General features: G+C 28.8%; 1 protein-coding gene and 1 long non-coding RNA gene across 4 annotated transcripts; one reads left to right on the top strand and one right to left on the bottom strand.

Moving 5' to 3' along the window:
• Nucleotides 1–23,338: 23,338 nt before the first annotated feature.
• Nucleotides 23,339–37,252, bottom strand: LOC127291514 (uncharacterized). Of its 3 annotated transcripts, none has more exons than XR_007844608.1 (3): nucleotides 36,883–37,252; nucleotides 23,758–24,268; nucleotides 23,339–23,395 (listed from the first exon to the last, which is right to left on the bottom strand). It is a non-coding gene; the product is annotated as an uncharacterized LOC127291514 (long non-coding RNA). The 3 variants fall into 3 exon arrangements; XR_007844610.1 differs by lacking the exon at nucleotides 36,883–37,252 and adding an exon at nucleotides 35,786–35,869; XR_007844609.1 differs by lacking the exon at nucleotides 36,883–37,252 and adding an exon at nucleotides 28,669–28,762.
• Nucleotides 37,253–54,979: 17,727 nt separating this feature from the next.
• LOC127291513 (uncharacterized) lies at nucleotides 54,980–57,019 on the top strand. The gene is made up of 2 exons (XM_051320700.1): nucleotides 54,980–56,485; nucleotides 56,721–57,019. The coding sequence occupies exon 1, from the start codon at nucleotides 55,030–55,032 to the stop codon at nucleotides 56,317–56,319; it is 1,290 nt and encodes a 429-aa protein (XP_051176657.1). The 5' UTR covers nucleotides 54,980–55,029; the 3' UTR covers nucleotides 56,320–56,485; nucleotides 56,721–57,019.
• Nucleotides 57,020–72,089: the final 15,070 nt, after the last annotated feature.

Here is a 72,089-nt window from a genome sequence, read left to right as displayed (position 1 = left end):
CGATACATTTAGATGTAAGGCTGACAATACTGCCCACTTAAAACATTCATTATCTTTATTTTCAACATTGATGCATGCATGCTTGTTTTTAATTTGTGGAGGTAAGCCAATGTAAGAGCTCGCACGCATTGGATTATATTCATTTACATTGATTTCAAACCTTATAATCGATTGAAGATTCCAATTCGAACCTTTCGAATAAAACTCTTCAACACTATGTAGAATCGGCTGCTTGATGTTCTAATCGAACCAATCATCTAAAAGGGTTGTAGGGAAGATGCTATTAGCCTTACACCCAAAAGGAATAGACTTAACAACCTCCTCGCCATTCTCAACCCTCTTAAAGTGTGCGATGAGAACACCATACACTAATATAGGTCCATACTTGTTTAAAGCACCCCTAATGTGATCCTGGAAAAGTGTGGACGCATCGTCCAAGAACGCACTGATATCAATATGTACAAGATTTAGAATCGCATTAGTGTACAGTCTACACGCAAAAGCACTCTCATATTCTTCCCAGCGAACGCGTTTATTAATATCTGGATCACCGATTCCAGAGCCATCTACAACATGTGACTCGAACAGAGCGCGAAATCTGATGATGGATTGCAGAATGCTCACACATCTTTGTTTTTGATGTGTAAAATACATTGATTTCAAAATACTCGACAACAGATTTTCATGTCTCGAGCCATCTGCAATCCATCGCTCGATGAATACACGTCTTGAGTCGCCGTCTCTGAGGAGTGACACCAGGTCCAGAGCTTCCTTGATGAGAGGTATCATGACGTCACACTCATCGAGGATGGTCTTGTAGTTCGGATGCTTACTTGGTCCATCAGTGGTTGTAGCCTTCCGCTTCATCTCTACACTTAAAATCAAACTTACAAGCTATCAAACTTAACCTAAAAGCGCAAACTTAAAATTAAAATACTTAACCTAGAAAAGAACGCACTTAACCTAAGAAATATAAAAGATAAATATAATAAATACTATAAATATCTTCTATTATATTAAGTTAACAAATTTCGAAAAACGACACCGACCCCGTGACCTCGACACCGTCCTTGAAAAACCTATTTTCAATTATTTTTAAATAAATCAAAATACTTTGCATATATGCTGTTAGAAAATCTTACAAACTATTTTTATGTAACATCTTTTTTCAATTTTAACCCGAAAAAGGGTTATTTTGCAATTTTTTAAGGATTTTTTCAATTTTTTATTATTATTTTTTATTATTTATTGTTGTTTTTTCAATTTTTAGTTAGTAACCTATAATATTGTGTCTAATTTTAAGTGTCATTAAAATCAAATGTTTTTAACTTAATAATTTTAACATTTCTTAATTTAAAACGAAACATCTTCTATTATATTAAGTTAACAAATCTCGAAAAACGACACCGACACCGTGACATCGACACCGTCCTTGAAAAATCTATTTTCAATTATTTTCAAATAAATCAAAATACTTTGCATATATGCTGTTAGAAAATCTTAGAAACTATTTTTATCCAACATCTTTTTTCAATTTTAACACGAAAAGGGGTTATTTTGCAATTTTTTAAGAATTTTTTGATTTTTTCAATTTTTTATGATTATTTTTTATTATTGATTGTTGTTTTTTCAATTTTTAGTTAGTAACCTATAATATTGTGTCTAATTTTAAGTGTCATTAAAATCAAATGTTTTTAACTTAATAATTTTAACATTTCTTAATTTAAAACGAAACATCTTCTATTATATTAAGTTAACAAATTTCGAAAAACGACACCGACCCCGTGACATCGACACCGTCCTTGAAAAATCTATTTTCAATTATTTTCAAATAAATCAAAATACTTTGCATATATGCTGTTAGAAAATCTTAGAAACTATTTTTATCCAACATCTTTTTTCAATTTTAACCCGAAAAAGGGTTATTTTGCAATTTTTTAAGAATTTTTCAATTTTTTCAATTTTTTATTATTATTTTTTATTATTGATTGTTGTTTTTTCAATTTTTAGTTAGTAACCTATAATATTGTGTCTAATTTTAAGTGTCATTAAAATCAAATGTTTTTAACTTAATAATTTTAACATTTCTTAATTTAAAACGAAACATCTTCTATTATATTAAGTTAACAAATTTCGAAAAACGACACCGACCTCGTGACCTCGACACCGTTCTGGAAAAATCTATTTTCAATTATTTTCAAATAAATCAAAATACTTTGCATATATGCTGTTAGAAAATCTTAGAAACTATTTTTATCCAACATCTTTTTTCAATTTTAACCCGAAAAAGGGTTATTTTGCAATTTTTTAAGGATTTTTTCAATTTTTTATTATTATTTTTTATTATTTATTGTTGTTTTTTCAATTTTTAGTTAGTAACCTATAATATTGTGTCTAATTTTAAGTGTCATTAAAATCAAATGTTTTTAACTTAATAATTTTAACATTTCTTAATTTAAAACGAAATATCTTCTATTATATTAAGTTAACAAATTTCGAAAAACGACACCGACCCCGTGACCTCGACACCGTTCTGGAAAAATCTATTTTCAATTATTTTCAAATAAATCAAAATACTTTGCATATATGCTGTTAGAAAATCTTAGAAACTATTTTTATCCAACATCTTTTTTCAATTTTAACCCGAAAAAGGGTTATTTTGCAATTTTTTAAGGATTTTTTCAATTTTTTATTATTATTTTTTATTATTTATTGTTGTTTTTTCAATTTTTAGTTAGTAACCTATAATATTGTGTCTAATTTTAAGTGTCATTAAAATAAAATGTTTTTAACTTAATAATTTTAACATTTCTTAATTTAAAACGAAACATCTTCTATTATATTAAGTTAACAAATTTCGAAAAACGACACCGACCTCGTGACATCGACACCGTCCTTGAAAAATCTATTTTCAATTATTTTCAAATAAATCAAAATACTTTGCATATATGCTGTTAGAAAATCTTAGAAACTATTTTTATCCAACATCTTTTTTCAATTTTAACCCGAAAAAGGGTTATTTTGCAATTTTTTAAGAATTTTTTGATTTTTTCAATTTTTTATTATTATTTTTTATTATTGATTGTTGTTTTTTCAATTTTTAGTTAGTAACCTATAATATTGTGTCTAATTTTAAGTGTCATTAAAATCAAATGTTTTTAACTTAATAATTTTAACATTTCTTAATTTAAAACGAAACATCTTCTATTATATTAAGTTAAAAAATTTCGAAAAACGACACCGACCCCGTGACATCGACACCGTCCTTGAAAAATCTATTTTCAATTATTTTCAAATAAATCAAAATACTTTGCATATATGCTGTTAGAAAATCTTAGAAACTATTTTTATCCAACATCTTCTTTCAATTTTAACCCGAAAAAGGGTTATTTTGCAATTTTTTAAGAATTTTTCAATTTTTTCAATTTTTTATTATTATTTTTTATTATTGATTGTTGTTTTTTCAATTTTTAGTTAGTAACCTATAATATTGTGTCTAATTTTAAGTGTCATTAAAATCAAATGTTTTTAACTTAATAATTTTAACATTTCTTAATTTAAAACGAAACATCTTCTATTATATTAAGTTAACAAATTTCGAAAAACGACACCGACCTCGTGACCTCGACACCGTTCTGGAAAAATATATTTTCAATTATTTTCAAATAAATCAAAATACTTTGCATATATGCTGTTAGAAAATCTTAGAAACTATTTTTATCCAACATCTTTTTTCAATTTTAACCCGAAAAAGGGTTATTTTGCAATTTTTTAAGGATTTTTTCAATTTTTTATTATTATTTTTTATTATTTATTGTTGTTTTTTCAATTTTTAGTTAGTAACCTATAATATTGTGTCTAATTTTAAGTGTCATTAAAATCAAATGTTTTTAACTTAATAATTTTAACATTTCTTAATTTAAAACGAAATATCTTCTATTATATTAAGTTAACAAATTTCGAAAAACGACACCGACCCCGTGACCTCGACACCGTTCTGGAAAAATCTATTTTCAATTATTTTCAAATAAATCAAAATACTTTGCATATATGCTGTTAGAAAATCTTAGAAACTATTTTTATCCAACATCTTTTTTCAATTTTAACCCGAAAAAGGGTTATTTTGCAATTTTTTAAGGATTTTTTCAATTTTCTATTATTATTTTTTATTATTTATTGTTGTTTTTTCAATTTTTAGTTAGTAACCTATAATATTGTGTCTAATTTTAAGTGTCATTAAAATCAAATGTTTTTAACTTAATAATTTTAACATTTCTTAATTTAAAACGAAACATCTTCTATTATATTAAGTTAACAAATTTCGAAAAACGACACCGACCTCGTGACATCGACACCGTCCTTGAAAAATCTATTTTCAATTATTTTCAAATAAATCAAAATACTTTGCATATATGCTGTTAGAAAATCTTAGAAACTATTTTTATCCAACATCTTTTTTCAATTTTAACCCGAAAAAGGGTTATTTTGCAATTTTTTAAGAATTTTTTGATTTTTTCAATTTTTTATTATTATTTTTTATTATTGATTGTTGTTTTTTCAATTTTTAGTTAGTAACCTATAATATTGTGTCTAATTTTAAGTGTCATTAAAATCAAATGTTTTTAACTTAATAATTTTAACATTTCTTAATTTAAAACGAAACATCTTCTATTATATTAAGTTAAAAAATTTCGAAAAACGACACCGACCCCGTGACATCGACACCGTCCTTGAAAAATCTATTTTCAATTATTTTCAAATAAATCAAAATACTTTGCATATATGCTGTTAGAAAATCTTAGAAACTATTTTTATCCAACATCTTCTTTCAATTTTAACCCGAAAAAGGGTTATTTTGCAATTTTTTAAGAATTTTTTGATTTTTTCAATTTTTTATTATTATTTTTTATTATTGATTGTTGTTTTTTCAATTTTTAGTTAGTAACCTATAATATTGTGTCTAATTTTAAGTGTCATTAAAATCAAATGTTTTTAACTTAATAATTTTAACATTTCTTAATTTAAAACGAAATATCTTCTATTATATTAAGTTAACAAATTTCGAAAAACGACACCGACCCCGTGACCTCGACACCGTTCTGGAAAAATCTATTTTCAATTATTTTCAAATAAATCAAAATACTTTGCATATATGCTGTTAGAAAATCTTAGAAACTATTTTTATCCAACATCTTTTTTCAATTTTAACCCGAAAAAGGGTTATTTTGCAATTTTTTAAGGATTTTTTCAATTTTTAGGGTTCCGTACTCGGTTCGGAACCCTATTAATATCGGTTTTTTTGAAATCGTGTACCCCCCCCCTAGCGGCCACATAAATTTATCTGGAGGGCTGAAAATTAGTACACATATGTATTTTCGCGTGTAGATTACAGGAAAATTATAGCGAACTTGATTGGAATTGATTAACATAGCGTTGTCAAGGAAAAACCATGAATTTTTACGAAAAATGCCTAAAAATGACTATGTACCCCCCCCCCTAGCGGCCACATCTTTTGACATAAAGAGCTCAAATTTGACACACTTACGTATTTTTACGTGAAAATTACAGGAAAATTATAGCGAACTTGATTCGGATCAATTTAGATAGCGTTGTCAAGGAAAAATCAAAAATTTCGAAAAAAATAATTTATTCTCCCTAGCGCACACAATATTCAACCCAGACAGATCATATTTAGTATACAAATGTATTTTTACGGGAAAAATACAGGGGAAAAAAAGCGGTCACGATTAGAGTTGATGATTAACTTTTTATCAAGTTTTTCAAGAAAAAATGACAATTTTAGGAAAAAAATGTATTTTTCCACCAAAAACGAACAAAATTTTATTTAAAGGAAATTAAATTTATATATTTTAACGTATTTTTACGTGTAGATTACAAAAAAAATATAGCGAGCATGATTGGAGTTGATTATCATAGCGTTGTCAAGGAAAAACCATGAATTTTTACGAAAAATACCTAAAAATGAGTATGTACCCCCCCCCCTAGCGGCCACATCTTTTGACATAAAGAGCTCAAATTTGACACACTTACGTATTTTTACGTGAAAATTACAGGAAAATTATAGCGAACTTGATTCGGATTAATTTACATAGCGTTGTCAAGGAAAAATCAAAAATTTCGAAAAAAATGATTTATTCTCCCTAGCGCACACAATATTCAATCCAGACTGTTCATACTTGCTGTAAAACTCAATTTTTGCGTGAAAAATACAGGGAAAAAATGTAAGCGCGATTGGAGTTGATGATCAATTTTTATCAAATTTTTGAAGAAAAATGATAAATTTCAGAAAAAAATGTATTTTTCCGCAAAAAACGAAAAAAGTTTTTCTACAGTGATTCAAATTTATATATTTTGACGTATTTTTACGTGTAGATTACAAAAAAAATATAGCGAGGATGATTGGAGTCTATTTTTCTGGGGCTGTCAAGAAAAAACTGATAATTTCAGAAAAAATCATGAATTTTTTCCCAATAACAAAAAAATTTTATCTAAAGGGATTCAAATTTACTATTTTTACGTATTTTTATGTGTAGATTATAGAAATAATTTAATAAACATGATAAGAAGTGGAAACAGTGGACTTTTTGCTTAAGTTTGTTTCTTCTATCGTTATAACTCCAAAATATAATATGGGGTTCTTTATGTTCATTTTATAAAAATTTGCGTTCCTCGCGGAGAAAGCAATAAATCGGACAAGTGTGAGTTACACTCGCACTGGAATCGAGGGTTCCGTACTCGAAGCAAACTTATTTGGTATAAAAACAAATATTTGAAAAATATGTGTTGTATGTTAAATAATATAAGTGATACAAAAAAAGACAATTTTGAAAAAAAATTTAAGAAAAGTGTTCCTCTTTTAGTATAAAAACAAAAAAATTTTTAAATATGTGTTCTATGTCAAATAATATAAGTGATACAAAGAGGAAGAATTTTCTCAAATTTTACAGATTTTAAATTTAAATTTTATAGCAAAATTTTATACCCAAAATGCGAATTATTGATTTTTTAACATTCATTACTTTATTAAATTTACCTCAAATGAACCTCATTTACCTCAATGGTAAGTAAATTAGTATATAATAATCTAAAGGAAAAATTCATTTTTCTTAATTAAATAGAATATTTAAAAGTAATCAATAAAAAGTTTACCTTCTATTTTCTCTTACCCTCATTTTTCTATTTTAATTCTTGTTCTTATTTTATTCCTTTCCTTTTTTTATTGAATTTATTCATATTTTTTTCTTTTTCTCTTATTCTTTTTTTTAATTCGATAATAAAAAAAATAATAAAATGTTAACAAAAGTTTCTTTTAAATATTTTTTCAACAAGTTTCTTTTGACTTACTTCATGTGTTTTCATATGTTTTTCATATGTTAAGTTCATAATTTGACAAGACACACTTGAAAAATTAAATTAATAATTCTTGAAAGTTTTTAAATACTTCTCTACAAAAAATGGGTAAATATATTACATATTTTTATCACTTTTCTAATTTGAATATATTTTTCACGTAACAAAATTTTTATTCTTGTCATGAAAATCAGGTTAAAATATTTTATTAATATATAAAACATTTATATTAAAATTATTATTAGGTGTTAGAAATATATTTTTTTAATATGTATTTTTTCAATTCTATTATTTTTAGTTTTTAGATTTCTTATAAATCTCTTTTATAAAAAAAAAGAAGAAAAAGAGAAAGAATTAAAAAAAAATGAAATAGAAGAAGAAGAAAAAAAAAAAGAAATTGAAAGAAAAGAAGAAATAAAAAAAGAAATTGAAAGAAAAGAAGAAATAAAAAAAGAAAAAAATAAACGGAGAAATTTAATAAGAAAAATGAAAGCGAGACAAGATAGAAGGTATATTCTTATTTTACGCGTCATAATTTAATTTTTAATATTCATTTATCATAATTATTATTTTTTATATTATTTACAATTTCAGAGACTTTGAACGTAGAAGAAGAAATATCAGAAACGATTATTTTATTAATAATCGAAGAGAACAATTTCATAATTTCACCCCTACATGCACAGCACACCAACAATACATGCATCCACAACCACACCCACACCCACACACATGCACACCATGCACTCAAAATATGCATTCATGCAATTGTCGTAATTATCATAAAAATTGTTGTTTTTAAAATTATTTACTCAAATAATTATTAAAATAAAAAAAAATAGTTCAATTACATATATACATATATTTATAAGGTCAGTTGGGGTAAATGGGGACAAGAGGTTTTGGAGCTAAATTTACAGTTTTAAAATTAAGTTCAACGTCAATATTTTAAACTCAGATCATCTGCAAGAGGTTTTGAGTATTGCAAGCTTTAATCTTGACAATTGGCAGCAAGATAAAAAAAATTATCGCTCAATGCATAAAAACTTGAAAATCAAAGTAAAATTGTTTCAGTATTTTGTCGACCATTTCAAAGAAAACAGAATTAAAAATCATACTAAAATTTTTTTCTTATTCCCTATGACTCCTTATAACTTCTGATTTTTTTATTTTTATCAATTTGGTTTTAAAGGATGAAACTTAAGTAATTTGTGAAAAATAACCATTTTGTCCCCATTTACCCCAACTGACATTATATCATTTGATTTCCAATATAAATGTGTTTTTAAAAAAATATATACATCCGATCCAGAAGGGCAGAAGAATTAACGGCTGATCAATATATTATTTATTTATTTATTACAAAATTTAAATGAAAATTTATTATTTTATTTAATTACAATTTTTCATGATAATTATTTTTTTTTCCACTGTAAATTTTCTCCCATTCTTCAACAGCCTTTAAAATATCCTCATCGGATTCAGTTAAGTCTGTAAATAAATAGATAAATAAATAACAATACATAAGTAAATAAATAAATAGATAAATAATAAAATATAAGTAAATAAATAAATGGATAAATAGTAAAATAAAAAAATAATTGTAAATAATAAAATATCGGTAAATAAATAGATAAATAATAAAATATAAGTAAATAAATAAATGGATAAATAGTAAAATAAAAAAAATAATTGTAAATAATAAAATATCGGTAAATAAATAAATAATTGGATAAATTATAATAATACATAACTAAATAAATAAATAGATAAATAATAAAATTAAAGACTAAATAAATAAATAGATAAATAATAAAATTAAAGACTAAAAAAATAAATGGATAAATAGGAAAATAAAAAAATTAAAAAAATAAATAATCAAATAAATTATAAATAATAAAATAAAAATAATAAATAATCCAGTATAGGAAAATAAAAAAATATATATATATATATATAAGTATAATCACCTTCGTTTTTTTTATTAATTGAAGGAGAAGATGTTGATGGGGTTTGAGATGTTGATGGTGTTGCGTAATTGAGTGGCAGTGTAGAATCTAAAAAATGAAAAATTATAATTTAAATTAAAATTTTATAATATTTGTTTATAATATTAATAATAACAACAATATTAATATTTTAAAATTAACAAAAACTAAATAAGAATAAAATAAATAATAATGAATAAATAAATAAATAGATAAACAGTAAAATAAAAAAAATTAAATAAATAGATAAATAATAAAATATAAGTAAATAAATAAATGGATAAATAGTAAAATAAAAAAAATAATTGTAAATAATAAAATATCGGTAAATAAATAGATAAATAATAAAATATAAGTAAATAAATAAATGGATAAATAGTAAAATAAAAAAAATAATTGTAAATAATAAAATATCGGTAAATAAATAGATAAATAATAAAATATAAGTAAATAAATAAATGGATAAATAGTAAAATAAAAAAATAATTGTAAATAATAAAATATCGGTAAATAAATAGATAAATAATAAAATATAAGTAAATAAATAAATGGATAAATAGTAAAATAAAAAAAATAATTGTAAATAATAAAATATCGGTAAATAAATAGATAAATAATAAAATATAAGTAAATAAATAAATGGATAAATAGTAAAATTAAAGACTAAATAAATAAATAGATAAATAATAAAATTAAAGACTAAAAAAATAAATGGATAAATAGGAAAATAAAAAAATTAAAAAAATAAATAATCAAATAAATTATAAATAATAAAATAAAAATAATAAATAATCCAGTATAGGAAAATAAAAAAAAATATATATATATATATATAAGTATAATCACCTTCGTTTTTTTTATTAATTGAAGGAGAAGATGTGGATGGGGTTTGAGATGTTGATGGTGTTGCGTAATTGTTTCCATCCATGTTGCTCTTTTTATGGTTCCGTACTCGTTAAATGTTTATCAGAAGTCAAATGAGGTTATTGACAGTTAAACAAATAAATGTATTTTTTTTAAATTCTGTTGTCAAATTCAAGTTGCACATTATTTTTAATTTTATTTTTTTAATTAAAATTTTTCTCCGCCTGTATGAAATAAATAAATAAATAAAACAATTAAATAATAATATATAATTATAATTAAATAAAATAATTAATTTTTATTAATAGTTATAAACAAATTTCGTTTTTTAATTTTTTACTAAGATTTAAAAAATCGTATAAAATCCTTCTAAAATATTTATTAATCATCAATTAGAATATTAATTATTATTATCTTTTATATTAATATTATTACTTACTTTATTATCATCCATTTTACATTTGAATTTTTTTATTTATGTAACAAATTTAAGTGTTCAAATACAAAATACTTTCCATACATATTTAATCACTTTTCTCTTATTGGGCGGTGATTTGTCACAAACTTCATTGTAAAAAAAGAAAAGTTTGATTACATTCTGTCATATGATACATATCACACAAGAAATAAAACTTGAAAATATAAAAAAATATTGAATAAAATATATTGCAAAAAATATACTGCAAAAATTATATTGCAAAAATAATATATTGTAAAAATAATATATTGAGGATTATTATTGTTCTTTTATTTTGTAATATTGATAATAATTACTTAAAAAAAGAACTTTTTCTGTCATAATAAAAAGGTAACATTTAGTTTTTTACTTAAAATTATCAATTTAATATTTAATAATTAGAAATTGTACCTTATACTTTCCGATTTCTTCACATCATTTTTCTATCTAATCAAAACATAATTTAATTCAAATAATAAAAAATATACAAAATATAAAAATATAGGGGAGAGGGCCCCAAGATGGACAGGGCCCCAAGATGGACATTTGATATAACATTTTTGTATAAATATATATCGCCTCGTGATTTTTTTACTGATTTAGTTTGTTTAGATGAAGCTTTTTATATAAACACGGATCGGAAAGAATTGTTTTTCTTCCTGTAACACATATCACGTGGATTTTTCGTTTTAAAAAGTTTTGTAACAGTTTTTATTTCAGTCGGTAAAATTATCTATATTTTCGATTTCGAAAAGGTGAATATTGAAATAACCTCATTTATTTATCGTACAATAGTATTCAAAAATGATTTGGTTGACACTATGTTTGTAAATAATTTTTATTTGCCCTAAAAAAATGGGGTCATTGGTCCTAAGATGGACAGTCTGGTGGCCCTAAGATGGACATCACACCTACTTTATTTATTTTCAATGTTAAAGTTTATTAATAATGCGCTAAGCCTCATAATTGAAATTTTTTCTTTTTTTACTTCGAAATTGTGTTGTTATCAATAGAAAATTAAAATCTGTCACAGAGAAGTGCACTCAAAGTGCGCCAAAATCTGCGGCCCCTGGTACGAATGTCCGAATGTCTGTGACTCAGACAATTCAGCTTAGAGCAGGATTTATTGTTAATTTCTTTTAATTAATTATAAAATAACTAATCTCTTATTAAATAAATTATAAATTCAATAAATTGGATTGGATAAATTAATTTAATTAAATTAATTTAATTAAATTATTCTCGTTAAAATTAATTTTCTTACAATATTATTTAATTTTTAACATTTAAAAAATGTTAGAACTTTTAAAAAATATAATAAAGAAACAGAAAATTGGTTTAAAAATCCTTACTTGATATTATAATTTTATTTTACCCGTTTTTTAATGCATTTTATAAAGGTGTCCATCTTAAGGCCACTTTTTTCAAATCGAAATTTACAATAATTTGAAAAAATTCTTTAAAAAATGTTTGTTTTTAAATTAAAATTTTTTCTTTATGGCCAAAGGATACCTTATTTATTGTACTTTCATACGGTATGCACCATTTTTAAATAACCTGAAACGTTTGGATTCTAGAGCACAAAATCACAAATATGTCCATCTTGGGGCCCTCTCCCCTACCAAAATATAATTTTATTCTGTAAAATAATATTTTTGTAGATTAGTAATTTAAAAGTATCTTTTTTAAAAAAATGTGTTGAATTTTAATTTTACAGACTTTTCATTTAACATATTATCAATACGTTATTTCCTTATTTTTTCGCATAATTTATTTACATGGGACGCATGAATAAGCACTAAAATAATAATATTTATTAGCACTATTTTAATAATTTGTTTTAAGAAAACGGCGGATTATAAAATTTCAAAGTAAAGCTAAGGTTGCCACAATTACTACCTAGTTTAGTGATTTCTGAATTCATTTTTAATCATAGTTCTATGTTTTATTCAACTTAAAATTAATGGGATATTATTTAAGGAACCATTTAAGCAAAAAATTCGATTTTTTAAAAGTGTTTTGGTAATGTTGACCCTTAAATTAAAATTCTAAAAAATTGGCTTCAGTTCTTATTCATGCGTCACCCCAGTGGGCAGCGGTATGTCCAAAAGACGTCTTGAAGACTTCTTTTTTTTCCGCAGACATGCTGAGACTTTGATGATAATGTCTCTAAAACATCATAAAGACATTCAAAGGACTTCGTGAAGATGTTCTATGTCTGAATAATTTATGTTTCCTTAAGAATATTTTTTAAGTTAAAACACGTTAATCATTATTTTATTAAAATTTTGATTTTTGTTTTATTTCAACACACTTATACAAAAATCAGAAATAAAAAATTTTTCTCGGACCAGGGATCGAACTCAAGATAAATTGGGTTGAAACTGTACGTCTTCAGTGTCTCAGCCATCGAAGACAGATAAAAGCCTTTACAAAGATTACAAACTTATTTATCAATGAAATGAATCGAACTTAAAAAATTTCTATAACCTTTATCTTAAAAAGTTTCAACGTTTATATTCAACTTACAAAATAAAACTGAAAAGTTATTTTTATGAAAAATTCTGTGTTTTAAAAATCTGAGAAAGACGTCTTTTATAGATAATAAAAACAACTTTATGAGCAGATATAGAACCTGCTTTAGACGTACAGCAAAAATATTATTCACATTGTTCGGATATGCCATACGCGGCTAAATAAAAGACGTTCAAAAGACGTCATTAATCGAAATGCAAAAAACGTTCACAAAAAGATATTCTCAGGACGTCTTTTGAACAAGTATGCCCACTGGACGTTTACATTTTTATGTATGTTTCTATTTCATAACTTGTACATACCATTAAAAAATTGTTAAAATAATATTTAAAATACCATCTTCCTTTTTTTATTACTAGACATAAAGAAGAAATGAAAGAAGGAATGTCTCAAAAGTTTTCCTACTTAATGAATAAAAATAACTATCTTCAAGATGATTGCGTAGATCAATTCCATAACATTATTGCTCGATATACTGACTTTAAGCCAGTAAATATTTTTCAATTAATAGTACCAGATCTTCAACATCAAGTAAACCCTATTTTACCAATGCAACAGCATTTACAATTGTTATTCAGAGAAGGTAGTGATAATGTTTCACAAACTACAGATGAAGTAGGCCACTGGTTATGCATTTATTATGTGGATGGAATTCTGAGAGTTTATGATAGTTTATATACTAGTATTACGCCTTTTGTTGCCCGCTGTTTAGATGTTCTTTTTCCTCATAATCCACCTGTGACTTTTCCCTCCGTACAAAGACAAACTAATGCTATTGATTGTGGATTATTCGCGATTGCGAATGCGACATCCGTAGCTCTAGGAAAAAATCCCAGTGAAATCGAATATTGCGTTGACTCAATGCGATTACATTTATATAGTATGCTTCAAAGCGGAATACTATCTCAGTTTCCAGTAAATGATCATATTATTCCTACCATTGCAAATATTTCTTCAATGACCAACACTCTAGCACCCAAATGTGGTCGTCCAAAAAGTCTATATTGTGGAAGTGTAATTGATCGAAAACGAAAGGTGAACACAGAAAAAGTAGAACGATACAGAAAGAAAAAACAATTACTTTCAAAAGAAAATAATGTTTCTTTTAACAATAAATCAGAAGTAACTAAATTAGTGGATTCTAAAATAGATGTTTCACCTGAACTTTCGATGGACTCAGAAACAAAAAATCACATGTTTTCTTATGTCCTGAACGGCAAACATTATATAGAAGATGATTGCGTAGATCAATTCCATAACATTCTTGCTCGATATACTGACTTTAAGCCAATAAATATTTTTCAATTAATAGTACCAGATCTGCAAAACCAAGTTAACCCTATTTTACCAATGCAACAGCATTTACAATTGTTATTTAGAGAAGGTAGTGATAATGTTTCACAAACTACAGATGAAGTAGGCCACTGGTTATGCATTTATTATGTGGATGGAATTCTGAGAGTTTATGATAGCTTATATACTAGTATTACGCCTTTTGTTGCCCGCTGTTTAGATGTTCTTTTTCCTCATAATCCACCTGTGACTTTTCCCTCCGTACAAAGACAAACTAATGCTATTGATTGTGGATTATTCGCGATTGCGAATGCAACATCCGTAGCTCTAGGAAAAAATCCCAGTGAAATCGAATATTGCGTTGACTCAATGCGATTACATTTATATAGTATGCTTCAAAGCGGCATACTATCTCAGTTTCCAGTAAATGATCATATTATTCCTACCATTGCAAATATTTCTTCAATGACCAACACTCTAGCACCCAAATGTGGTCGTCCAAAAAGTCTATATTGTGGAAGTGTAATTGATCGAAAACGAAAGGTGAACACAGAAAAAGTAGAACGATACAGAAAGAAAAAACAATTACTTTCAAAAGAAAATAATGTTTCTTTTAACAATAAATCAGAAGTAACTAAATTAGTGGATTCTAAAATAGATGTTTCACCTGAACTTTCGATGGACTCAGAAACAAAAAATCACATGTTTTCTTATGTCCTGAACGGCAAACATTATATAGAAGATGATTGCGTAAATCAATTCCATAACATTCTTGCTCGATATACTGACTTTAAGCCAATAAATATTTTTCAATTAATAGTACCAGATCTTCAAAACCAAGTTAACCCTATTTTACCAATGCAACAGCATTTACAATTGTTATTTAGAGAAGGTAGTGATAATGTTTCACAAACTACAAATGAAGTAGGCCACTGGTTATGCATTTATTATGTGGATGGAATTCTGAGAGTTTATGATAGCTTATATACTAGTATTACGCCTTTTGTTGCCCGCTGTTTAGATGTTCTTTTTCCTCATAATCCACCTGTGACTTTTCCCTCCGTACAAAGACAAACTAATGCTATTGATTGTGGTTTATTCGCGATTGCGAATGCAACATCCGTAGCTCTAGGAAAAAATCCTAGTGAAATCGAATATTGCGTTGACTCAATGCGATTACATTTATATAGTATGCTTCAAAGCGGCATACTATCTCAGTTTCCAGTAAATGATCATATTATTCCTACCATTGCAAATATTTCTTTAATGACCAACACTCTAGCACCCAAATGTGGTCGTCCAAAAAGTCTATATTGTGGAAGTGTAAATGATCGAAAACGAAAGGCGAACACAGAAAAAGTAGAACGATACAGAAAGAAAAAACAATTACTTTCAAAAGAAAATAGTAACTGGAACCTAATTTGTTATAACTTTTTTGCTTCTATTGAAGATGGTCAAACACATGTTTGCCATTGTTGTGGTCGTTTATGGTGTTCCAAATCATTAAAACTATTAAATAGATTCTTATTAAATGAAAAAAAATTAATTTCTCTGAAAAATTTAAATAAAATTTTTTTTCTGTCAAACGCAGATATTGGATATTTCTGTATTACTTGCTATAAAGATATATCTGTAGGTAAAATCCCTAAACTTTCAATGTGTAATGGTTTAATTTTTCCTAATATTCCTGATGTGCTGAATATTTTGACTCCTCTTGAAGAAAGATTGGTGTGCCCTCGTCATGTATTTCTCAAAATAGTTCGAAAAGGAAAAGGTATTGGTTTTCAACACGGTTTAGTAGGTAATGTTATAAACGTTCCTGTTGAAATTGATACAATGGTATCTGCTCTACCACGAAATATTAAAGACAACAACGTTATAACTCTTGAACTTAAAAGAAAAATGTGCTATAAGCATGGGCGTAAAGAAATAATTTGTCCTACAAAAGTTCGTGCAGCTGCAAGATATTTAGTTAATACTAAATTATTTCGTGAACTTGGAATCAGTTATGATGATTCCTGGGAATGTGATAATGAAGATACAGAAGAAGCTATGCATTTAAATGATGATTGCAATTGTACAACAGATATTAAAGAAGAAGATCTACCCATTAATCCTGGAAATATTGAAACACTTCTCGACAGTGATCAAGATGTTATCGTAACTATTGCTCCTGGAGAGGGAAAAATACCAATTTCGCTTATTGGAGATGAAAATCTAGAAGAACTTGCATTTATTAAAATTCATGGTGGTCAAAAGCGAAATTTCACTGTAAACTTAAGTCACGCAGACATAATCAAATCAGAAATATCTCGATTTGATCGTCGAGCAATGCGCATAGATTATCTGTTTACAGCACTAAAGAAGCAGCAAATGATATCTATCACAAATAATATTAACACATGCCTAAGAAAAAGGACAATAGCAGGAAATCCAATATTGGTCAGTAATTTATTAGATGAAAATTTCATTGAAAATCTACTTCAACATGATGATGGATATAAAGTCTTAAAAGGAATCAGAAATTCTCCTGCTCATTGGGAAGCAGAAAAGAAAAAAGTATTAGCAATGATAAGACAATTTGGAGTGCCAACATTATTTTTAACAATATCAGCTGCCGAAACCAAGTGGCCTCAATTGATAAGACAATTGAAGAAAGTTGTTGACGTAGAAGATATTACTTTAAATGAAGCTAATAATTTGTCGTATGAAGAAAAAGCACGGCTTATACAATCTGATTCTTTTATATGTGTATCATTTTTTGAAAACCGTTTTAAAGAATTGAGGAAAACATGGAAAAGTGTTGTTGGTCCTTTCGGTAAATATGAAATAGAACATTTTTATTATAGAATAGAGTTCCAGCATCGAGGTTCACCACATGCACATATGATGCTATGGTTAAAAGACGCGCCTGTTTTTAAACCTGGTGACGCATTATCTATTATAGAAGTAATTTCCTTTGTTGATACAATCATTTCTTGCAGTTCCGAAGAAATTTCTAATTCGCTCTCTGTATTGCAAGAACACAAACACACACACACGTGTCGCCCAAAAACGAATCGGTCATGCAGATTTGGTATTCCATTCTTCCCAATGGACAAAACACGTTTATTATTAGAGCTAGATAGCGAGAATGATTCTACAAATAAGTGGAAAGAGATTGGAAAAAACCTTCAGAATCAACTTCAAGAAATCCCATGTGATATAAAAACATTTGAGGATTATTTGGCATATATAAATCTTAATTTGGATGATTACATAAACGCTGTCAGGGGTACACTAAAACGTCCAAAAATTTTTTTAAAGCGTTCTCCAATAGATATTTATATTAATCCGTTTTCTAAAAAAATTTTAGAATTGCAACAATCTAACATGGACATACAATTTATAATAGATCCGTTCGCATGTTCAGTGTATATTGTAGATTATATTAACAAAGCGGACCGTGGAATGTCTACTTTGTTAAGAACCGCTATTGAAGAGACTAAAAATGGAAACAAAGGAATAAGAGAGTCATTAAAAGCAGTCTGTAAGGTGTTTTTAAATTCCTCAGAAATTTCTGCACAAGAGGCTGTATATTGCCTTGCTAGTATACCCATGTCACGATGTAGCGAAAGTGAAATATTTATCAATACTTCTCACCCATCAAAGCGAGTGCATATGATAAAAGGTCGTAGAAATTTAGAAAAATTAGATTCTTCTTCTACAGATATATTTGAAAAAAACTTAATTGATCATTACATTAATCGTCCAAAAGAGGAGACATTTAATGTTATGTCATTAGCAAATTTTGCTGCCTATTATATGTATTCTAAGAAAATTATTAAAAGTAATAAATCGAAAATTGACAACGAAAGTGCAGAAGAAGATATTTCTGATAACGTTGATAGTGAGAAGCTACTAAGTTCATGGATTAAACTCCAAAATGATGATGGATACGTACGTCGTCGTAAAAAAATGAGAATAATTCGATTTTGTAGGTTTAATGTACAAATAGAACCTGAAAACTTCTACAGAGAACAATTAATGTTATACGTTCCATGGCGTAATGAGGAGGTAGAACTAATTAATCCAGAAATTAATATTAAAAATAAATTTGAAAGGTTTATTGATATTATTCAGAACGAAAGTAAAAAATTTAACAAATTAGGCGATTCTGATGAATTTGATCAACTTTTAAATGCAGTCCGAGATGGTATTTCTGTGCAATCGAATAACGAAGAAGACATTTCCTGTAATAGTAACCCAATCAAAGATTTTGAATATGAAAATGAAGAAGAGGATAAAGATCATGAATGTAATTTTCCTGACATTTTTCCTGACATTGCTGTAAATGAAAATATTAGTATCACTCAACCGGCTGTACTAAATCAAGAGGAAGTAATTCCGTTGATTCGCATTCTAAATGATGATCAAAGAAATTTTATTTTGCACGTTGGAAATTATTTTTCCACTAAAACTGATAATACACCACCTTTAAATTTATTAGTATATGGTGGTGCAGGTGTCGGCAAAAGCTTGTTGATAAAAGCCTTATATCAATATCTTATGGTTTATCACTTTAATAGAATTCCTGGTTCAAATCCTGATGATCTAAAAATAATTTTATCTGCGTTTACAGGAAAAGCAGCATTCGGAATCTCTGGGCAAACTGTACACAGTGCCTTTAGTTTACCGATATCACAATGCGGATATACTATGCCTGAATTGTCGTCTTCGACATCTAACACTCTTGCCTCTAAATTAATGTCAGTAAAATTGATTATTTTGGATGAAATTTCTATGCTTGGTAGTCGTACATTTAATCAAATTAATAGAAGATTGCAACAAATATTTCACACAAATGTTCCTTTTGCTGGCATATCAATAATTGCTGTTGGAGATTTTAGGCAATTATCACCTGTTGGTGATAACTGGGTTTTTCAACCTAATACTAGTGGAAACCCTATGGCATTATTAGCCGGTGCTCCTCATTGGGAGCCATTTAAAATTTTCACCATGAAAAAAATAATGCGTCAGAAAGATGATTTAAGTTTTGCTACTGCATTAAACAACATGGCTTCAGGAAAAATGACTTTAAATGACATTGCTCTTTTAGAGTCACGTTGTTTCACAATAGACTTATTACCTTCTGAATCAGATGGTGCAATCCATTTATTCGCAACTAATAAGGAAGTAGACGATTATAATAATAGAATTCTATCTGCAATGAAAACAGAAGGCTCAGTAGTAAGGGCTATTGATATTGTCTCTGGAGCACCGAACAATGTAGCAAAACGAAAAGCACTTACGTTAGTTAAATCCCTTCCAACTGTACAAACTTATGGCTTACCAAAATTGCTCATAATCAAAATTGCAGCTCGCTTTATGATAACTATAAATTTAAATACATCAGATGGCTTGGTTAACGGTACAACAGGTATCTTAAGAGCTATTGATTTTGGTACAAATAAGAATAATGGAGAGCGTCGACCTTTAAGATTGTGGATGGATTTCAATAATAAAAATATAGGAAAATCAGCAAGAAACAGTTTTAAGTCTCCAAATAGACGTAATCTCGGTTTTATTATTAACCAATGGACACCACTTGAGTTAATTACGTACACTATAAAAAGATGGAAATCATCTAATTTGATTGTAAGGCGAACACAATTTCCTATAATACCTGCAGAAGGAATAACCATTCACAAAAGTCAAGGAGCAACTATGGAAAAAGTTGTTGTGCATATTAATCAAAATATTCGTCGATCTATGCTATATGTAGCATGTTCGAGAGCAACCGCCGCATCTGGTTTGTTTATAGTTTTAAAAAAAAATGCTAAATTTCCAGCACCATCCCCGCCAGAAGATACTAATCCGGTAGTAATGGAAATAAAAAGACTAGAATCAACTAGTCCGCTTGTTCCATTCTATAGTTTTTTGTGCAATGTACCCAAGCAAACGGTTCAAATTATTTTTCATAACGTACAGTCACTTAGGAAACACATAATTGATATTGAGGTCGATCCAATCGTTAACGGCTCTCATGTTCTTTTTTTTGTAGAAACTTGGAGTTGTAAATCCAATAATTTTAATTTTAAAGATTTTTATGAGGTAACAAGAATAGATGGTCCAAATGAAATGAATGCGAATCCTGGTTGGGGATCGATCATATTTATAAAATCATTTTTAAGAGACAAAATTCAACCTGATAAATTGAGTCATTATTATAAACTTAGCACACTTGGTGGACACTGTGAATGTTTAGAAATAAGATTATTTGGGATCCGTTTGATCAGTGTATACAGATCTCCAAAGTGTATAATAAATTTTGCCCTTGAATGTCTTAATAAGGTAATTTTTAAAAATATACTAAAAAAGAATACATCACTTTCTCCAATTATTGTAATGGGTGATTTTAATCTAGATTTCGCTAAATATCCTAATAACGTTATATCAAAATATTTTATTAATTACGGTTTACATAGTAAAATTAATATGATAAATACAACAAGAGAATATACAAGCATAGACAATATATTTTCGAATATAGATGCTATCGACGTAGGTACAATAGATACCTTTTTTAGTCACCACAAACAATTGTGGGTTAGATTTGAGGTCAATAAATAATAAAATGGAATTTTAAGAAAATAACAATTTTTAAAAAATTTGTATTTGTACAGATTGTTTACATTTTATGCTTCATTCACATTTTATAAATTGGACTATTATGCCACAGATTGGCTAAACCTAAAAAAAATTAAACTAAACTTCAGATCCTTTAATATTAATATCTTGTATGAAATACATTTCTTAATCTTTTATAAACGGTCGGCTACACTTCGAAAAAGTTGAGCAAACCTTTAAAATTAAAATCTTGAATAAAATGCGTTTTTTAATGTTTTACAAACGGTCGGCTAAACTCCGGAAAAGTTGGGCCAATCTCTATAATTAATATCCTGTATAAAATGCATTTTTTAAAATTTTGCGAACGGTCGGCTATACATCGAAAAAATTGGAACTACCGCTTGAAAATAATATCTGGTGTAAAATTCTTTTTTTGTTAAACCAACGGTCGGCTAAACTCCGTAAAAGTTAGGCCGACCTCTAAAAATAATATCTTATTTAAAATCTTTTACCAACAGTCGGCTAAACTCCGTAAAAGTTGGGCCGACCTCTAAAAATAATATCTTATTTAAAATCTTTTACCAACAGTCGGCTAAACTCCGTAAAAGTTGGGCCGACCTCTAAAAATAATATCTTATTTAAAATCTTTTACCAACAGTCGGCTAAACTCCGTAAAAGTTGGGCCGACCTCTAAAAATAATATCTTGTTTTTTAATGTTTTACTAACAGTCGGCTAAACTCTGAAAAAGTTGGGCCGATCTCTAAAAATAATATCTTGTATTAAATGCTTTTTTTATGTTTTACCAACGGTTGGTTAAACTCCGGAAAAGTTGGGCCGATCTTTAAAATTAATATCTTGTATATAGATATTATATTATTATACATTTTATTATTATATTATATTTAATCAATGGTCGGCTGAACTCGGAAAAATTAAAAAACAGTAATATTTAAACCTCCAATTTTAGTTTAATAAATTAAAAATTTAATTTAACAGACAACTAAATTAAACTACAATTTATAAATTTTAAAAAACAGCTTCTTAAATTATTTGTATTATTTGTTATCATTAATGTTTCATATAAATATTAAACAAATGTATAACAAATTCATCTAATTTTTTCAGCTTCACAGAAAAAACCAGGTCTCAAAATGAGAAGTTATTCGTTTTGAAGTGAACCAAAAATGAGACAGGTTGGTGGCGCCACTGTCTATGTCGATCATCATAGGCTTATTTTGAGTTTCAACAAAAATGAGACTAGGTTTTTTCTGTGTTGAGATGCATGATTAGTTACCTCCACGTGGTGCGTCTTGGAAACAATATCATTGAAAGTTGTTTCCTTTAAATAAACAAAGTTTCTTTTTTTCTAACAATAATTTTAATGCACTAATATTTTAAAGCAAAACTTGAGACTAACATTAATTATTTCAATGAAATTGGCAAAATACTAATCTTCAAAAGATTTAATTAAATTATAAATTAATTAACAATAAGAATTAATAAACAAATTTTATTTTTTAGATAACTTTCGATTTTTCCTTGACAAGCAGCTACTAGCCTTATATCAATATCTTAAGGTTTATCTCTTTTTGACTTAGAAAGATAAAATTTAATATTAAATGTATTTTTAAAATGTAAATAGAATAAAAATATTGCGAGTTAAAATAAAATTATGTTTCTTACATTTTTTTAGTAAAATATTATTTATAAAATAAAATCGGACAAGTGCGAGTTACACTCGCACTGAAATCGAGGGTTCCGTACTCGAAGCGAACTTATTTGGTATAAAAACAAATGTTTAAAAAATATGTGTTGTATGTTAAATAATATATGTGATACAAAAAGGAACAATTTTTAAAAAAAATTTAAGAAAATTGTTCCTCCTTTGGTATAAAAACAAAAAAATTTTTAAATATGTGTTGTATTTCAAATAATATAAGTGATACGAAGAGGAACAATTTTGCAAAATTTAAGAAAATTGTTCCTCTTCGTATCACTTATATTATTTGAAATACAACACATATTTAAAAATTTTTTTGTTTTTATACCAAAGGAGGAACAATTTTCTTAAATTTTTTTTAAAAATTGTTCCTTTTTGTATCACATATATTATTTAACATACAACACATATTTTTTAAACATTTGTTTTTATACCAAATAAGTTCGCTTCGAGTACGGAACCCTCGATTTCAGTGCGAGTGTAACTCGCACTTGTCCGATTTTTTTATTATTATTTTTTATTATTTATTGTTGTTTTTTCAATTTTTAGTTAGTAACCTATAATATTGTGTCTAATTTTAAGTGTCATTAAAATCAAATGTTTTTAACTTAATAATTTTAACATTTCTTAATTTAAAACGAAACATCTTCTATTATATTAAGTTAACAAATTTCGAATAACGACACCGACCCCGTGACATCGACACCGTCCTTGAAAAATCTATTTTCAATTATTTTCAAATAAATCAAAATACTTTGCATATATGCTGTTAGAAAATCTTAGAAACTTTTTTTATCCAACATCTTTTTTCAATTTTAACCCGAAAAAGGGTTATTTTGCAATTTTTTAAGGATTTTTTCAATTTTTTATTATTATTTTTTATTATTGATTGTTGTTTTTTCAATTTTTAGTTAGTTACCTATAATATTGTGTCTAATTTTAAGTGTCATTAAAATCAAATGTTTTTAACTTAATAATTTTAACATTCCTTAATTTAAAACGAAACATCTTCTATTATATTAAGTTAACAAATTTCGAAAAACGACACCGACCCCGTGACATCGACACCGTCCTTGAAAAATCTATTTTCAATTATTTTCAAATAAATCAAAATACTTTGCATATATGCTGTTAGAAAATCTTAGAAACTATTTTTATCCAACATCTTTTTTCAATTTTAACCCTAAAAAGGGTTATTTTGCAATTTTTTAAGAATTTTTTGATTTTTTCAATTTTTTATTATTATTTTTTATTATTGATTGTTGTTTTTTCAATTTTTAGTTAGTAACCTATAATATTGTGTCTAATTTTAAGTGTCATTAAAATCAAATGTTTTTAACTTAATAATTTTAACATTTCTTAATTTAAAACGAAACATCTTCTATTATATTAAGTTAACAAATTTCGAAAAACGACACCGACCCCGTGACCTCGACACCGTTCTGGAAAAATCTATTTTCAATTATTTTCAAATAAATCAAAATACTTTGCATATATGCTGTTAGAAAATCTTAGAAACTATTTTTATCCAACATCTTTTTTCAATTTTAACCCGAAAAAGGGTTACTTTGCAATTTTTTAAGAATTTTTTGATTTTTTCAATTTTTTATTATTATTTTTTATTATTTATTGTTGTTTTTTCAAATTTTAGTTAGTAACCTATAATATTGTGTCTAATTTTAAGTGTCATTAAAATCAAATGTTTTTAACTTAATAATTTTAACATTTCTTAATTTAAAACGAAACATCTTCTATTATATTAAGTTAACAAATTTCGAAAAACGACACCGACCCCGTGACCTCGACACCGTTCTGGAAAAATCTATTTTCAATTATTTTCAAATAAATCAAAATACTTTGCATATATGCTGTTAGAAAATCTTAGAAACTATTTTTATCCAACATCTTTTTTCAATTTTAACCCGAAAAAGGGTTATTTTGCAATTTTTTAAGGATTTTTTCAATTTTTTATTATTATTTTTTATTATTTATTGTTGTTTTTTCAATTTTTAGTTAGTAACCTATAATATTGTGTCTAATTTTAAGTGTCATTAAAATCAAATGTTTTTAACTTAATAATTTTAACATTTCTTAATTTAAAACGAAATATCTTCTATTATATTAAGTTAACAAATTTCGAAAAACGACACCGACCCCGTGACCTCGACACCGTTCTGGAAAAATCTATTTTCAATTATTTTCAAATAAATCAAAATACTTTGCATATATGCTGTTAGAAAATCTTAGAAACTATTTTTATCCAACATCTTTTTTCAATTTTAACCCGAAAAAGGGTTATTTTGCAATTTTTTAAGGATTTTTTCAATTTTTTATTATTATTTTTTATTATTTATTGTTGTTTTTTCAATTTTTAGTTAGTAACCTATAATATTGTGTCTAATTTTAAGTGTCATTAAAATCAAATGTTTTTAACTTAATAATTTTAACATTTCTTAATTTAAAACGAAATATCTTCTATTATATTAAGTTAACAAATTTCGAAAAACGACACCGACCCCGTGACCTCGACACCGTTCTGGAAAAATCTATTTTCAATTATTTTCAAATAAATCAAAATACTTTGCATATATGCTGTTAGAAAATCTTAGAAACTATTTTTATCCAACATCTTTTTTCAATTTTAACCCGAAAAAGGGTTATTTTGCAATTTTTTAAGAATTTTTTGATTTTTTCAATTCTTTATTATTATTTTTTATTATTTATTGTTGTTTTTTCAATTTTTAGTTAGTAACCTATAATATTGTGTCTAATTTTAAGTGTCATTAAAATCAAATGTTTTTAACTTAATAATTTTAACATTTCTTAATTTAAAATGAAACATCTTCTATTATATTAAGTTAACAAATTTCGAAAAACGACACCGACCCCGTGACATCGACACCGTCCTTGAAAAATCTATTTTCAATTATTTTCAAATAAATCAAAATACTTTGCATATATGCTGTTAGAAAATCTTAGAAACTATTTTTATCCAACATCTTTTTTCAATTTTAACCCGAAAAAGGGTTATTTTGCAATTTTTTAAGGATTTTTTCAATTTTTTATTATTATTTTTTATTATTTATTGTTGTTTTTTCAATTTTTAGTTAGTAACCTATAATATTGTGTCTAATTTTAAGTGTCATTAAAATCAAATGTTTTTAACTTAATAATTTTAACATTTCTTAATTTAAAACGAAACATCTTCTATTATATTAAGTTAACAAATTTCGAAAAACGACACCGACCTCGTGACCTCGACACCGTTCTGGAAAAATCTATTTTCAATTATTTTCAAATAAATCAAAATACTTTGCATATATGCTGTTAGAAAATCTTAGAAACTATTTTTATCCAACATCTTTTTTCTATTTTAACCCGAAAAAGGGTTATTTTGCAATTTTTTAAGGATTTTTTCAATTTTTTATTATTATTTTTTATTATTTATTGTTGTTTTTTCAATTTTTAGTTAGTAACCTATAATATTGTGTCTAATTTTAAGTGTCATTAAAATCAAATGTTTTTAACTTAATAATTTTAACATTGCTTAATTTAAAACGAAACATCTTCTATTATATTAAGTTAACAAATTTCGAAAAACGACACCGACCCCGTGACATCGACACCGTCCTTGAAAAATCTATTTTCAATTATTTTCAAATAAATCAAAATACTTTGCATATATGCTGTTAGAAAATCTTAGAAACTATTTTTATCCAACATCTTTTTTCAATTTTAACCCTAAAAAGGGTTATTTTGCAATTTTTTAAGAATTTTTTGATTTTTTCAATTTTTTATTATTATTTATTATTATTGATTGTTGTTTTTTCAATTTTTAGTTAGTAACCTATAATATTGTGTCTAATTTTAAGTGTCATTAAAATCAAATGTTTTTAACTTAATAATTTTAACATTTCTTAATTTAAAACGAAACATCTTCTATTATATTAAGTTAACAAATTTCGAAAAACGACACCGACCCCGTGACATCGACACCGTCCTTGAAAAATCTATTTTCAATTATTTTCAAATAAATCAAAATACTTTGCATATATGCTGTTAGAAAATCTTAGAAACTATTTTTATCCAACATCTTCTTTCAATTTTAACCCGAAAAAGGGTTATTTTGCAATTTTTTAAGAATTTTTTGATTTTTTCAATTTTTTATTATTATTTTTTATTATTGATTGTTGTTTTTTCAATTTTTAGTTAGTAACCTATAATATTGTGTCTAATTTTAAGTGTCATTAAAATCAAATGTTTTTAACTTAATAATTTTAACATTTCTTAATTTAAAACGAAATATCTTCTATTATATTAAGTTAACAAATTTCGAAAAACGACACCGACCCCGTGACCTCGACACTGTTCTGGAAAAATCTATTTTCAATTATTTTCAAATAAATCAAAATACTTTGCATATATGCTGTTAGAAAATCTTAGAAACTATTTTTATCCAACATCTTTTTTCAATTTTAACCCGAAAAAGGGTTATTTTGCAATTTTTTAAGGATTTTTTCAATTTTTTATTATTATTTTTTATTATTTATTGTTGTTTTTTCAATTTTTAGTTAGTAACCTATAATATTGTGTCTAATTTTAAGTGTCATTAAAATCAAATGTTTTTAACTTAATAATTTTAACATTTCTTAATTTAAAACGAAACATCTTCTGTTATATTAAGTTAACAAATTTCGAAAAACGACACCGACCCCGTGACATCGACACCGTCCTTGAAAAATCTATTTTCAATTATTTTCAAATAAATCAAAATACTTTGCATATATGCTGTTAGAAAATTTTAGAAACTATTTTTATCCAACATCTTCTTTCAATTTTAACCCGAAAAAGGGTTATTTTGCAATTTTTTAAGAATTTTTTGATTTTTTCAATTTTTTATTATTATTTTTTATTATTGATTGTTGTTTTTTCAATTTTTAGTTAGTAACCTATAATATTGTGTCTAATTTTAAGTGTCATTAAAATCAAATGTTTTTAACTTAATAATTTTAACATTTTTTAATTTCAAACGAAACATCTTCTATTATATTAAGTTAACAAATTTCGAAAAACGACACCGACCCCGTGACATCGACACCGTCCTTGAAAAATCTATTTTCAATTATTTTCAAATAAATCAAAATACTTTGCATATATGCTGTTAGAAAATTTTAGAAACTATTTTTATCCAAAATCTTCTTTCAATTTTAACCCGAAAAAGGGTTATTTTGCAATTTTTTAAGAATTTTTTGATTTTTTCAATTTTTTATTATTATTTTTTATTATTGATTGTTGTTTTTTCAATTTTTAGTTAGTAACCTATAATATTGTGTCTAATTTTAAGTGTCATTAAAATCAAATGTTTTTAACTTAATAATTTTAACATTTCTTAATTTAAAACGAAACATCTTCTATTATATTAAGTTAACAAATTTCGAAAAACGACACCGACCCCGTGACCTCGACACCGTTCTGGAAAAATCTATTTTCAATTATTTTCAAATAAATCAAAATACTTTGCATATATGCTGTTAGAAAATCTTAGAAACTATTTTTATCCAACATCTTTTTTCAATTTTAACCCGAAAAAGGGTTATTTTGCAATTTTTTAAGAATTTTTTGATTTTTTCAATTTTTTATTATTATTTTTTATTATTGATTGTTGTTTTTTCAATTTTTAGTTAGTAACCTATAATATTGTGTCTAATTTTAAGTGTCATTAAAATCAAATGTTTTTAACTTAATAATTTTAACATTTCTTAATTTAAAACGAAACATCTTGTATTATATTAAGTTAACAAATTTCGAAAAACGACACCGACCCCGTGACATCGACACCGTCCTTGAAAAATCTATTTTCAATTATTTTCAAATAAATCAAAATACTTTGCATATATGCTGTTAGAAAATCTTAGAAACTATTTTTATCCAACATCTTTTTTCAATTTTAACCCGAAATTGAGTTATTTTGCAATTTTTTAAGAATTTTTTTATTTTTTCAATTTTTTATTATTGATTGTTGTTTTTTCAATTTTTAGTTAATAACCTATAATATTGTGTCTAATTTTAAGTGTCATTAAAATCAAATGTTTTTAACTTAATAATTTTAACATTTCTTAATTTAAAACGAAACATCTTCTATTATATTAAGTTAACAAATTTCGAAAAACGACACCGACCCCGTGACCTCGACACCGTTCTGGAAAAATCTATTTTCAATTATTTTCAAATAAATCAAAATACTTTGCATATATGCTGTTAGAAAATCTTAGAAACTATTTTTATCCAACATCTTTTTTCAATTTTAACCCGAAAAAGGGTTATTTTGCAATTTTTTAAGAATTTTTTGATTTTTTCAATTTTTTATTATTATTTTTTATTATTGATTGTTGTTTTTTCAATTTTTAGTTAGTAACCTATAATATTGTGTCTAATTTTAAGTGTCATTAAAATCAAATGTTTTTAACTTAATAATTTTAACATTTCTTAATTTAAAACGAAACATCTTCTATTATATTAAGTTAACAAATTTCGAAAAACGACACCGACCCCGTGACATCGACACCGTCCTTGAAAAATCTATTTTCAATTATTTTCAAATAAATCAAAATACTTTGCATATATGCTGTTAGAAAATCTTAGAAACTATTTTTATCCAACATCTTTTTTCAATTTTAACCCGAAATTGGGTTATTTTGCAATTTTTTAAGAATTTTTTTATTTTTTCAATTTTTTATTATTATTTTTTATTATTGATTGTTGTTTTTTCAATTTTTAGTTAGTAACCTATAATATTGTGTCTAATTTTAAGTGTCATTAAAATCAAATGTTTTTAACTTAATAATTTTAACATTTCTTAATTTAAAACGAAACATCTTCTATTATATTAAGTTAACAAATTTCGAAAAACGACACCGACCCCGTGACATCGACACCGTCCTTGAAAAATCTATTTTCAATTATTTTCAAATAAATCAAAATACTTTGCATATATGCTGTTAGAAAATTTTAGAAACTATTTTTATCCAACATCTTCTTTCAATTTTAACCCGAAAAAGGGTTATTTTGCAATTTTTTAAGAATTTTTTGATTTTTTCAATTTTTTATTATTATTCTTTATTATTGATTGTTGTTTTTTCAATTTTTAGTTAGTAACCTATAATATTGTGTCTAATTTTAAGTGTCATTAAAATCAAATGTTTTTAACTTAATAATTTTAACATTTCTTAATTTAAAACGAAACATCTTCTATTATATTAAGTTAACAAATTTCGAAAAACGACACCGACCCCGTGACATCGACACCGTCCTTGAAAAATCTATTTTCAATTATTTTCAAATAAAGCAAAATACTTTGCATATATGCTGTTAGAAAATCTTAGAAACTATTTTTATCCAACATCTTTTTTCAATTTTAACCCGAAATTGGGTTATTTTGTAATTTTTTAAGAATTTTTTTATTTTTTCAATTTTTTATTATTGATTGTTGTTTTTTCAATTTTTAGTTAATAACCTATAATATTGTGTCTAATTTTAAGTGTCATTAAAATCAAATGTTTTTAACTTAATAATTTTAACATTTCTTAATTTAAAACGAAACATCTTCTATTATATTAAGTTAACAAATTTCGAAAAACGACACCGACCCCGTGACCTCGACACCGTTCTGGAAAAATCTATTTTCAATTATTTTCAAATAAATCAAAATACTTTGCATATATGCTGTTAGAAAATCTTAGAAACTATTTTTATCCAACATCTTTTTTCAATTTTAACCCGAAAAAGGGTTATTTTGCAATTTTTTAAGAATTTTTTGATTTTTTCAATTTTTTATTATTATTTTTTATTATTGATTGTTGTTTTTTCAATTTTTAGTTAGTAACCTATAATATTGTGTCTAATTTTAAGTGTCATTAAAATCAAATGTTTTAACTTAATAATTTTAACATTTCTTAATTTAAAACGAAACATCTTGTATTATATTAAGTTAACAAATTTCGAAAAACGACACCGACCCCGTGACATCGACACCGTCCTTGAAAAATCTATTTTCAATTATTTTCAAATAAATCAAAATACTTTGCATATATGCTGTTAGAAAATTTTAGAAACTATTTTTATCCAACATCTTCTTTCAATTTTAACCCGAAAAAGGGTTATTTTGCAATTTTTTAAGAATTTTTTGATTTTTTCAATTTTTTATTATTATTCTTTATTATTGATTGTTGTTTTTTCAATTTTTAGTTAGTAACCTATAATATTGTGTCTAATTTTAAGTGTCATTAAAATCAAATGTTTTTAACTTAATAATTTTAACATTTCTTAATTTAAAACGAAACATCTTCTATTATATTAACCCATTAAGCCCCAAATGCACTGGAATTTTGGTCTAACTTTAAGCTCTGATATTTGACCGAAAAGGTGAATATATTTTTTGGGCAAGCCATATCTGATGTATTTGGATGTGCTCTTTCCAAAAATGCTATCGAAAAAATTTTTTAAAATTGTTTATTATTGTTTATTATCATTTAATTGCAAAATTGCACGAATTTTTTACCATTTTTTATTCAAAATTTATAAATTTCGAAGGGAAAAAAATTTTTTTTGTTGCCATCAAGTCCATAAAACGTGCACTCGATTGTTCCACTTTAAGGAAATAATACACTTTTTTTCATTTTTGCTTTTATTTTTTCAAAATGGCGTCGAGAAGTACAAAAAATTGTTATATATACATTTCAATGAATAAAGTTTTTAAAAGTTTATCCAAATTACCTGAAAATGCTTACTCGGGGGTTTTTTGGGTCGCTGAATCCGAATTCGGTGTCAGAATTTCAAAATTCAAAATGGCGGATCCAATATGGCGACTAAAAAAAATTAAAAAGTTGATAAATTTAGTTAAAAATTGTTACTCGGGGGTTTTTGGGGTCGCTGAATCCGAATTCGATGTCAGAATTAAAAATTAAAAATGGCGGATCCAATATGGCGACTAAAAAATTTGAAAAGTTGATAAATTTAATTGAAAATCCTTACTCGGGGATTTTTGGGGTCGCTGAATCCGAATTCGATATCAGAATTTCAAAATTCAAAATGGCGGATCCAATATGGCGACTAAAAAAATTTGAAAAGTTAACAAATTTTGTTAAAAATTGTTACTCGGGGGTTTTTGGGATCCCTAAATCCAAATTCGATGTCAGAATTTCAAAATTCAAAATGGCGGATCCAAAATGGCGACCAAAAAATGTTAAAAGTTGACAAATTTAGTTGAAAGTGCTTACTCAGGAGTTTTTAGGGTCCCTAAATTTAAATTGGATATCAGAATTTCAAAATTCAAAATGTCAGATCCAAAATGTAGACAAAAAAATTTTAATGTTGACAAATTTAGTTGAAAATGTTTACACAGAGGTTTTTGATGTATTTGAGTGCTTCTTATTTACCACCTTTAGCCACCTATTTTTAATGGGTGTTGCCCGATTCTCACCACTTGGAGGTAGATGGTTTCTGAGAGTCATATTTTTTTTTGTTAATTTTAAAAGTTTTTAATTTTTTTTGTTTTTTTATATTTTTTTATTTTTTTTGTATTTTTAATTTTTTAAAAAATTGGATTGATTTTTAGCTTGATTTTAATATGTGACGCTCCACGGTGAAAGGGACCTTAGCTGCAAACAAATTTTAGTTAATGTTTCCGATTTTTAAAGTGAAAATGCACAAAGAGGATCAACTCTTAATATAAACTACTAATGTTTATGTTCTCATTAGATAAAAAATATTTAATTAAAACTTGTTTTTGTTTTATGTAATAAAAAATTAACATTTAATTAATTTAAAACTATCACTAAACATAACCTAAAATTTGTTTGCAGCTAAGGTCCCATTTATCATGGAGCGTCTCATATTATGCCATTCCTTTTATTTATTATTAATTATGCATGAAATACTTTAAAGCACTTATCACAAAAGTATTTTGTACAACTTTTACAAACTTTTCTTGTTCTTATTTTACATTTTGTGTTGGAACAATACTTTTGTGAACTCATTTTTTCTATTTTAGGTGTTTTACATTTTATTTTTAAATATTCCTTGCTAATGCTCATAGCAAAATCTTTAATGCTACTTTTTTGTTTGCCTTCGTTAGCATCATTCGACAAAATTACAGCTTTTGTAATTGCGGACTGAATGAGTCGAATAAAAATAACCCACGTCCACTTCTTTGACCTCATGATGGGCATTACTCTGTTGCAGTATTGGTCATGAATATCGACGCCACCCATGAACTTGTTGTAAGCACTAAAAGCATTTGGAAATGGCACTTCAGTTTTTCTTTTTACTTCCTTATTGTACCTTTTGACAGAAGTAAGAGGCCTTACACCAGCTGCTGTTGACAAGACAGAGACAAGTTTTGAATCTTTAAGTGTAATAAAATTTATTCCACTATGTTTGTCATTTTTAACAGCGTAAGTCCCTCTAGGAGCATCGTCTTTTATATTATTTTTTTCCTTTATTCTGTTTGACCTGACAGTACCTGTGGCACGAAGACCAATCTTTTTTAAGTGTACCAACAAGTCAGGACAACAAAATAAATTGTCAAAATAGACATGATACTGCAGGAGTTTTGTGGGAGGAATATTAGACAGCAGTTGTTGGAGCATTTGAACTACAACGCGGCTTCCTAAAGCACAGTTTGCTAAAACATCCCCTTTTTCTAAATTTTTCCCACAATAAATGTCGCAATCATACAAATATCCGGAAGAACTACATGAAGCCCACAATTTTATTCCAAATCTGGTCGGTTTAGTTCTTATAAACTGTTTCAGTTTACATCTCCCAAAATATTTTACCATCATCTCGTCGATGGAAAGAGCTGTAGAATAAAATCCGAATTTCATAATGTTTTTTCTGAATATATTCAGTATTGGTCGAACTCGCCAAACTTTATCAAAATTCTGATTATCGCTCTCTTTTGGTTTATGAAATTTAATTTTTGACTTTATCGCTTCAAATCTGTTTCTACTCATAGCTGCTGCAACAGGTTCAGCTCTCAAAAATGGATCTAATGACCAGTAATCTTTTTGAGATTGTCTTTGATTGAAAGTACTGAAGATGATTATTCCCAAAAATACCTCAAATTCTCCAAGTGAAAGATCTAATCCATTAGCGTTCGTACTTTCAACAATATATTTTTTTAGATCTTCTGAAAAAAAATACTCAAAAATTTCTTTAGGAGAACTCTCTAAAATTTTTTTTTTATCATTTTCTTTCAATAATATTTTATTTTCCAGTGATTCTTTATATACTTTTTCCCCATTCTCCCAAAGAAACTCGTGGCTTTCTTCTAGTTTTTTTTGAGTATTATTATACTGCTTAGATTTCTGGATATATGACTCTTTTGGAAAAAATGAACCATCCACTACATCGCTTGAACCAGAAGAATCAGAATCAGAACAACTAGACTCACCAGATTCATCAGGGTTTGGAATAAAAACAGCATCCACAAACGTTTCATCTTCTTCAAATTCAAAAGCTTCGGCCAAAGCTTTACTCTTTTTTTTCCGCTTAGATAAAGGGAGATTTTCTAAAGCTTCAAAAGAACTACCTGCGCCTTTTTTTCGTGACATCCTAACAACACTAAATAAAGTGCAACGATTCAACCAAACACTTAATTATTTTTGGTACTATAGATGTTGCAAGATGCTCTGGTAGACCAAAGAAAAATCAATTTTGCATGGAAAAAATATTATCATACTAATGGTCCAAAATCGAGCATAAGCCCAATGCTTTGTAAAATATGAAGCGACTCCTGATATTTGAAGATAATTTACAGAAATACAGGATGCTCAAAGCTATTTCACGATGTTTCACATGCAGTTCTGGATACTTCAACTCGAGTGTACGCTTCAATTCAAAAAGTGGTTTATCTTTCGATAGTCAGATATAAATTATTACACCATATTGATGAATTAATGTAAATGAAGATTGGTAAATGATTCAAGAAGGCTTATAACTAAAACAAAAAGACCTACTTTTGAAATTTTTTGCTCGTCACATTGGATCCGCCATTTTGAATTTTGAAATTCTGACATCGAATTTGGATTTAGGGATCCCAAAAACCCCCGAGTAACAATTTTTAACAAAATTTGTTAACTTTTCAAATTTTTTAGTCGCCATATTGGATCCGCCATTTTGAATTTTGAAATTCTGATATCGAATTCGGATTCAGCGACCCCAAAAATCCCCGAGTAAGGATTTTCAACTAAATTTATCAACTTTTCAAATTTTTTAGTCGCCATATTGGATCCGCCATTTTTAATTTTTAATTCTGACATCGAATTCGGATTCAGCGACCCCAAAAACCCCCGAGTAACAATTTTTAACTAAATTTATCAACTTTTTAATTTTTTTAGTCGCCATATTGGATCCGCCATTTTGAATTTTGAAATTCTGACACCGAATTCGGATTCAGCGACCCAAAAAACCCCCGAGTAAGCATTTTCAGGTAATTTGGATAAACTTTTAAAAACTTTATTCATTGAAATGTATATATAACAATTTTTTGTACTTCTCGACGCCATTTTGAAAAAATAAAAGCAAAAATGAAAAAAAGTGTATTATTTCCTTAAAGTGGAACAATCGAGTGCACGTTTTATGGACTTGATGGCAACAAAAAAAATTTTTTTCCCTTCGAAATTTATAAATTTTGAATAAAAAATGGTAAAAAATTCGTGCAATTTTGCAATTAAATGATAATAAACAATAATAAACAATTTTAAAAAATTTTTTCGATAGCATTTTTGGAAAGAGCACATCCAAATACATCAGATATGGCTTGCCCAAAAAATATATTCACCTTTTCGGTCAAATATCAGAGCTTAAAGTTAGACCAAAATTCCAGTGCATTTGGGGCTTAATGGGTTAAGTTAACAAATTTCGAAAAACGACACCGACCCCGTGACATCGACACCGTCCTTGAAAAATCTATTTTCAATTATTTTCAAATAAAGCAAAATACTTTGCATATATGCTGTTAGAAAATCTTAGAAACTATTTTTATCCAACATCTTTTTTCAATTTTAACCCGAAATTGGGTTATTTTGCAATTTTTTAAGAATTTTTTTATTTTTTCAATTTTTTATTATTGATTGTTGTTTTTTCAATTTTTAGTTAGTAACCTATAATATTGTGTCTAATTTTAAGTGTCATTAAAATCAAATGTTTTTAACTTAATAATTTTAACATTTCTTAATTTAAAACGAAACATCTTCTATTATATTAAGTTAACAAATTTCGAAAAACGACACCGACCCCGTGACATCGACACCGTCCTTGAAAAATCTATTTTCAATTATTTTCAAATAAATCAAAATACTTTGCATATATGCTGTTAGAAAATCTTAGAAACTATTTTTATCCAACATCTTTTTTCAATTTTAACCCGAAATTGGGTTATTTTGCAATTTTTTAAGAATTTTTTTATTTTTTCAATTTTTTATTATTATTTTTTATTATTGATTGTTGTTTTTTCAATTTTTAGTTAGTAACCTATAATATTGTGTCTAATTTTAAGTGTCATTAAAATCAAATGTTTTTAACTTAATAATTTTAACATTTCTTAATTTAAAACGAAACATCTTCTATTATATTAAGTTAACAAATTTCGAAAAACGACACCGACCCCGTGACATCGACACCGTCCTTGAAAAATCTATTTTCAATTATTTTCAAATAAATCAAAATACTTTGCATATATGCTGTTAGAAAATTTTAGAAACTATTTTTATCCAACATCTTCTTTCAATTTTAACCCGAAAAAGGGTTATTTTGCAATTTTTTAAGAATTTTTTGATTTTTTCAATTTTTTATTATTATTCTTTATTATTGATTGTTGTTTTTTCAATTTTTAGTTAGTAACCTATAATATTGTGTCTAATTTTAAGTGTCATTAAAATCAAATGTTTTTAACTTAATAATTTTAACATTTCTTAATTTAAAACGAAACATCTTGTATTATATTAAGTTAACAAATTTCGAAAAACGACACCGACCCCGTGACATCGACACCGTCCTTGAAAAATCTATTTTCAATTATTTTCAAATAAATCAAAATACTTTGCATATATGCTGTTAGAAAATCTTAGAAACTATTTTTATCCAACATCTTTTTTCAATTTTAACCCGAAAAAGGGTTATTTTGCAATTTTTTAAGAATTTTTTGATTTTTTCAATTTTTTATTATTATTTTTTATTATTGATTGTTGTTTTTTCAATTTTTAGTTAGTAACCTATAATATTGTGTCTAATTTTAAGTGTCATTAAAATCAAATGTTTTTAACTTAATAATTTTAACATTTCTTAATTTAAAACGAAACATCTTCTATTATATTAAGTTAACAAATTTCGAAAAACGACACCGACCCCGTGACCTCGACACCGTTCTGGAAAAATCTATTTTCAATTATTTTCAAATAAATCAAAATACTGTGCATATATGCTGTTAGAAAATCTTAGAAACTATTTTTATCCAACATCTTTTTTCAATTTTAACCCGAAAAAGGGTTATTTTGCAATTTTTTAAGAATTTTTTGATTTTTTCAATTTTTTATTATTATTTTTTATTATTGATTGTTGTTTTTTCAATTTTTAGTTAGTAACCTATAATATTGTGTCTAATTTTAAGTGTCATTAAAATCAAATGTTTTTAACTTAATAATTTTAACATTTCTTAATTTAAAACGAAACATCTTCTATTATATTAAGTTAACAAATTTCGAAAAACGACACCGACCCCGTGACCTCGACACCGTTCTGGAAAAATCTATTTTCAATTATTTTCAAATAAATCAAAATACTTTGCATATATGCTGTTAGAAAATCTTAGAAACTATTTTTATCCAACATCTTTTTTCAATTTTAACCCGAAAAAGGGTTATTTTGCAATTTTTTAAGAATTTTTTGATTTTTTCAATTTTTTATTATTATTTTTTATTATTGATTGTTGTTTTTTCAATTTTTAGTTAGTAACCTATAATATTGTGTCTAATTTTAAGTGTCATTAAAATTAAATGTTTTTAACTTAATAATTTTAACATTTCTTAATTTAAAACGAAACATCTTCTATTATATTAAGTTAACAAATTTCGAAAAACGACACCGACCCCGTGACATTGACACCGTCCTTGAAAAATCTATTTTCAATTATTTTCAAATAAATCAAAATACTTTGCATATATGCTGTTAGAAAATCTTACAAACTGTTTTTTTTATAAGTCCAAAAAAATTAGGGACTTAGAAAAATATTGATTTTTTTATTTTTAATACTTTATTTTCATTTACAATAATGTAAAGTTATAATATGTTTTAACTTATTCATCGCATCCATTCTGCAATTTTCGTAAGTTGTTTTATTTCTTATTAATTTTTAAATTAATTTTTTATAATTTAGTTTTATATGAGTGATGTTATTAATAAATTATTATAATTTATGATATTATTTTCTTTATGTTACGCAGCCGTTACTACTCAGCGCAGACAGTTTACAGTTTTTGTTATTACTTGATTTTTTTTTTTTTGTTAATGAGGGAGCATATTTTATATATTTGTTTCTTTTAAATGGTTTTTTAATCCTTTCTATGCCATATGATCAGTATAATAATAATTATAATTTTTTTTTATGGCGCTGCCGTTACTGTTCAGCGCAGCCATTTCCAATTCAATGAATTAATTTATTTATAAAGTAGAGTTAGTAGATTTCTTCGTAGTCGAATTTTTTTAAAACATGTGTTAAATATTATTGTAATACTACTTGGTAAACAATGTTTCTTACATAAATTTCTTTTTCATTGCCTATCTTTTTTTTATTCCTTTTTCGCTATGTGTAATACTTGAATTTTTATATAATAATACTTTAAGATTATATTTTGAAGTTACTCTTGATAAAGCAACATATAATTTTAACGGACTAAAAACATGTGAAGGAAGGTATATGCCTACTTTTTGGAAAGATTGGCCTTGAGATTTGTTGATTGTTAAAGCAAATCCAAGCCTTATTGGAAATTGCTTTCTTGACATTTGAAATGGTATTTCTTCGTTAGACGGTGACAATGTAATTCATGGCAAAATTACAATCTCATTTTTATAATTTCCCGTTATTACTTGTGCATGAATTGAAAAACTACCCATTTTAATAACTTTTAGTCTTGTTCCATTACAAAGACCTCTTTCTAAGTTAATATTCCTTAAAAGTATCACAATTGCACCAATCTTTAATATTAATTTGTGAGGAGGAAGTCCATTTGGAGTTAAACTATTTAATACTTCAATTGGTATTAAGTTAGTTATTGTGTCACACTTTTCATCTTCTTCAGATGAATTTATACTTAAATATTCTCTAGGTTCACCTGTCATTCGTTTAACAACATCATTATTTAATTCAAATACATCATTATTTCGGAGAACTAGTAATATATGTAAAATCAAACAAGAATCTCTTTATAACGGTTTACTATAGATAATAAAAATGAAAACCGATATTTTAAAAAGTATTTCGATTTATTACGAATATTTTTCTCAAAAATTTGCAAAATCTACATGTGTTTGTGGGACAATTTACATCAATATAATATAATATAATTTAAGATAAAAAAAATATATTATAATATAATATAATTAATATTGTTGTCATAATTATAATAAATAAAATCTAATATTTAACAATTTTCATTTCATCCTTCAATGAAACTGATCAAAATTAAGATAAATTTTATACAATATTCATAAGATATTAATTTAAAACATAAATTATATATGTAATATACATAAACTACAATAAGTAAACAACAATAAGTACAATTTTAACCGAGCGTGCGTTAGCGAGCGAGGAATACATCGCTAGTAATACAATAAATATCAAAAAATACAATAAATATCAAAAAATACAATAAATATCAAAAAAATCAAATAATACAATAAATATTAAAAAAAATATCAAAAAAGACAGTTAATAAATGACAAGGGAGACTGCTACTGCTGGAACACCTGCGAACAGAAGAGAGAATGACTAAATTCGCCCGCGATCCCGAATATATACCCGAAATTTTGCTCACGCATGCTCACTAGAACTGTTACCCCCCAATTCTGACATTGACCCCTAATCATACTTTTCGCGCATGCGTAGAATAAATATATACATATTAACAGAAAAAGAGAAAAATTTTTATTATAAAATAATATTAATAATAAGTTGCTCAGAGGCACTTTGGTGATGACGTCTTCGTCGCTGCCTTCTCTCTGGGCCGGGTGCTGGTGTCAGTGGCCTTGGTGGGAGTGTCGGCGTCCTGGCCTCTGGTGGAGCTGTTGACAGCCTGACCTCCTGTGCCCGGACCCTTGGCCTCACGACTGTCACCGGTCTTCTTGGAGCCTCTGCAGATGATGGTGGAGGCCCCAGCTCCACCCAAGATGGCGGTGTCGGTGACCTGGACCGTGGTGAGGTCTGACGCTCTGACCGATACTATTGCTGCTGTTCCCTTGGTGGTGACCCTGGTGGTGTGGTCGGGAACGGCAGTTCATTGCCTTCATTCTGCAACTAGAGAAATTATATTACATTATATTATATATTATAGTATATCATATTATAATATATTATATTAATACTCACATTGTGTATCGACACCTTCATCACATGACACCTGTAACAGTTGCAGTCTTCCTCCATTCTGGACTGTTCAGTACCGCTCGATTGCTGCGAATGAGCTACTGCCGCTGAGCTCGTAGACATAAAGTGTCATACTCCCACCACGCGCTCACCCCACCATGCGCTCTCATCACCTTGTGTGAGCGGCGGCTGAGTGAAGCTCCTACAGTTCAAACGCGCAGTCGGTAACACGGGAAATTTAAATAATTAGTAATGTACTATCAGTATTAATGTTTAATATAATATATAAATATTAAAAATTAGTCATTTATTATTAAACTTAGCATAATTGAAAAAGAAATAATATATAGTAGTCATAAATTATGAAACTTACCTTAATAGATAAATTATATGTATAAAATAATTATTTAAAAATGTTTAACAATAATGTTTAAATTATATGAATGAATATGAAATTAATTTTGAATCGAAATAAAGCATAAAAAATAACCAGTAGAAAAAAAAACAGTGTGAAAATTCATAAAAGTGTAGAAATAAAATGTATAAGCAATATAACTCATATACATTCTTAATAGTAATAAAAGCAAATTTCAAATCAAGTAAAATAAAGTATAACGCATTAAATATCATACTTGTAAACTAATATACAACATAAGCATAAAAATATAACATGCTAAATAAAAATACAATACAGTAAATTATAAAAATAATGATAAATGTATTTTTCAAATAATAGTCAACTGTACATATTTGAAAATAATATAAAAATTATAAAAAACTAAACACTTTTTTATATATACATTTATAAAAGAATATAAGTACTAATTAAATAAACATACCTATAAATTAAATAAATAAAAAAAATGATATAAAACGTTTTAAAAAAAACTTAACAAAAAAGTTTTTTTTTACATAGAGAAAAAAAACGATTGAAAAAACCTGTTACCCTAATATCAGTTAAAAACTAAAAAAAATTTTTTATATAAGAAAAAAAAATGATTGAAAAAAAACTCTCTAATATCAGTTAAAAAAACTAAAAAACTTTTTTTTATATAAAAAAAACGATTGAAAAAAACTCTCTAATATCAGTTAAAAAAACAAAACAATTTTTTTATATAAGAAAAAAAACTCTCTAATATCAGTTAAAAAAAACAAAAAAATTTTTTTTTATATAAGAAAAAAAAACGATTGAAAAAAACTCTCTAATATCAGTTAAAAAATCAAAAAAAATTTTTTATATAAGAAAAAAAATGATTGAAAAAATACTATTAAAATTTAAATAATTAAATTCTTTAAAAAGAGTAAAAAACTTAATAAAAAGTAATTTTTATAAAAGAAGCTACGGCCTCTTTCTTGAAGACGCTGTACACAGCGTCTTCATCGCCTTTGTGAGGCGCTTGCGGGCTGTTCCTCTTAAAGGGAAGGCATGGATTTGAATTGCACGCCTTGGTGCCGATGCTGGTGGTTGTAGAGCCACTCTTGGTACCGGAGCCACTCTCGGCACGTGAGCAATACGACGTTTTGCCCTATCTGCCAGCAAAGGCTGTTGTGCTGGCACAGGTTGTTGTGCCAGTACCGTTTCTGGTTCACCCACCAGACTAGTAATTGCCTCCTCGAGAGGTATTTGTTCTGACGGTGGTGGTGGTGGTGTCAACATTTGTGGACGCGTTTTCACCCTGATCCAGGGTGCTTCTGGTGGCTGATCCCACCTATTTTTCCTCTCAGGAAACAGCTCCGGTTTCATTGGATCATAAAGATCTTCGCTCATTTTGTTGAGAGCTATTTCCATTTTATTCTGCAAGTAGAAAATATTTTATGTAGATTATATAGAAACAAAAAAAAGTAAATATATTAAATAATAAATATAAGTATACTTTGATATATTTAATATATTAAAGTAATTCACATCAACATATTATTTATATATAAAACATATTTCTAAAATAAAGTTATGATTGTATAAAACAAGAATGAAAAAAAAGAAAGATTAGAAAAAGAATACTTTCAATGTTTATTAATTTAAAATGTTGGTTAGAATTTAAGCATGCCAAAATTTAAGAAGCATTTTTCAGTGTATATAAATTGTATTCGAAAAAAATAATTTCACATAATAAGAAATAAAAATAGGAAAAGAACTAGGCGCAATTGCGCCTACATCTAGGGTTTCGTGGCGCTTTAAATTTTAATTAAAAAAAATAAATCAAAAATAAATAATAAAATTTATTTTATAAATTTACCTAAAACATTAGGTAAAATGTCCATTCGATAATGTCCACTATTAAGACATGTCAACTCTTGGACATGTCAACTATTGCGACATGTCAACTATTGGGACATGTCAATTACTGAGACAGGTCAACTACTGGGACATGTCAATTGTAGGGGCATGTTAACTAATGGGACATGTAATGTCCATTCGGGAAAATGTCCATTTAGTAAATGGAGATTTGGGATCTGTGGTGCCCCAAAATTCGAATTTGGAAGCTATGTTTGCCCAAAATTCGAATTTGGGATCTGTGGTGCCCCAAAAGTTTAATTTGGGATCTGTGGGGCCCCAAAATTTGAATTTGGGATCTGTGGTGCCCCAAAATTTGAATTTGGGATCTGTGCCCTAAAATTTGATTTTGGGAGCTGTGGTGCCCCAAAATATACTACGGACAGACGGACGCCAAAGTGAAACTATAAGGCTTTCGGCCATGGGCCACGAAACCCTAAAAATATTGTTCAAAATTATAAACTGATAGTGAAGTTGTAATTTTTTTTGGTTAAGTTATAATGTTGATCGAAGAAAAAACATCAAAGTTTGAAATAAAACGAGGTTTGACATTGCGTATAGAAACTTGACAGGTGAGGTTAAAATTGACTTAAATATTTTGTGAAAAATATAGATAAAATGGTTTACAATTAAATTGAGATTTATAAATATAAAAATTCATATTAACTATAATTGAAAGAAAAGAATTTTCACATAAAATCTTTACAGGTTAAGTTATAATGTTGATCGAAGAAAAAAAAATCAAAGTTTGAAATAAAACGAGGTCTGACATTGCGTATAGAAACTTGACAGGTGAGGTTAAAATTGATTCGAATATTTTGTGAAAAATATAGATAAAATATTCAGTAATTTAGGAATTATATAATCACTTAAAACTATGTTTAAATGTATAAGTATAAAATATATTTTTTTGTAAAATTTTACTTACAACTTCTCGCTGCATTTTTCTGTATTTGCAATCAACTTTATTACATTTGCATAAAGCAATAATTCTTTTTGGATCCTATTAAACAAAAAAAATATATTTTATTACATAAAATATGAAGTTTTCGTGAAAAAAATTAAGATAATACTTACCATGGTTAATCGTCCTGCACGTTCAATCACGTTTTGCCGGTTTGTGTATAAAAGCATAGGTTAAGTAGTAACATGGTGGCTCAGGGGTGGAATAAACATAAAAATTTCCAACACTTTCAACATATTTTATTAAACTACAAAATTGATAAATTGTATTAAAAATAACAAAAAATTATAACTCTAAAACACTAAAAATTATAAAAACTTTAAAAATTCCCGCCACACATTCATGTAGCAGACAACTGAGTAAAGTCCACTTGTAAATTTTTAACATTAAATTACTAAAATGTTTTATAGGTATGTTCATTGTTAATAGTATATTATTATTATAAATTTATACTTGAAACTTATGACAAAAAACATTTTTCTTATAAATTTCACTACAAAACTTAAGAAATAAATTAATGTATTGAGGTAGCCAATGAGAAAGCGCAATTCTCCTCGAGCTGCTAGATTCTCGAATATCGAAAATGAAATTCGACTTGGCGTGAAATACAATTTGAATTTCAAAATGCTTAATATAATGTTCAGGTATTTTAATAATTGAACTTACCTTAATTAATTAGTTAACAATAGTTGTAATAAATAATATATATGGGTCATTTTCAATGAACGCGTAAATTCGAGTCTTCTGTAATTATTTAATGAAAAAAAAATGTTTATGTTGCTAATAATGGTGATACATGTTAAATAATAGTATATTTACTCATTTCTATTTTCAGAAATTGCAAATATTTAGCTCATAAGATGTGAGAGTAGATTGAAGTGTGAAATGTAACGTCCCCTGGCTGTCTACATACATACATTGAATGAAGTAAAATATTCATGAATAAAATATTTACACTTCTTTTAACGATGTCTTACACTTTTGATGTTCTAACAGACTCAAAAAAAAATTATTTCGTAAAAGAAATTATTAATAGAAAAAAAATTTTCTTTTATGTTGGTTATCAAGTATTTTTATCCAGCTTTAAGTTGGTAATAATTAATTTCTTCATAAAAAATCATATTTTGAAATAAAATACAATTAATGGGAAAAAACCTATAGTACCTTTTTTGATGTATCTCCCCTGGCATGATATGAAATAAAAAATATAAACTTTTCCTTCGATTATGATGGCTACAAATATTAAGTTATAAATTCTTTCTAATATCTTATAATAATAAATAAATATTTTTATATCGTATACGTTAAAATATCAAATATTATATGATGTAACGTACCCTGGAATGTAACGTCCTCTGTTCGCAAAAAAATTTCAAAAACAAAAAACTGCACACAACGTGGTGCACGTAAACTTTTAACTAAACCTTCAAATTTGACAAACGTCAAAAAATTTATTTATTGAAAATAAACCAAATATATGAATAAAGGTAAGAATTTTCAATGGGAATACTTAACAAAGTAAGTAAAAATTTAAATTGGCATTAATTGAGTATTATTTTTTAATTAGAGAAAATGAATACGAGGTTAAGGAAAACGAATAATTTAACTAGAAATAAACCTAGTACTATTCGCTTCAACAGGCTAAGGTGCTACGACTGCAACTTAGATTCTCGTTGCAAGCACTTTCATTTAGGTGAAATTTCTTATTAGAAAAAATAAGAAAAGAAAAGTAAAAAAAAACGAAAACTATTGTGTTAAAATTTGTTCATATTATTAGTTCAAAAATAAATTAATATATTTCCAAATATAATAAACTTTTCTCACTTTTCAGCACGTTAATTTCTAAAATTCATGAAAAATATAAAATATTTATAACAATTTTAATACGAATATAGGTAAGTAATTTTATCAGTTGCATTAAAAATTTGAAATTGCAATTTCTCATTACTATTAAGTAGTCAAGCTCGGCCAGTTAATATATTACCTATTTAGACCCTAAATAATAATAAATAAATAAAAAATTGTTATAAAAAAAGTTAATAAATAATTAAACTGACCTACATTTATATTGAAAAAATAATTAAATATTAAATAATAATAAATATAATAATAATAATTACTTTTTTTAAAAAAATGATGGGTGGCCGGTGAACTAACTTCCAATAAACAATTTTCCCGCTAAAATTTAAAAATTGATACAGTCCAATAGAGCTAATCGACAGTGGCGCCATCTGTTGGATGGTTGGTAAAACAGGTATGGGTAGCTCTCTGCCCAAGCCAATTTAAATGGTGGAATAAATTTTTAAATTTCCCGCGAAATTTAAATATTCACATAGCACAATTGGACTATTTGCTAGTAGCGCCATCTGTTAGGTGGTCGGTGAACTAACTCGGTCGGTAAAACAAATTCCTACCTTACCAACTGGGTTTGAATTCGGCCCGCTGCTGATAATGTAGAAATCTACCTTACCGACTGGGGGTAACTTAGCCGAGATCAGAACCTGGGGCAGTATCACCATAGCTATACTACTCTGGACAGTTAAAAGGGACCTTTTGTCCGTAATAATCGATTTTTTATTAATTGGTGTTTGTGATAGAAAAAACTTTTTTCTATTAGAATCACCAATCAATAAAAAATTAATATTTTCGGACAAAAGGTCCCTTTTAACTGTCCAGGTCACATATTTAGACGAATTTAAAAGGTCATAGGTAAATCTCACGTGGACCCTGCTGAAAATAACCAAGTGGATTTCCACTTGGAAATCCACCTAAAAAACCACATGGATATTAATAAATTTTCAGATGGCTTTATGAAACTGAATTTCCATGTGAATTTCCAAATAATTCCGAAAATCCATATGGAATTTGAAAAGCATTCCAAATGCAATTTTTTTCAATCGAAAAACAGAAATGCAACAAATGCTATTTTTGCAAGATCCCATTTCAGGATTTCTTCCAATTTTTTCTTACAAAATTCCATGATATTTCAGTGATTTCCAGGTGATAATTGATAAAATTATAATGATATATTGATACTTACCATAAATGTAAACCAGGTAGGTCATGACGAATTAATAAAATACTGAAAATAAATCATATCTGTAAAACATGAACAGCTTAATATTAAAAAATTTTTTGTCGGTTAAAAAAATGTTTTCTCCTGCATCTCTTTTGCAGAAAATTTTAGCAATATGAAGCACTATAATAATTCTATAAGCAATGGAGTAGGTACCCTATAGGTTACGCCTACAGAAGATACTGTGTAGAATTATTTGTTATTACCTTATTACTTACTATTATTTATTATTTTTATCAAGTTAATTAAATTAAATTTGCGTCAAAAAGTCTATTAAGACACTCTTTCTAAAATAATGAGAAATGGTGAGTCTACAAGGGTACCAATTACAACTTATATTTCCGCTTTATAATATATTCTAAAATTAAAGTTGTAAAATTTTTACCTGGATTTACACGTGGATTGATTTAAATCTCCAGATGGATTTTCAAGTAAAAAATCCATGTGGATTAAAAAAATGTTTTTCAGCCACACTGCTGAATTAATGGTAAAAATTAGGCATTCTTGTCAACATTGCTGCAATTTTAGGTACTTCGATGATACTTGCAGCACAAATATATAATTCTACATAACATTCTCATGGACTTTCAGGAGAAACTCATGGTTCTTCCTAAGAATATAATTTTTTGATTTTTTTAAAAAATAAATCAAAATACCGAAATATTAGGTTTTAAAAGTATAGCAAATAAGTTGATAGATGCGGTTTTAAGATGTCTAAGACTTTGTAAGAACTTATATAAAATATTTTAACTAAAACTGAACAAAAAGATTTATTTTTAATATTTTTAGATTTTTGAAATATCAATAACACCGTCATATTTAACAGAAAAAGTTTCATAATGGGTCACTCTAATACTAAAATATTCGCCAACTGATCAAAAGATGCGCCTAAGGAACTTGTATAAAATAAAAAAACATTTATAGTTGTCAGGACAATTTTTAACGATATGGACATAAACTTTCTTAAAAAAATATAAAAAATGAAAAACACGTAAGAAATATATAAAAATTTCTACGTGGATTTCCACCTAGAATTCCATATAAATTCCTACCTGGAAATTCATGTGAATTCCTACGTGGAATCAAATCTTACAGATAAAATTCTACGTAAAATTTACTTAAAATTCAACTGCTCTTTCGACTCTTGACGTACAAATAGAACAACAGTTCTACAACAAATTCTAAGTGGAAAATTGAGTGGAATTCGATTTGGAAATACGTAAGAAAAAATAAAACTGAAAATTAATAAAGTTTTATTGCAAAATTCACAAAGGTTTACCATTGTGGACAATTTAGTCCACCTGGATTAAGTTAAATCTCCAGAAGGATTTCAAAGTCAAAAATCCATGCGGATTTTAAAAAACTTAAAAATGATATGAATATATGAAAGTGTGATAATTAAGATGTTATCCTTTCTTTGGATACAATAGTTTTCTTAATCTATTTATTTCTTCACTTAGGAAGCCATTTATTTCTTTTAATGCAACCAGGCGATTAGTCCCATCAGTCAGATGATCTTCCAGACATTCTAAACAGGTTAAAATATTATTTTATTTTATATGTATATATATATTGTGACAGAGTGAATCGTCACGACATCTGTTATTGATCCCCGATCCTGCGCCGGTACTAGGCTGCGGTAAGGTAGAGATCAAGCGGGCGGGTGACCTACTAGTAATTTGAATGTATGTCGCTCGCTCGAATAATTTTGGTTATTAGTTTAGGATAGAGGTCACTGCCACTGTGGAGCGAGAGAGAAGGAGCGAGGCTGCAGTGACGGTGGAGAGAGAGAAACAGCGATATGACGAAGCCAGTGGGATGAAGCATAGAGAGACGCCGAAAATCCCAATAGATTGGCGTCCATTATCGATTACGATCGCTGTCGTGGAGAGATACATTCGTACGAGCGTGTGTGTTACACGAGGCGGACTCGTGGAGTAAATTGTATCTGGTGCGATATATTTGAGTTGTGTGTTTAACGAGTGTTAATTCTTTGTACTGAATAAAGTGGATATTGAAGAGAACGGTGTATATTGTTTCCTTTGTGGTAGCGGTTGAGGACCTTGTGTAGATCTGCTGAGAAGCCCAGACACGTGGTCGGGAATACATCGTGGGTAAGTCGTCTTATTGTCCAAGTCGTGTCTCGCCGCTGGCATTTCTGCTTGCCGGTGTTTTGGCAGAATTCCCTCTGGAGATTGAGAGCATCTCAGAGGTGTTGTTTTGTTGTTGTGAAAAGGGATGTGAAATAGTTTATTAATTATCTTAAAAATTAATTGGCGCCTGACGGCGAAAATTTATAAAATAAATTTTCTTATATTTTTATTAGTTGAGGCCAGTGATTTTGACGTCAAGCAGATTTATTTAATTTATTAAATTTATACGTCATAATATATATATATATATATATATATTTCTCATAGCGCAGCCGTTACTATTCAGCGCAGCCAGTTTACAATTTTTGTTATTGCTAGATCATATTTTATATATTTTCTTCTTTTAAATGTGTTTTTTTTCTCTTACAGGCCCCAACGTGGGGCCAGGTCAGAACAGCGAGACACGACAAATTTACTTAATTGGTGATAAAATTTTATTTTTTTTTTGTATGTGAAATGAAATAAAATTTTGTATTGTACATTTATTGTGGCCAGATATTTCTCAAGTGGAAAAATAAATTTGGCCAGTTGTGTTGGCCAGACGAATTTATTATTGTGTTTCCCCATTATTTCTCTAAATTAAATTTCGCGATGTTCATACCGTGTAAAATTTAGATCGGTGTGTTAATTAATTGTGAGATCGCGATTGTGACGTCATAAAATTTTTAATTGAATTTTCCGTTATTGAAAATTATCGTTATCAGGGCCAGTGAGATATTTTTGCTGATTTTTAAATTAATTGATTATTTTTCGAAAACAATAAATAATGGCTAATTAAACAATTAGTGCAAATTATTTAAAAGTATTGGAATTTTCGACCATGTGCTCGGCCGGAAATAAAATTCAGTAAATTCACGTGACGTTTGATTTTGCGCAGTGATTTAAAATGTCTTAAATTCACGCGACGATAAATTCAGGCGGAAGGATAATTGGATAGAGAGAGAACGCGATACCAGTGACGTGATTCACTATTACTAGTGAGTTAGAGAGAGAAAGAGTTTTAGTTGAATCATTGGTCAGTCGCGGTAGAGAAAAATTTTAATTCGCACCAGAAAAATCGTGCGCCCCTGTACAAGCGTGGGTGGTTACAGGGCCGGATATACAAATTGAAATTTTATTTTTCAATTTTTTTTTTTTTTGCGTATTCTTTCGCGAATTCAAAATTTATTTAAATTTTTAATCATTATTATTTATTTATTTAATTCTCTCGTGTCGATTAAATTCAATTAAAATAAAAATGGCCAGAGCGATCGACGAAATGCAGGCGTACCATGAGCGAATGAGAAGGCTAATGGAAATTCCAGAAGCGAATCGGGCCTGGGACACAATTGCGTTTATGCCACCGGGACAAGTTGTAACAAAATTGTTGTTGCACCATTCATGTATTAACGGTACAGAGCAGGTGCTTAAAGAAAGATTATTCCGGATAGAGTTGAGAATGTCCCTCGATCCAGAAATTGATGTCCCATTTAGCGAACAATATGATTGCGCGTCCTCTGATAAAATATTCCTTAAGGAAGCATTGTCAGAGCCACACAGCAGCCCCTTCCGAAATGTCTCTCAACGGAGAGGGGGGAAGAAATTATCATCAGACGAGACCGATTCGGAAGAGGGGGGGAAAGAATTTTTAGGGCGTACATTGACCGAAAGTGGGAATACAACGGCGGGTACGACAATACCGGCGGAAGATAGATTGTACAGTAGAGATAATCCGACCATCAATCCATCAACTCCACAGTTCACACCCCCACCACCATTAGTCACAACGGCAATGACTACCAACACTTCCCCCACCACTTCTATGGCACAGATAGGGATGTCGACCATGGTAGTGTCAACCCCCGCCCAATCAATAGTATCCGCGACTATGGCCCCTAATGTATTAAAGCAACACGAGGCGTTCGGTAAATTAAATTTGTCACCCGAATTTAAAAGACTTATGCGGGCGGCCGAAATAATTGACAAACATTACTCCGAGGGGGGGTGGGAGTTTCAACAGAGCCAATGTAGGGCCGAAATCGGACAAGGGTATAGTTTGACCCACCATCAACACGCGAGGATTTCGTCCCCTCAGAGGAAGACAGCGAACCCCAGCGAATCGCCGATAGCTCAAAATGAGCCGAAGCGAATAACTAATCCTACCCCAGAAAATCTAGCACAAGACAGCTATTCTACTAAGGAAAACGATGATTCTCAACGCGTAACATCAAAGGGACAACGGGCCTTAGACTTTGAATCGTTGAGCAGCAAAAAGGAGAGAAATAGCGAAGTAAGGAGTAGGGCAAGTAGGGGTAACGTTAGTAACTATAACGTTAGTGGTCAGTCTGGGGACAGCAGAAGCTATAGGAGTCAAGAGGACTATGAATTCAGGGAAGTAAGGAGAAAGAAAAATCGGGACAGAAAGAACACAAATAGGAGTAGTAGTGAGGATGGCCAGAGAAAGAGAGAGATTAAGGAAAAGAGAGTCAACAAAAGAGATAGTAGAGTAGATACTAGGGACAGGGGGAGGGGGTACAAGAAGTCGGAAGAAAATAAGAGAAGAAGGAACAATGCTTTGGATTCTTCCAGTAACTCGGAATCCGAAAGTGAGTCTCAGACGAGCCAGAGCGAGGACAGAAAGGAGAATGTAGTAGAATCTATCCGTAGGTCGAAGGTTCTTAAAACTTTGAAAGAGTGGGATTTAAAATTTAAGGGGTACGAGAATGAGAATGCGGAGGTATTTCTAGAAAGATTGTCGGACTGTAGGGACTGTGTCACACTCTCTGACAAGGATATACTCCAAACACTCCCAATTATTTTGCAAGGTGATGCGATTATTTGGTTCCGTACCCTACGTCATGAATTAAAAACGTGGAGAAGTTTCAAACGGGCCTTTACAAACGAGTACTTAGTGAAAGTCGATGACGAGGAAATTATCGACGAACTAAAAAGTAGGACCCAAGGAAAGGACGAACGAATTTCTTCATATTTGCGTAGCTTTCGAGTTATCCTGGGACACATGAAGTACCCACTTGACCGTAAGAGGCAAAATAAAATCGCTTTCAAAGGATTATTACCCGAGTACAGGCGTCATCTAGATCGCCAGAAGTACGACTCACTTGGCCAGATGGAGAAGATTCTGAGGAAATTCGAGAAGACGAGAAGCTTGGACGAGAAGTATGTGCCCCCTCCACCAAAAGAGAAAATGCTTTTCCCATCGGCCGCGTATAAAGGAAAATCAGAGAAAAAGGCCGGAAATAAGAGTGCGAAGGGCGAGAAGGTAGCAGCACTCGGAAATGAATCGGGATCGGAGAAAGAGTCGAGTGGGAGTAACCACTCCACTAAGAAGAATAAAAAGAAGAGTAAGGCTAAGAAGGGCAAGAAAAATAAGAAAACTCAAGGTCAGGACGCGGTGGACGCTATAAAAAAGGTAGTGACCCCCACCCTTAGCGCTCAAGGGACCAATGAGACGATAGACCAAACGCAGCCGCAGTTTGTTTCGTTGCCGATACAAACGTTTGCAGCTGTGGTAGCAGGAGGACCCAGACCTAGTTTCCCCAAAGCATTTGGACAAAAAGGGGGAAAAACGGGGCAGAGTGGCGCTCCAACACCAGCAAGTCCTAAACAATTCTTGGGACCTTGCTACACCTGCCAGACGGTGGGACACCGTGCATCGGAATGTCCCAAACGCGTTTGTTTCGCTTGCCAACAACCAGGACATCATGCGAAGAAATGTCCTATGAGACAACCTCAAGTGGAAAGTTGTCTAGTGTGTAAAACCCCGGGAGTGACGTTCCTAACCTGTACAAGTTGTGCAACACTTAGGACATGTTTGGGAAACGGCACGTGGGGGGCACAACACCCTTTTGTACCCCCCCTCTGCCCGAAGGGATCTTAGGCCAGGGAAGAGTAGACAAGGTTGAATACCCAATTAACGATTTAATTAACCCAATTTGTCTTCGGATATCTGGACGATATCATAGTAGTCACGGATGCTTTTGAGGAACACATCAAATGGTTAGAGATAGTGTTGAGAAAGCTAAATGAGGCCAGACTAGTTGTGAATCCAGAGAAGTGTGAGTTTGGATGCTCTAGGGTCACATATTTAGGGTACCTCTTGGACAGCGAAGGACTCAGGCCAGACCCGAAGAAGATCGAACCAGTCATGCCTTATCCGGAACCGAAGAACATAAAACAACTTTGTCGTTTCTTAGGCCTGGTTGGTTGGTACTCCAGATTTATTCCTAACGACAGTGATATCAAGATACCTTTGGTCAGATTGCTGCATAAAGGCCGGACGTGGGAGTGGGGAGAAGAACAACAAGAGGCGTTTGAAAAGCTTAAACAGAAGCTCACTTCGGCACCAGTGTTGGCTCGCCCAGATTTCACCAAGACCTTCACCATACAGTGTGATGCCAGCGATTACGCCATTGGAGCGGTATTGACACAGGAATTTGAGGACGGAGAACATCCGGTCATGTACATAAGTCGAGTCCTGACAGAGGCCGAGAGAAATTACAGCGCGACAGAGAAAGAGTGCTTAGCGTTGCTGTGGTCAATTAAAAAGTTTAGACCTTATATTGAGGGATACAAATTTCATGTGATTACCGATCACAGTGCCCTCAAGTGGCTGAGGAATTTAAGAGACCCAACAGGTCGTTTAGCGAGATGGGCACTGGAAATGCAACAGTGGGACTTTGACATAGTTCACAGAAAGGCTGCACAACATCATGTCCCAGATGCATTGTCCAGGTTACAAGAGAGTGAAGAAGAGTTAGTGTCCGCGTTTGAAACCATTGAGGACCAATGGTACCTCAAGCGCCGAGAGTTAGTGATCCAAAACCCTCAACGTTTTCCAGGATGGACAGTGGAAAATGATAACCTTTATCGCCATAGAAGTGACCCACTTTTAGTGCCGATAGTAGGAAACGAGGATGGGTGGAAATTGGTCGTCCCAGAAGAGTACAGAGAAAGAGTTATGGAGGACGCGCATGCACAAGCGTCAGCCGGTCCACTGGGAATAGAAAAGACCTATGATCGCGTGGCTAGAGAATACTATTGGCCAGGTATTTGGAACGATGTGCACAATTTCGTGACGCATTGCATACAATGCCAAGTACATAAAGTTTCTCAAGCGGGACCAGTAGGTATGATGGGCCAGAGGATAGTCGAAAGACCGTGGTCAGTTGTAGCAGCGGACACAATGGAGTTTCCACCGAGTAAGAATCGTTATAAATACTTGGTGGTGTTTCAAGATTTATTCTCGAGGTGGGTTGATGTTAAACCCCTCAGGTCAGCAGATGGAAAGTCGGTAGCCAGAGCGTTTGAGGAGTTGGTGTTATTTCGATGGGAAACACCAGAATATTTCCTATCAAATAACGGTAAAGAATTTGACAACAAATTTCTAAAGTCAACTTTAGAAGAATATGGAGTCAAACATATTACAACACCACCTTATCATCCCCAGGCCAACCCAGTTGAAAGAAGTAACAGAACATTAAAAATGATTATATCTACTTTCATTGGGGCCGATCATCGTGACTGGGACTTGCATATTCACGAGATTCGTCACGCAATGAATACCGCGACACAAGCTGCGACTAAAACGTTCCCTGCGTTTCTTAACTATGGTCGACATCCTAGGCCAGTCAAAAGTTTGCGTAGAGAAATTGAAAAGAGAGATAAAGTGGTTAGAATCAACCCAGACGAGTGGATAGATCGCGTTAAGAGATTAGATGCGCTGAGAGATTTAGTAGCGAGACTAATTGACAAAGAGCGGGAGAGGCAAACCAAATATTATAATAAAGGCCGTAGAGAGGGTATATTTAAATTAGGAGATATGGTGTTACGTAGGACACACAAACTGTCGAGTGGTACCCAAAGGTTCGCAACTAAGTTAGCACCCAAATTCGAAGGGCCCTATGAGATAGTCGAAGTGTTATCGCCCACCGTATTCGTGTTACGCGCCGAAGACAGCCGTAGAATCCCTAAAGTTCACGTGACTGACTTAAAGCGATTGTAATGTGTATTGTGGTTTGCAGAGAGACGTGAGAGTGAGCAGAGAGGCCAGAGAGAGGGACAGAGAGATAGACGAAGGAGAAAAATGCCGTACGACCGCATCGGGCAGAGAGGGATGGAGAGAAGTCGTCATCGTCCATCGACGGACTACGGTGTGGAACCGCGAGGTCAAGGACGAATGACGAGGAGTCGTAGTCAATCCGCCCATAGGCCAGGGGGCGAGTTCCAACCGGACACGACGGCTACGAGAGGGGCATCATTACTGATGTTCCCTAATAGAGATGTGCCGCTTCCCAACCCGTTGGAACCGGTGAGACTAGGAGAGGGTAAAACCAAGAGGCCAGAGAGAGAGTCAGGAACGGAGGAAGGTGCAGTGGGTGGAGCAACAGGCCAAAGAAGGAGGGAAGAGAGACGGGAGGATCTCCGGGGATTAGAAGGGTTCGAGAGACAACAACTCGCATTCTCCCACACTCAGAACGAAGTGGAGATCGTGGTCCCGTATACTTGGCCAGCAGAGAGAAGCAAGGGGGAAAGCGAAGAGGCATACGAGAGCCGCCTTGCAGAGCACGAGTTGGAGAGTTTCCTCCGTCACGGGTCGGTGTACCCGACGAGAGACTTCGCCCGACTAAAGAGTCGCCAAAGTGAGGCCATGTCGGCCAGACAGAAGCCAGCCTTGAGGAAAGAGGACATGGAGAGCACGGCACCGATCCCGAGGGAAGCGCGTTCGCACTCCCCACATCCCGGACCGCCTAACCGTCGGGAACCTGTAAGGAGAGAAGCGGTCAACGCAATGACCGCTCAGTCTTCTCCGGATTCCCGAAATACAGCAACACAACGGCCAGAGAGAGTAGAGGAGAAAGGAGGTAGAGAGGTGGGAACGAGGAGACCACCGCTGAAGATCAAAACTTCAGGAGTGATCTTCGGGAATTTAAAGGCAATTCCCACGGTGAGCGCAATCGATCCTCCGCCATATGCCTGTTTCCAGTGTTGGAGGTTCGACCACAAGTTGGAGGCTTGTCCGAACACCAAAAGATGGCCATATTGCTTAAATTGTGGGCGTCGATTGGTGACGGTCGAGACTTGTCCGCGTTGTGCAGAGGCATACGCAAGGAGAGGTCGAGAGGTGGTTGACCGAGTCGAGCGGGTCAACAAACGAGAGGAGACCGAGGCAAGGAAGCCAACAAGGGAGGAGACCTCATCAGCAGAGGTCAAGGACAGAGAGATAAAGGAGAAGGGCGGTGACGAGGATCTAACAGCAAAGATCTTAGAGATCACGAGAGCCCTAGCGGGACTGCCGGCCTCCACCATAGACAAGGCCATAAACCAGCTGCTGGAAGAGAGGAGGACGCAGTTGGGAAAGAGGGCGGACGTGTAGGCGGAAGTTCCAGGCCAGAGAGAGAGAGAGAAAGGAGTTCGGACAGAGGGAGAGGAAAGGAGTAGGCCAGAGTGAGAGAAGGAGGGACAGACGGACAGAGATAGAGTAACGGGTGAACCATGGCCAGAGAGAATCGAGGGAGAGGACCATGGTTGCAGCTGATTTGGTAAGAAATAAAATCTTTTTATATTATCATTTTTTGTTGTCGTTATATGACGGTCCTACCAGGGGTAGTTCCGGTCATGGAGAGGGGATTGTGACAGAGTGAATCGTCACGACATCTGTTATTGATCCCCGATCCTGCGCCGGTACTAGGCTGCGGTAAGGTAGAGATCAAGCGGGCGGGTGACCTACTAGTAATTTGAATGTATGTCGTTCGCTCGAATAATTTTGGTTATTAGTTTAGGATAGAGGTCACTGCCACTGTGGAGCGAGAGAGAAGGAGCGAGGCTGCAGTGACGGTGGAGAGAGAGAAACAGCGATATGACGAAGCCAGTGGGATGAGGCATAGAGAGACGCCGAAAATCCCAATAGATTGGCGTCCATTATCGATTACGATCGCTGTCGTGGAGAGATACATTCGTACGAGCGTGTGTGTTACACGAGGCGGACTCGTGGAGTAAATTGTATCTGGTGCGATATATTTGAGTTGTGTGTTTAACGAGTGTTAATTCTTTGTACTGAATAAAGTGGATATTGAAGAGAACGGTGTATATTGTTTCCTTTGTGGTAGCGGTTGAGGACCTTGTGTAGATCTGCTGAGAAGCCCAGACACGTGGTCGGGAATACATCGTGGGTAAGTCGTCTTATTGTCCAAGTCGTGTCTCGCCGCTGGCATTTCTGCTTGCCGGTGTTTTGGCAGAATTCCCTCTGGAGATTGAGAGCATCTCAGAGGTGTTGTTTTGTTGTTGTGAAAAGGGATGTGAAATAGTTTATTAATTATCTTAAAAATTAATTGGCGCCTGACGGCGAAAATTTATAAAACAAATTTTCTTATATTTTTATTAGTTGAGGCCAGTGATTTTGACGTCAAGCAGATTTATTTAATTTATTAAATTTATACGTCATAATATATATATATATATATATATATATATATATATATATATTTCTCATAGCGCAGCCGTTACTATTCAGCGCAGCCAGTTTACAATTTTTGTTATTGCTAGATCATATTTTATATATTTTCTTCTTTAAAATGTGTTTTTTTTCTCTTACAGGCGATATGATCATTATAATATTAATTATATATATATTTCTCATAGCGCAGCCGTTACTATTCAGCGCAGCCAGTTTACAATTTTTGTTATTGCTAGATCATTTTTTATATATTTTCTTCTTTTAAATGTTTTTTTTCTCTTACAGGCGATATGATCATTATAATATTAATTATATATATATTTCTCATAGCGCAGCCGTTATTACTCAGCGCAGCCAGTTTACAGTTTTTGTTATTACTTGATTATATTTTATATATTTTTGTTAATGAGGGAGCATATTTTATATATTTTTTTCTTTTAAATGGTTTTTTAATCCTTTCTATGCGATATGATCAGTATAATAATAATTATAGTATTTTTTTATGGCGCTGCCGTTACTGTTCAGCGCAGCCATTTCCAATTCAATGAATTAATTTATTTATAAAGTAGAGTTAGTAGATTTCTTCGTAGTCGAATTTTTTTAAAACATGTGTTAAATATTATTGTAATACTTCTTGGTAAACAATGTTTCTTACATAAATTTCTTTTTCATTGACTATCTTTTTTTATTCCTTTTTCGCTATGTGTAATACTTGAATTTTTATTTAATAATACTTTAAGATTATATTTTGAAGTTACTCTTGATAAAGCAACATATAATTGTCCGTGACTAAAAACATGTGAAGGAAGGTATATGCCTACTTTTTGGAAAGATTGGCCTTGAGATTTGTTGATTGTTAAAGCAAATCCAAGCCTTATTGGAAATTGCTTTCTTGACATTTGAAATGGTATTTCTTCGTTAGCCGGTGACAATGTAATTCGTGGCAAAATTACAATCTCATTTTTATAATTTCCCGTTAGTACTTGTGCATGAATAGAAAAACTACCCATTTTAATAACTTTTAGTCTTGTTCCATTACAAAGACCTCTTTCTAAATTAATATTCCTTAAAAGTATCACAATTGCACCAATCTTTAATATTAATTTGTGAGGAGGAAGTTTATTTGGAGTTAAACTATTTAATACTTCAATTGGTATTAAGTTAGTTATTGTGTCACACTTTTCATCTTCTTCAGATGAATCTATACTTAAATATTCTCTAGGTTCACCAGTCATTCGTTTAACAACATCATTATTTAATTCAAATACATCATTATTCCGGAGAACTAGTAATATATGTAAAATCAAACAAGAATCTCTTTATAACGGTTTACTATGGATAATAAAAATAACAACCGATATTTTAAAAAGTATTTCGATTTATTACGAACATTTTTCTCAAAAATTTGCAAAATCTACATGTGTTTGTGGGACAATTTACATCAATATAATATAATATAATATAATTTAAGATAAAAAAAATATATTATTATAGAATAATAATCTTTGTATTCATTCCTTCATTCATTCACATTTTCTTAGTACTTGAATTTTCTCATTATTATTAGATTATATATACATATATATCTTTACTTTGATAATTAGGGTTCTCGAAGGTTTCTACCTGAAATTTGATTTGTCAAAACAGCTTTCGGTTAAGGGTTCGTAAGATGGTCGATGACCTTTTAAATACTGTCCTGAAAGGTGAAGTTGTGTCCCCCACTTTACCAGCCCGGTTTGAACAATCACCATGTGGTTATATGTACTGGAGAATAAAAAACAAGAAGAAAATTTTTGGTGCCAGCACCATTGGGTTAAATCGATTTGCAACACATCATGTAGGTTTATTGAATGAAACTAAAATTATAAAACTTTTGAATATTAGCATTTATTACACAGTCCTGCGAGGGTGAGTTTCTAGAATGGCTGTACTTGTTTCGCTGAAAACGAATCTGACCTTAAAAATGCTTCATCACGTCAGGATTTTTAGTAAATGAAGCCTAAAAGGTAAAAAAATGGCCATTTTAGCCATTTTTGATAATTTTTTTTGGGATAGAAATTTTTTTTTAAATTTTCGACGAAAAAGTCGCATAGTACAACTCTTTAGCTTTAAAACCGATTTTTCAAAATTATTGTACGATTTTTTAAAAAAAATTATGACATTTTGAAATTTACAGTTTCAGTTACGCCAATAGACGTTATAGAGCAATTCCATGGGATGTGATCACAAGAATTTTTGATGATTGGAGCAATTTTATTGAAACGTTGTGAATATGTTCCTTTATTTGTACAGAATGAAAGCCCACAAACAATTTTTAAAAATTTTTTGAGATATTTCTAATTAAAAATTTATGTCATTTTTTTAAAAAAACCATTAACTTTTTTTCCTGTTATCCAAATGAGATCAATTTTTCTTAAATTGCTCACAAAAAGATGCTATTTTAAGAAAAAAATAGTTCATGAAAAAAAATTTTTTGCCCGGAAAAAAGTAAAAAAAACATTTTGAATTCATTTTTTATATAGTATAGTATATAGTATGGAAACTTTCAGATATCTCGAAAAGTACGAATTTTCGTAAAAAAAATTTAAGACAAAAGTTGTTCCAAACAAAAAGATATTTGAGACCAAAAAATTGGGCCAATGTTGGGCCATACAATGAAAAAAGTGGTTTTCTTAAATAAGACCATTAATTTTCAGTATCAAGTTCGTAATCCCTATGAAATTCTTCGTTCAGACATGTTGTATAAGTGCCCAAAATATTGGTCCCAATGTCTGAAATTGGGCCCAACATTTTTTGACAAACAAATAAATAAATTTTAAAAAATCTTATCTTTGGGGGCCCAATGTGAGACCTACTGTAAAAAAATTAGTTTCCATCCATTTCGTAATCGTTATGAAATTCCAAAAATATTGGGCCCAATCCCAGACATTTGGCCCAATATTTTTGGCATTTGTACTACAAGTCTTAACCCAGAATTTCATAACGATTACGAAATGAATACTGGAAATTAGTGGGTTTTATTTAAGAAAACTAATTTCTTTACTGTCGGCCTCACATTGGGCCGTGGAATCTCACATTGGGCTCTGTGCCCGATTAAAAAATTAGCTTCGAATTTCTAATTCTGTGACCCCAAAAACCCCAAAGATAAGATTTTTAAAAATTTATTTATGTGTTTGTCAAAAAATGTTGGACCCAATCTCACACATTGGTACCAATATTTTGGGCACTTATACAACATGTCTGAACGAAGAATTTCATAGGGATTACGAACTTGATACTGAAAATTAATGGTCTTATTTAAGAAAACCACTTTTTTCATTGTATGGCCCAACATTGTTCTAACATTGTAGATCTTTTTGTTTGGAACAACTTTTATTTTAAACATTTTTTACGAAATTCGTACTTTTCGAGATATTTGCCAGTTTCCATACTATATAATGGACGTGAAAACTGGGATGCGCGCGACCCGTCGCGCCGCACGGGACGTTTTAATTTTTTTCTCGCAAAGTTCTTTCTGTCCCATTATGAAAATTAGAGAAGTTATTCTTAACATCATAGGCATTAAACAGAAAAAAAAATTTTAAATCGAAGAGGTAGTTTTTTCCAAAAATAAATTCAAAATTTTTTTTTGACTTTTTTCCGGGTAAAAAAAATTTTTTTTTTCATGAACTATTTACCGTAATATCTGCCTCACGCGAGAACTTAACATAGGCCCGGGTTAGAAGAATGGGGGTATAACACTTCTCTTCAATGGAGTGAAACGGCTACTGCTGATGTATGATAAACATAGAGCAACCGTCTACCGTTGCAACAACATTGTAGTAGTGTCGCTAAAAAAAGCTTCTAATAGTCTCAGGTAACTTAACTTGATTATTATATAGTTTATATTATTTTTCTGCAATTTGTCGATCAATACCTTACTGCATGTGTTGAATTTTCTTATATTATATTTGTCTTTTTCATTTTTGTATTGGGCCCAAAAAATAAATTCCTATTTTTGTATAGTATTAATAAATATATATGTATTTTGAGGATAAAACATTGATTATTAAATAATTTTTTTATGCATAAAATATGGATATTCAGGGTGTCCAGCGGTTCTTGAAAAAGAATTCAAGGACTTTTCAAGGCACAAAATAATTTTTTTCAAGGTGCACTTTTAACATAATAACTTTGAAAATATTTTACTATTTATGACTCTCTAAATTTTAATTAGTAAAGTGTCATGTAACAATTCAAATTAGTCAAAATTGTACTAATTTTTAATTATTCTGTAATGAAACTTTGGTACAAAAAATAAAAACTACCAACGACATATTGCACATGACACTAATACCTGCATATCAACAACCGATTCCTATAAAAAATCGATTCTAGAAATCGATTCTATGATTCAGAAAATCGAGAAGAATGTTTTTTTTAAAAAGTTTATTATGTTTCGCGCTTTTTTCTAGTCATGGTTAGACCAAATGTATTTGAGACTAGAAAATTAAGCTATTATTTTAGAAAATATAAAAAATTCAAGGTTTTGCTATAAAATTCAAGTACTTTTCAAGGTTTTCAAGGAATTCAAGGTCGCTGGACACCCTGATAATGAATAATATTGGTATAGAAGATATTTGTTTCTTTTGGTTGTCTTAAATGTTTCATATAAAAAATACTTCAATCCATTTAGTTTTTTGGTATTTGATAACATTGGCATTAAAGATATTACGATTTTGAGGATAAAGAAAGATATTGGATAACATTAGAATTGAATATATTTTGATAATGCAACAAAAATATTGATTGTTTGATAATAGTGGAAGCTGGCTTTGGAAAAATTTTTTGGTATTGGATAATTTTGGCATTAAAGATATTTTGATTTTAAGGATAAAAAATGATATTGCAGAACATTAGTATTGAATATATTTTGATATTGGAAAAAAATATTGATTTTTTGACCACAGTGAAAGTTGGTTTTTAGAAAAATTTTTTGGTATTGGATAAGATTGGCATTAAAGATATTTGGATTTTGATGATAATAAAATATGATATTGGATAACATTGGTATTAAATATATTTCGATATTGAAAAAAAATTGACTGTTTGATAATAGTGGATGCTGGCATTTGGAAAAGTATTTAAATAGAAAGAAAGAGGGTTGAATATTGTTTTAAGGGTTGAAGTTGTTTTATGGGTTAAATAATAGTTTGTGAGTTGAATATTGATTTGAATAATAATCAAAAGTGCAGAGGAAAATAAGTTAAATAATAATCATTATCGAAAATGATGTAATGTGGAAAAAGATTAAACAACGCTAATTCACATTCATATAAGCCTATCATTGTTGCATTCGTTAGCTGAATTATAGTTAATAAAATTATTTAAAGGTGAAACACATGTAAGTAAATTTTTTAAAGCAATAAACTAAAATAAACGATATGTTTTGAAAATTGGCTTTATCAACAGTTTGAAAGTAGAAAAAGGATACCATGTCGAACATAGAAGAGTATTTTATTTTAAGTAATGAAGATTATAAAATTATTGAAAATGTAAATGAAATGTTAAATGATATGCATATGTATAAATTTCAAGAATTATCAAAAAATGATTCAAATTCTTTTTTCATTATGCAAAGTACTTTGTATTTACAAATGCTTGATTTAATTGTTCCAATTAGAGAAAGAGATAAACATATTCCAATAGTTTTTAGCGGTAATAACAATTCTGGTCATTGGATTTGTGTTTATTACGATGAAGTAAGACTTTATATTTTTGATAACCTTAATGCAGGGTGTTCGAATATTCTTCAAATAGAATATTTAATTAGATTGTTCCTTTTAAACCAACAGAATTTTTTGTAGATGTTGATCAACAATTGGTTGGTACAGTTAAGTGTGAAGTATAATGCAATAGCATTTGCAACATCTGTATTGGTTAACAGTGTAAATTAAAAGATTAATTTATGGAACTGATAATAATGTAATGAGCAAGCATTTGATATCATTTTTTGAAAACAATTAATTAAATCATTTTCCGGCAGTTAGAATGTCTAATATTAGGATTTCGATTTGTAGAGAATGATTGGAATTGTCGTTTCTTAAATCGAGCTAAAGAACTTCAAAATGGTGAGCTAAACCTTTCATATTTTGTAAAGACTTTTCCCAGTAAAAATGACAACAGAGTTCTGTCTACTGAAACTAAGAATGAAAAGAAAATACCCAAAGAAAAAAATTTGTCCTGTAAGATGAAGAAATTATCTACAAAAATTGAAGAGGGATTTACATGTTGATGTAAATTTAGTATGCACAACAGAAAATAATAAGAAAATAATTTCTAGCCTTATTGTTAGGGAAAATTTTAATCCCATGACATATCCTACATTGTTTCCTTTTGGTGATCCTGGATGGACTGTTAACCTTAAGCATACATACCTTAAGCGTACTTGTAAAATAATATTATTATTTTTATGAGATCAAAAGTCCAATAAGTGTCCGTCAAATAAAAATAAATTTTTAATTTTTCATAAAAAAGTGTAGATTTCGCGCGCGTTTAGGCGCGTTTCTTTTAGCTAGTTATAATATAATTAATATTGTTGTCATAATTATAATAAAAAAAAATCTAATATTTAACAATTGTCATTTCATCCTTCAATGAAACTGATCAAAATTAAGATAAATTTTATACAATATTAATAAGATATTAATTTAAAACATAAATTATATATATAATATACATAAACTACAATAAGTAAACAACAATAAGTACAATTTTAACCGAGCGAGCGTTAGCGAGCAAGGAATACATCGCTAGTTTATATTAATTTAAAAGAAAACTTTTTTTATTGATTTTATATTTATAACTTCATATATTAAAAATTTAATCAAAGGTTACTATTGTGATGTTTATACTTATCTGAAACGAGAAATTCACAGCACCATCGTCATTTTTATCACTTGAAACGTTTTTATTAATTAATAACATTTTTTTCTCTAAATTTGCAGTCATTTCTCACTTTTATCAAAAAAATAAAATGTTTGTAAACAACGATGACCAACGATGACATCAATTAATTTGACAATTGCCTGACCATAAAACTTCGACTACTAGTTTCACCACACATATTCAATTTTCAGCAGCAATTTCAAGTACAAGGCAAAATAGATTCTACTGTACATATTAAAGGTACATATTGTACGTAAAAAAATAAGACGAAAAGTCCTTTACTGTTTTTTAAAATTTTTTATAGTTTTTGCGTAAATTGCAATTGAAAATTTAAAAATTACGCGTTGTAATTAGCCGCGCGAAGCCTGAAGGCGGGTGGGCGGGGCATAGCGAACCAGAATTTTCCTGCTTTTCCAGGCGTGGGAATGTCGAGTCTACGCGAGTAGTTAAAATATTCACCTGAAAAATTCATAATGCAAGTAGCACGAAACATCATGGTAATGTTACATGTAATGTTAATAATATTATAATGTAATATTAAAGTGACATTACAGCAATATGAAAATATTCGCCTTATTTAAATACTGCAAGTAATGTTATAATCAATATCAATCTTAAAAGTAATTCTTTCAAAAAATTCATTACACTAAAGAATTTGATAAATTTTCAACATGAAATTCTTATATCTCAGACTATGGCAATTTAGGTTCAATTAGTAGGTTTTTTTTGCAGCTATTACGTGTTGTTTAAAGGTAAAAAAATAATAGAGACATGCTGATTAACTTTATTTGAATATGTAAGGAATTTTTTCATTTTCCAGGAAAACATTCTATTCAAAAAAATGGAATAAAATTTATTATTCTTAGTCTACTGCAATTTAGGTTCAATTGATAGGTTTTTTAGAAGGCATTACATGTTGTTTAGACGTAAAAAAAATAATAGAGACATGCTGATTAACTTTATTTGAATTGGTAAGGAATTTTTTCATTTTCCAGGAAAACATTCTATTCAAAAAAATGGAATAAAATTTATTATTCTTAGTCTACTGCAGTTTAGGTTCAATTGGTAGGTTTTTTTGAAGGTATTACGTGTTGTTTAGACGTAAAAAATAATAGAGACATGCTGATTAACTTTATTTGAATTGGTAAGGAATTTTTTCATTTTCCAGGAAAACATTCTATTCAAAAAAATGGAATAAAATTTATTATTCTTAGTCTACTGCAATTTAGGTTCAATTGATAGGTTTTTTAGAAGGCATTACATGTTGTTTAGACGTAAAAAAATAATAGAGACATGCTGATTAACTTTATTTGAATTGGTAAGGAATTTTTTCATTTTGCAGGAAAACATTCTATTCAAAAAAATTGAATAAAATTGATAATTCTTAGTCTACTGCAATTTAGGTTCAATTGGTAGGTTTTTTTGAAGGTATTACGTGTTGTTTTAAGGTAAAGAAATAATAGAGACATGCTGATTAACTTTATTTGAATATGTAAGGAATTCTTTCATTTTGCAGGAAAACATTCTATTCAAAAAAATGGAATAAAATTTATTATTCTTAGTCTACTGCAGTTTAGGTTCAATTGGTAGGTTTTTTTGAAGGTATTACGTGTTGTTTAGACGTAAAAAATAATAGAGACATGCTGATTAACTTTATTTGAATTGGTAAGGAATTTTTTCATTTTCCAGGAAAACATTCTATTCAAAAAAATGGAATAAAATTTATTATTCTTAGTCTACTGCAATTTAGGTTCAATTGATAGGTTTTCTAGAAGGCATTACATGTTGTTTAGACGTAAAAAAATAATAGAGACATGCTGATTAACTTTATTTGAATTGGTAAGGAATTTTTTCATTTTGCAGGAAAACATTCTATTCAAAAAAATTGAATAAAATTGATAATTCTTAGTCTACTGCAATTTAGGTTCAATTGGTAGGTTTTTTTGAAGGTATTACGTGTTGTTTAGACGTAAAAAAATAATAGAGACATGCTGATTAAATTTATTTGAATTGGTAAGGAATTTTTTCATTTTGCAGGAAAACATTCTATTCAAAAAAATGGAATAAAATTTATTATTCTTAGTCTATTGCAATTTAGGTTCAATTGATAGGTTTTGTAGAAGGCATTACATGTTGTTTAGACGTAAAAAAATAATAGAGACATGCTGATTAAATTTATTTGAATTGGTAAGGAATTCTTTCATTTTGCAGGAAAACATTCTATTCAAAAAAATGGAATAAAATTTATTATTCTCAGTCTACTGCAATTTAGGTTCAATTAGTAGGTTTTTTTGAAGGTATTACGTGTTGTTTTGACGTAAAAAAATAACAGAGACATGCTGATTAACTTTATTTGAATTGGTAAGGAATTTTTTCATTTTGCAGGAAAACATTCTATTCAAAAAAATGGAATAAAATTGATTATTCTTAGTCTACTGCAATTTAGGTTCAATTGGTAGGTTTTTTTGAAGGTATTACGTGTTGTTTTAAGGAAAAAAAATAAAAAACATGCCGATTAACTTTATTTGAATATGTAAGGAAGTTTTTCATTTTCCAGGAAAACATTCTATTCAAAACAATGGAATAAAATTTATTATTCTTTTCTACTGCAATTTAGGTTCAATTGATAGGTTTTTTTAAGGCATTACATGTTGTTTAGACGTAAAAAAATAATAGAGACATGCTGATTAACTTTATTTGAATTGGTAAGGAATTTTTTCATTTTGCAGGAAAACATTCTATTCAAAAAAATTGAATAAAATTGATAATTCTTACTCTACTGCAATTTAGGTTCAATTGGTAGGTTTTTTTTGAAGGTATTACGTGTTGTTTTAAGGTAAAAAAATAATAGAGACTTGCTGATTAACTTTATTTGAATATGTAAGGAATTTTTTCATTTTCCAGGAAAACATTCTATTCAAAAAAATGGAATAAAATTTATTATTCTTAATCTACTGCAATTTAGGTTCAATTGATAGGTTTTTTGTAAGGCATTACATGTTGTTTAAACGTAAAAAAATAATAGAGACATGCTGATTAACTTTATTTGAATTGGTAAGGAATTTTTTCATTTCCCAGGAAAACATTCTATTAAAAAAAATGGAATAAAATTTATTATTCTTAGTCTACTGCAATTTAGGTTCAATTGATAGGTTTTCTAGAAGGCATTACATGTTGTTTAGACGTAAAAAAATAATAGAGACATGCTGATTAACTTTATTTGAATTGGTAAGGAATTTGTTCATTTTGCAGGAAAACATTCTATTCAAAAAAATTGAATAATATTGATAATTCTTAGTCTACTGCAATTTAGGTTCAATTGGTAGGTTTTTTTGAAGGTAATACGTGTTGTTATAAGGTAAAAAAATAATAGAGACATGCTGATTAACTTTATTTGAATATGTAAGGAATTTTTTCATTTTCCAGGAAAACATTCTATTCAAAAAAATTGAATAAAATTTATTATTCTTAGTCTACTGCAATTTAGGTTCAATTGATAGGTTTTTTGTAAGGTATTACATGTTGTTGAGACGTAAAAAAATAATAGAGACATGCTGATTAACTTTATTTGAATTGGTAAGGAATTCTTTCATTTTGCAGGAAAACATTCTATTCAAAAAAAATGGAATAAAATTGATTATTCTAAGTCTACTGGAATTTAGGTTCAATTAGTAGGTTTTTTTGAAGGTATTACGTGTTGTTTTGACGTAAAAAAATAACAGAGACATGCTGATTAACTTTATTTGAATTGGTAAGGAATTTTTTCATTTTGCAGGAAAACATTCTATTCAAAAAAATGGAATAAAATTTTTTATTCTTAGTCTACTGCAATTTAGGTTCAATTGGTAGGTTTTTTTGAAGGTAATACGTGTTGTTATAAGGTAAAAAAATAATAGAGACATGCTGATTAACTTTATTTGAATATGTAAGGAATTTTTTCATTTTCCAGGAAAACATTCTATTCAAAAAAATGGAATAAAATTTATTATTCTTAGTCTACTGCAATTTAGGTTCAATTGATAGGTTTTTTCTAAGGTATTACATGTTGTTGAGACGTAAAAAAATAATAGAGACATGCTGATTAAATTTATTTGAATTGGTAAGGAATTCTTTCATTTTGCAGGAAAACATTCTATTCAAAAAAATGGAATAAAATTGATTATTCTTAGTCTACTGCAATTTAGGTTCAATTGGTAGGTTTTTTTGAAGGTATTACGTGTTGTTTTAAGGTAAAAAAATAAAAAACATGCCGATTAACTTTATTTGAATATGTAAGGAATTTTTTCATTTTCCAGGAAAACATTCTATTCAAAAAAATGGAATAAAATTTATTATTCTTAGTCTACTGCAATTTAGGTTCAATTGATAGGTTTTCTAGAAGGCATTACATGTTGTTTAGACGAAAAAAATAATAGAGACATGCTGATTAACTTTATTTGAATTGGTAAGGAATTTTTTCATTTTGCAGGAAAACATTCTATTCAAAAAAATTGAATAAAATTGATAATTCTTAGTCTACTGCAATTTAGGTTCAATTGGTAGGTTTTTTTTAAGGTATTACGTGTTGTTTAGACGTAAAAAATAATAGAGACATGCTGATTAACTTTATTTAAATTGGTAAGGAATTTTTTCATTTTGCAGGAAAACATTCTATTCAAAAAAATGGAATAAAATTTATTATTCTTAGTCTACTGCAATTTAGGTTCAATTGATAGGTTTTCTAGAAGGCATTACATGTTGTTTAGACGTAAAAAAATAATAGAGACATGCTGATTAACTTTATTTGAATTGGTAAGGAATTTTTTCATTTTGCAGGAAAACATTCTATTCAAAAAAATGGAATAAAATTTATTATTCTTAGTCTACTGCAATTTAGGTTCAATTGATAGGTTTTATAGAAGGCATTACATGTTGTTTAGACGTAAAAAAATAATAGAGACATGCTGATTAATTTTATTTGAATATGTAAGGAATTTTTTCGTTTTCCAGGAAAACATTCTATTCAAAAAAATGGAATAAAATTTATTATTCTTAGTCTACTGCAATTTAGGTTCAATTAGTAGGTTTTTTTGAAGGTATTACGTGTTGTTTTGACGTAAAAAAATAACAGAGACATGCTGATTAACTTTATTTGAATTGGTAAGGAATTTTTTCATTTTGCAGGAAAACATTCTATTCAAAAAAATGGAATAAAATTGATTATTCTTAGTCTACTGCAATTTAGGTTCAATTGGTAGGTTTTTTTGAAGGTATTACGTGTTGTTTTAAGGTAAAAAAATAAAAAACATGCCGATTAACTTTATTTGAATATGTAAGGAATTTTTTCATTTTCCAGGAAAACATTCTATTCAAAAAAATGGAATAAAATTTATTATTCTTAGTCTACTGCAATTTAGGTTCAATTGATAGGTTTTTTTAAGGCATTACATGTTGTTTAGACGTAAAAAAATAATAGAGACATGCTGATTAACTTTATTTGAATTGGTAAGGAATTTTTTCATTTTCCAGGAAAACATTCTATTAAAAAAAATTGAATAAAATTGATAATTCTTACTCTACTGCAATTTAGGTTCAATTGGTAGGTTTTTTTTGAAGGTATTACGTGTGGTTTTAAGGTAAAAAAATAATAGAGACCTGCTGATTAACTTTATTTGAATATGTAAGGAATTTTTTCATTTTCCAGGAAAACATTCTATTCAAAAAAATGGATTAAAATTTATTATTCTTAGTCTACTGCAATTTAGGTTCAATTGATAGGTTTTTTGTAAGGCATTACATGTTGTTTAAACGTAAAAAAATAATAGAGACATGCTGATTAACTTTATTTGAATTGGTAAGGAATTTTTTCATTTTGCAGGAAAACATTCTATTCAAAAAAATTGAATAAAATTGATAATTCTAAGTCTACTGGAATTTAGGTTCAATTAGTAGGTTTTTTTGAAGGTATTACGTGTTGTTTTGACGTAAAAAAATAACAGAGACATGCTGATTAACTTTATTTGAATTGGTAAGGAATTTTTTCATTTTGCAGGAAAACATTCTATTCAAAAAAATGGAATAAAATTTTTTATTCTTAGTCTACTGCAATTTAGGTTCAATTGGTATGTTTTTTTGAAGGTAATACGTGTTGTTATAAGGTAAAAAAATAATAGAGACATGCTGATTAACTTTATTTGAATATGTAAGGAATTTTTTCATTTTCCAGGAAAACATTCTATTCAAAAAAATGGAATAAAATTTATTATTCTTAGTCTACTGCAATTTAGGTTCAATTGATAGGTTTTTTGTAAGGTATTACATGTTGTTGAGACGTAAAAAAATAATAGAGACATGCTGATTAAATTTATTTGAATTGGTAAGGAATTCTTTCATTTTGCAGGAAAACATTCTATTCAAAAAAATGGAATAAAATTGATTATTCTTAGTCTACTGCAATTTAGGTTCAATTGGTAGGTTTTTTTGAAGGTATTACGTGTTGTTTTAAGGTAAAAAAATAAAAAACATGCCGATTAACTTTATTTGAATATGTAAGGAATTTTTTCATTTTCCAGGAAAACATTCTATTCAAAAAAATGGAATAAAATTTATTATTCTTAGTCTACTGCAATTTAGGTTCAATTGATAGGTTTTCTAGAAGGCATTACATGTTGTTTAGACGAAAAAAATAATAGAGACATGCTGATTAACTTTATTTGAATTGGTAAGGAATTTTTTCATTTTGCAGGAAAACATTCTATTCAAAAAAATTGAATAAAATTGATAATTCTTAGTCTACTGTAATTTAGGTTCAATTGGTAGGTTTTTTTTAAGGTATTACGTGTTGTTTAGACGTAAAAAATAATAGAGACATGCTGATTAACTTTATTTGAATTGGTAAGGAATTTTTTCATTTTGCAGGAAAACATTCTATTCAAAAAAATGGAATAAAATTTATTATTCTTAGTCTACTGCAATTTAGGTTCAATTGATAGGTTTTCTAGAAGGCATTACATGTTGTTTAGACGTAAAAAAATAATAGAGACATGCTGATTAACTTTATTTGAATTGGTAAGGAATTTTTTCATTTTGCAGGAAAACATTCTATTCAAAAAAATGGAATAAAATTTATTATTCTTAGTCTACTGCAATTTAGGTTCAATTGATAGGTTTTATAGAAGGCATTACATGTTGTTTAGACGTAAAAAAATAATAGAGACATGCTGATTAATTTTATTTAAATATGTAAGGAATTTTTTCGTTTTCCAGGAAAACATTCTATTCAAAAAAATGGAATAAAATTTATTATTCTTAGTCTACTGCAATTTAGGTTCAATTAGTAGGTTTTTTTGAAGGTATTACGTGTTGTTTTGACGTAAAAAAATAACAGAGACATGCTGATTAACTTTATTTGAATTGGTAAGGAATTTTTTCATTTTGCAGGAAAACATTCTATTCAAAAAAATGGAATAAAATTGATTATTCTTAGTCTACTGCAATTTAGGTTCAATTGGTAGGTTTTTTTGAAGGTATTACGTGTTGTTTTAAGGTAAAAAAATAAAAGACATGCCGATTAACTTTATTTGAATATGTAAGGAATTTTTTCATTTTCCAGGAAAACATTCTATTCAAAAAAATGGAATAAAATTTATTATTCTTAGTCTACTGCAATTTAGGTTCAATTGATAGGTTTTTTTAAGGCATTACATGTTGTTTAGACGTAAAAAAATAATAGAGACATGCTGATTAACTTTATTTGAATTGGTAAGGAATTTTTTCATTTTCCA

This window comes from Leptopilina boulardi, unplaced genomic scaffold (genome assembly GCF_019393585.1).
Source record: "Leptopilina boulardi isolate dan_hultmark-lab unplaced genomic scaffold, ZJU_Lbou_2.1 LbouV2_138, whole genome shotgun sequence".
Taxonomy (NCBI): Eukaryota; Metazoa; Arthropoda; class Insecta; order Hymenoptera; family Figitidae; genus Leptopilina; species Leptopilina boulardi.
The sequence above is the reverse complement of the archived record's forward strand: the minus strand, read 5'-3'. Positions and strand labels throughout refer to the sequence as shown.

Bases quoted from the DNA above. Each gene is read 5' to 3' on its own strand.
- LOC127291513 (XM_051320700.1), top strand. From the start codon at position 55,030: ATGCCGTACGACCGCATCGGGCAGAGAGGGATGGAGAGAAGTCGTCAT.